Consider the following 68650-nt stretch of genomic DNA (forward strand, 5'->3'; position numbering starts at 1 on the left):
AAGTACTAAAAACCTTCCTTACAAACATCCAATATTTTTCTGAGCTGTTTTATTATTTAGAAATATGTGTGTATCCGTGAAAAAGATCTTGACCTAACCTTTTTCTTTCATTTACCAATGAAACATTTCACCCTCCTTTTTCACTCTAACAAATATAACTCATACAGCTTCAATTTCCAAACTCGGGTAAGAAAATTCCTCCAAGATTTTCATCTCCACTAATCCACTCTCGAAGATCATCCTATTCACGCATTTTCATCTCATCATGAACTAATCCACAGTCATCTCGACGACCCATTGCGGTGTCTTGAAATGCGAATTACCACGATCCATCCTGAAAGAAATCTTAGCTCTGGAGTGTCTAATTCCTTCGAGGACAGTGGTCGATGTCGCGGGAAGACCCTGTCAACTGATCGCTGCAGGTTTTTGCGTTCGATCTTTGGTAACTCGATCCGGGGGCGCGAGAGACGCGAGGAAGTCTTACGAACACGCCTTAAGCTCGCCCGTGCCTCCTTCGTCCCACTAACGAGCCACGAACGAAGAAACTAGCTAGTCAGGTAATTGGATCGGGCGATCCGCTCCTTTATGCGACCGACTTCGACGGGCAAAAGCGGTCTTCCTCAAAACCACCGGCGTTGCGCGAGCCAAGACGAAGCCAGGGGTCACGGTAACGTTATTAACCCGTAATCGAGCTCCGGGCAAACAATGAGCCAAGGCTGCACCCCTTCTCTCTCGTAGTATTCCCTTCTCCATCATACTACTCGCGATCATGCCCTCCGGGAGGTTAACCCTCCGCATGGCCAAACTTAGGCCACCCCTCGATCAAAAGTTTCGCGGGCCGCGTTATGCAAACTTCTTGTTTCCGGTGTGGGAAACCAACGTCCGTTTCCGAGTCCTGTCGAATACCTTCTTAACGCTTCGACTGAGACGGTGAACGTGCTTGGCGAACCGTGCACGGCAACTTGTAGGCCGGACAGGTTTAATTTTCGTTGCTTTTCGCAGCTCGAGGGTGAGTTTCGGAGAAGGGATGGAGAGTAGTACTTTGCTAATAGCCTGTTGCGGCACTTCTATATTTGGTGGCAGAATGATACGTGTTGAAACATATAATTCTTGGCGGTAATCGTTTTACTATCTCTTTTTGCTAATAATTTCTCTAATGTGAAGCTGGATATGGTTATTAACCCTTCGCCACAGAGGCTATATTTTAAATTTGTCGACTAAGTGTGCCACCACATACATATTCCGATCGCGAAGAGTTAACCCGTTAAGGACCTTCACAGCAAACTTCATTTGCAATTTATTTCGCTTTATTTCTATTATCTAATTTTGTTTCGTCGGATTTACGTAACTTTGCTGGATTAATCGTTCCTTTCACGATCCAGATCAATTATTATACCTTATAGCGAACAAGCAAGTGTTCTGATATTTGTGAACAGAAGCGTGCAATATCCGTCTGACGAGTATATTAATCCCACGAATTCTACGCTCTCCCTCTCTAGTAGCTATCGATGTATCGATTGAAACGACGTCCGAATTGCACGTATACAGATGAGATAAAGGGGGGAAAGAGCATCGCGGATTCGACATCGTGAAACGCAACTGGTGCGTGTATCGCGGGCAATCAGGATGTTTCGATATTACGTTGCCGCGGCCGGTGAACACGGTTTTTCTCGTTATAACGTAGACGCGGCCCGGAATAACGAGATTTCGCGATTGACTTTGAACAGGGTTTGACGACAGGAAGCTGACTGGTCGGGAAACAGCATGAGCTGGCGCGACGGTGATGAGCCGACGCGCCGAAGGGATTTCCATAACTGAGTCGACCGGACGCGGAGTTGCCTTGTCGGCCGAGCTGTCGCTGCAACCGGTGCAAGCGTATTCGATTTTCACGGGTCACATCGCCGGAAACTTATTATTCTCGGACGGGGAAGAGACAGCCAGAAGTTCCGCAGGAAAGGTGGAAAGAGCTGGATATCGTCGATGGGAAAACGACCATCATCAGAGAACCGAATATCCCCCGCACAGTTCGATCCGGGGGAAAAAAATAAAGGTTTGCTTTTTTCGAATGGCTCGATCGGGAAACGGCATCGCAAGTTATCTCTATGGAATAATTATTGTTCTGGTGTGACGTGGCTTTGCGTTTATTTTTTTCTCTGTTTCATATTTTTGCTCAGGGATGATGGAGGATGAGATTGGACATAGGGGCTTGACTTTTTAAATACGATTTTTCTTTTGATCTTTGTTCTTGATCACTTTGTTTCTATTGATGAAAATAGCAATTTAAGCCTGGTAAATCTTCATGTCCCAATTTTGTTTCCAGAAATGAAATGACTGAATTTTTTGAAGATAAGTATGGCATAAAACTTAAACGAAAAATCATGTAGCATGTAAATGATTATTGTTGTATATTTTCTTTAAGTTTAACTCGTTCGTGATATACCTTTAAGTAGAAGACAATCCTCAGGATAGTTCTGATGGTTGTGGATTATTTTCTTCCCTAACTTGAAACCACAATCATTTCTCAATTTCATATAATATTCTCCGTAATATTGCTTCTACTTCTCGTACGTCACCAGTTAAATTGAATAGACACTGTATATGTTTCAAGTGAATGAAAAAGTTCTCTATCTGTAAGAAGATATGATTGGATAAAAAATGAATCGAAAGACTTGGGTACTAGAGTTCAGAATTCAATACTACGGCCATTCTAGAGAGGATCGAAGATAAGTTTTAGTCGGAGGAGCTTTAAACCAGATTTAATTACTCCATCTTCTCTGCTTGGTTAGATTTCGTTCTATCGAAAAGCGACGGATTGAAAGAAGGTGGAAGGGGTTAATGTTACGGCTTCGTCCCAATAGGAACGGTTTTCTGAACTTTCTTAGTCATTCCTTAGTTCACGGACGGTAGGTGGCCGTCGTATGTCCCATTGTCGACGAAGAGATCACGATTTCGTGACTTCGTGAGCGTAGCTTCGTGAACGGTGGGCGTATCGATCGTTCGCTCTCGATGCCAATAAGATCCTTAGGTAAATCCTAAGCCGATGAGACGAAGTCGGAGATCAGCGAGCAAAGACCTAAAGACTCCGAGGCAACTGGCTAATCCTAATTGAGTCGCCTTATATAAGTCGAAGCATTCGCTTCTTCTCCACCCTGATTCTGTCCCAGACCTCTCTTCTCTTTGCCTGCCTCTGCTAATTCCCTCCCCCACTTTTGTTTTCGTTGATCATTCCATCTTCTTTCGATTGCTTTTTTCTTTCCTCACCGGTGACTCCCGTTCGTTCTTTTCATTCCTTTTTCTCTATTTATCCTTTCTCGTGCCTTCTGATGTTTTTGTTTCACCTCCTCTTTAAATTTGGTCTCGTAATTATTTTGAGGAATGCAGAGTATTTTTAAGACTGTAGGATTGAAATGTTTTTTTAAAGATGGAGGAATACGAAGGTTAAATGAAAATAAAATTTTAGGAAAAGCTTGATACTCTTTCTAAATTAATAGAAATGTCGGATAGACCTTTTCTTTAATTCAAACACCATTTGAAAAGATAGAATCAGCTACTTCTACACTTCTGTAATATTTTCCTCGAGCATGTCGAAGTTTTTTTCGATATTAGTTATATCTTAATATTTCTAGATATATTTGAAAGAAACTTAACTGAAAAGTAAACAAATAGGTGTTTTTTGAACTAAATGAATTCATCGTTGAAAAAGTTAATATCGTCAAGCTGCACGTTTATTATACTCAAAGTAAAATAGAGATCTGCTCAATAATATTTCAATAATAGGACCTGAAACTAACAAATTATGAATAAATAATGAATAAAGTAACAAGATTGGCGATCAAATTATCTTCTGATTTTCCCCAGGCTTCTACTCACTAACAATCTTGTTATAATATCCCTAAAAATACACGTACTCTTAGATTTCTTCGAAAGCAGAAATATTAGTAAAATATAAACATTTTTCGAAGATAAAAAAAATCGTTCAAGAAGAAAACACCCTCTTGTCAGTTCTTTACTCCTCCTTTCCTCTATTTTAGCCATTTATCTGCTCACATATCTCCTATCTATTGATCTATTTTCCAACCGGTGGCTCAGATCCACGCAAAAACAGCGAGATCTGAGTTTAGTGGCGAGTTCCAACGACAGGTCCCAAAATTGATTTCACGGCTGTGCAGCGAGAAACGATCCATGGCCGGGTGTCGTACATCAAATCCGTGAAACGAGCCAATCGAACGGTCTGCAGCATCAAACTCTTATATCATCCAGTACGAATGATAGCGTCGCAATGCGTGCTTCGATTAAAGACCAACCCGACCGTGTTATCGAGTAACGTTTCACGCCGCTTTCTGTCATGTGTAGATGTCAGGAGTCTCGATAATACTCATTAAAGACTTTACGATGCCGAGTCAGATTATTGTGCTTTGATATCGTGCGATTTAACATTTTACGATCTTCATGATGGATTCAGTTTCCAAAGTTTTCGCCTCGTTTATCTCGATGAAGACGATCATTTGGACTATTAAGAGACGAATAACCCAGCGTTTATGCACAGTGTTACTGTATTATATGATACTATATTATGCATTTTTATGGTACTATTACTAAAAAGGACACGGAGGGGAAACGTAAGAAGTATTAAAAATTAGGAGAATTTTTGATTCTTCTAGAATAATATTCTGTTTAAATTGTATTAGAATTGGAGTTAATTATATTACATTTTAATAGGAGTTATTTACATCATATCGTTATTTGAAAAGGTAATTCCCAACATTTTGTTTACGCTTATTATTGTACTCCAAGAAGAAGTGTGACATCAGTGCAATTCTTTTAGAATCAAAGGCCTTTAGAAGAAATCATAAATATATATGTCTTTCGATTCTTCATGTTCAACACCCAATGAAGTCCAACTACTTCAAACTCTTCCAAACTACATGACTGATGTCTCGATAACATTCGTGCTGTGAATAACCAACATTACAAATCTTCGATAAATTCCAAACTCCAAACTAAAATATTTAAAAAACCCACCTTTTTCCCCATCTGTTAGTACAATGGTATTTAATTCTTCGGAAGTAGACAGGTTCAGAGAGATCTCGATGGGAAACACTTAGAAACGAGCGACTCGTATCCCGGTTGGTCGTTTGATCTTTCCAGGGGAGGGGTTTGGTGACAATCGCGTCGCGACGCGACTTTTCGACGTGCCCCGTCGGTCGGTGTTCCTTGGGAGGGCAGCAACAGCGGAATTTAAGGTCCAGGAGAGGCTGTGTGTGATCCTTTGATCCATTGTCTCGACGAAGGCGAGGAGAGGTAGCGTTGGAGAGCGAGAGAGCCTCCGGGGAGCGTCGCCGTCGCGCCGGCGGAAAGGCGAATTCTAATTTGACGAATGAGAAAGTTTCAAGGAAGAGCGATGTCTCGAAACTCGCGCCGCTGATGCGCGACAAAGGGCGTCAAAGACGGCAGGCCTGAGCTATTACGATATGTAAAAAAAAAAAGTTGGCAAGAGAGAAGAGGAGAGAGAAAGAAGAGAAGAAAGGAAAATACGCTAACGTTCATCGAAGAGAAATGTCTGTGTGTCGGAGTGAAAGGAAAAGTAGAGAGGAAAGAGAGCTCGTTTTCTCTGTAGTCGAAACTGACTGAAGCAACGGGGAAGAAATTCAAAGGGATTCTTGAAAAAGTTGCTTCGAGTTTTGCGGTGATCGATGCACGATGTGGAAGTTCTCTCTTTCCCTTCGAGCGGTTCCAAAACGATGGAAACAAAAGGAGCGTTGTTCGAACGTGAAACGAAAGCCTGATCAAGATTCTTTTTTCCCTCGCTCTTCTTCTTTTGGTCTTCTTTGCATTTAAGGAAACAAGTAATTGCTTTTCTATTTTAGACTTCTCGTGGACTGAACATTTCGAGATTTTGCAATAGCAGAAAATATTTTGTTCGACTCAGTGAATTAGGAAGTTCGAGAAAGCGATGATGTTACAAATACTGTTTTTTAAATTTATCATAGAATTTATTCATATCATCTTCTTGCAACGAGTAAAGCTACGAAATTAAATATTTGTTTCCCTCAGGATTGGATATTAATGATCAGTTAATGATCTGTTTGATTTCTGAGAAATTCGATTGTTTTTTCGTTTTAAGATGTTCATGATCATGAACATGTCGAGGCTTTGAAATTACAAAGTGGCCAGTTATGCACGAAATTTCATATGTGATCACATTTATCGAGAATTATCGGTTAATCGCGTTCGATGTTATCGCAATTAGATGGAAAGCTTTTAATTTCATGGGCACTTGGGTCCGTTGAAAGAGCAGATTTTATAGCCGGGGCTTGCTTTCATCCGAAACTCCAGCGATATTATATTGCCTTAATTGTGTACAGATGATCGATATTAACGTGGCTAAACATCGAATCCCGCTGCTTTAAACGTAATCGCTTTTATCCAAAATTACAATATCGAATTTTCAAACTTTGCCAGATAATCGTGTCTCGTCCCAGTCTCGTCGCACAAAGCGTCCAAGTTTTGCTGGTCGATCGGTTATATACCTTCGATGTTTCCACACCCGTCCTTTCGACTCTATGTATAATTGCTCTCCAATTTCGAACGTACAAATTCCTTTGAATGTAATATTTCATATTGTATTCACGCATTTACATTATACAGGATTTCAAGAAATAATTAACAAGTAAAATTATTAATAAATTTCACTGAGAATATTATTCATAATAATGGAAGAAAATTGTTAACCTGTAATATCGTACTTACTCTATATACGTTCCTATTGACATCATTCTGACGAATTATAGACTCCAGATATGAAAATAAATAAAGGTAGCATACAAATAGTTGAAACGTATGAGCTTATTAACATAGCTCTTGTTTCAAACAAGTTCAGATCTGATGTGAAGTAATCTTGATCTATCGTGATAGAAAATTGCTAGGAACCTAGAAATAAAAAAACTGGGATTGATTCCATTTGTTCCTTCGCGTTCGTAAAAATACAAATTTGCATAAATATACATACTCACTTATCTTGACTTATCTACACTTCTATAATTAACCTCTAGTGAACGTAACATTTTAAACACGTTGCCATGCGATTACAGTGAGAACGTGAGGGTTGAGTGCGCCAGGAAAAAAATGAGTCGCTGTTGGTAGCACGCGGGTAGAAAGACAGCGGCTGGAAGGAATAATTACCCGAGATTTTTCTCCGTTCTCGGTGAAACATTACGAAATCAGCTTTTCGACGGGGTTGCACGCAAGAGGTACGAAGTGCGAACGAGTCCAGGCGGCAAGGCGCCGTCTCAACGAGCGACTAACGACAGCCACTTTGCGACGCCCACGCCTGGTGCACGCTGTTCGAACGGTTATTAATTACGAGGCAGCGAGTTTTCGTGTTCTTCTCCGCCCTCGTGTTGCTCAGTGTCGTGTTCCCTTGGTCGTTCGGCGACGACGACGACGACAACGACGATGGTGCCGTTTTCGAGCAGCACCTCCGTCATTCTCTTGTCTTACACCGTGAAACGTTGCCCTGTTTTACGTTCTTTTTATTTTCCTCTGTTGTTCTCTCATCGACGTCGTAATAGCTCGATGTAGCTTCCAGCACAGTCTTTGACGTACTTTATTATCTGCCTCTAGATGCTTGAATTTACAGTTAGAATTATGAGGAGTAGGAGGTTCGCTTTATGTATGTATCTTTAAAGTACAATTGAATAATAAGCATATATAGTAGAATAACCAGATAGAAGATGAATAATGCAGATTTAGAATCAATCTCATTTCGCTATAACGTTCTTCGATTTTAACCGATACCGAACACAATACAATTTTCTATACTATCAGAGAAACGAGAACTCTGTAATGGTAAAGCAACCCCCTTTCCGTACATCGTTACGCAGAAAAGCTCTACCATCCTCAAAACGAAATTCAATCCGCTTCATCGCGATTGAGATCGAAACGATCAGAATCTCGTTCCCTGCCCCATTTACCATCTTTCCTGATTTTCATACAACCATAAACAATGTGAACATCCTCGTCGCGATAGTAAAGCGAAAGAGAAACGCGGAATGCGAAAACGTCAGAAACGAGGTGCCGGAGAGTGTCGCATGAGTCGAACAGTTTCCAATAACATTTTGCCCGCGCTGCTCGTGTTTCTTCCGTTTCGATCTTCCACGGATACTTGGATCGAGCTCTTTGAAAAGGGCGACGCAGGACGAATCTCGTTCTTTCCTTCTCGAAGACAACGAAACACAGCGGGACCCGGGAAGGCCACAAATTGGACGAGACCAAGGACCAACGTAAGCGGCTTCCTCGACGACGAGGACCGGAAGAAAGGCGGCGGACGGGATTTCCGAGGTCGGGCAATTTCGCGACTCCCAGAAGATCGAGACCTCCAGATACTTCGATCGGATCGATGCCAATCGGCGAGGCATCGATGCCCGTCCGCCCGTAAAATTGATTCCGCTTCCATCGTCTCCCCAGGGTCGGTCGCGAGACGTAAAATCTCGTGGGAACCGAAAGGTGATTCCTTGCCTTCCCGTTCTTCCTTTTTCCTCTCTTGACTTTCTTCCATTCTTCTCAACGTCGATTTGTCTTCTTACTCTTCTTCCCCCTGTTGTTCTCCTTCTCATTGCTCCGACTGATTCCTACAACGGACACAGGACACTTTTCTGTCCTCTCACGTTTTTTTTCTCATGTTTTATTTCTTCTCGTGTCCTTCTCTCTCCTCCCACCCTCTTTGTCTTACGATATTTCTTAGTCTATCTGTTTCTTATTTGCCTCGGCTTTCTTCGCGGGTCTACGTCCGTTTTGAGGTTTTGTTTGCTTTCCCGAAAGCAAGCCGCAGTTTGTAGCCCCGGTTCGTCAGTCTCGATAAGATTCGTCGCAAAGGGACGACCGCGACCCTCCGGCTGCCATTTTAGAAACGATAAGTTGTTACGCGGGATGACCGGCTATTTGCTTTTCCCTCGCTCCCATCGCTCACCTCACTTCGAGTTTGCTGAGACAATATAGCTACGTTGAGAACGTTTGTCTCGTTTCGAACACCATGACACCGTATCGATGATTCGAGGTACACCTACCTGGTTCAAACACAGTCGAGGACGCTTTCAGTCGCGTTACTTCGAATTTTGTTTGTTCTTTATAACGAGTATCCCGGGGTATTATTTGCCGTGCGAGATAAAATTGTTTAGTACATCTGTTTGTGGAATTATTTAGAGATCGGTGTATATTAATGTTCTTTGCAATTCTTATTTTGTATACTTAGTGTGGTAAATTTAACAGAATTGGAGTTTAGGATTTACAATAATTTTCTAAAGCGATTTTATGATATTCAATTATAGATGATTGGTTTACGCGAAGGGTGAAACATTTCTATTGTTAGATGTTTCACTTTTAGAAAACCGACGATATTGACGAGCAAGGAAGCGTAAAGAGGAGCATAGATTATCAAGCCAGAAATTAAGAATCAGCTGCTGAAATGGCTGGTGACGTGGTTAAAAGAACGCGTTAAACGAGCGTGGAAATATCCATAAAGCCTGATTTTTCTTGCTTTTAACGCGCGAGGTGTCCGCTCGAATAGATTTCTCTGTTGGACTCAGTGGAAGCAAATTGGATTGTGCACGCGTCGAATCGGTCGTATCTCAAGAATACGATTCTCTAATGATGCTTTATGCGGGCTGCGTGTGCTTCGGTGGAATTTTCAATTGGAAAATGTATTACGCCGGAATTTGCGAGCTGTTGCGAACGCGCTGGTTATGCGTCGATAAAGAAACATTATTCGTCTCGAATGGCGCCACTTTCTCGTCGTTGATTTCGAGTTATTTCACTTGTTGAAGTGTGTACGACCTTATAAAGATGAGTGCAAGCTTCAGAGACGAGATAAAAGCAAGCATTATCGTTAAAATAATTTATTGGGTAAAAAGCTATCTTTGATTTATGAATATTACAACAATTTCCTTTGTTCTGTTCCAAGTTAGTCGTATTTTACTTTACGTTCCTGACGAGTAATTAACTTTAACGAGTAACAATCTCTCTTAGAAAAAAAAGTCAATTATCGCTTGTTAACTTTCGAGAAATCATCCCTAGGGAGTTCACTTTTAATGACTGCAAATACAATTTATTAAAATATTTACAAAGAAGAATTGTAGCTAGAGACGAAGTGGGCTATATGTCGATTTTTAAATATTTATCGAAAACAAGAGCAACCGCCTCACGAGTTACAATTGTCACGCCCTATCACCCTCAAACGGATCGTTGCTTTCAAAAAACGAGCATTCGATCGTGTCGTGAGTCTTTATTTGTTTCGTTGAGTCTTCGCTTGTTCCGTCGAGTTTTTTTCTTTCCGAACGGTTCCTATGGAATACCGTGACAACACTATGGAGACCGCAAACGTGACGCTGGAGCAAAACAAGAGCGACTTTCTAGCTTCTTCGATCGTTACTTTCGCGTATACAGTTGAGAAACATCCGGATTTGCATTGAAAGAAATTCTTCCTAAAAAGAGCGTATATATTTTATACATGACACAATATACGAAATGTATTACAATATTCCATATTATACATTTTTCGTTGGCAGACACACGACTAATTTGCAATTTTATTGCAATACTCTTACGAATCATCGAGATGCATAATTTTAAATTTCATACATCATTTATATTTTAAAACACACTCTCATTATGAACACCACACAATTTTCTCATGCTAATTTTGAGGTGCCGCCGTCTCGTCACTCAGTCGCCAATAAAAGTTGGATAATCAACGCTTCGATCCCTGCACGACGCATCATTAAAAAGAGAAAGGACTGAAATTTGCAACATCCACTCCCTCGACTTTTGGTCGAGAACTGGTCAGTTCACCCCGGCGGTTCGTCCCGTGGCAAAAAAAGAGCTGTCCTGCATAAATAGGGGGGGGGGGTTGGTTTGGAAACGCAGACCTTGTGAAAACTGAAAAAAAAAAGAGAGAAATAGAGGAACGAGTTGAGAGGGGCGAATGGTCGGCTCGAAAGCAGTGCGAGCAAAGTTTCGCCGTGGCTAATTCGATCGGAAAAATTCCGTGGGGGTTCGAGGGAGCAGAACCTGGAGGGGATGGTCGGTGCCGCGTGAAACTTTTATTTTTCGTCGGGCCGATTCGGACGCTCGTCCATTTATATGATTAAATTCCACCTGATACGCTCCCGTTTCCGTCCAAAACTTTACAGACTACCTGAGAAACGATGAGAAGGGAAAAAGAGGGGGAACAAAAGACGCCAGTGATGGTCCATTGTGTGGCGTATTCTTCATGATCCCTCGCTATCGAGATCTGCGACGCGTTTCGAGGCGATGTTAACGATCGAGATGTTATAAAATGCTCTTCGAGCAGTGCGACATGTGTAACTTTCGCTTCTGACCAAGTGCTGAACGTCTTTTTGCGTTCGGTGTGTCGAGTAGTCGTACACGGGGTGGTTATTGAGAAAATTCTGCTTGCTGTTAAGAAATAAATACTTTTTTCTTTGAAAAAGTTATTTAAAGTGACACGTGTATAAAGAGATTCTGTTTTTTGGAGGATCGTATTTGTGTATTATTTGTTTGTTCTATTATATTTGTAATTCCCAATAGGTGTAATTGGGTTGTAAGCGATCTATAAGAGTAAGTTTCTTAATATTTGAACATGTTCTTTTATTTACTCTTGTTTATAATGTAATGCAATCACAACGTAGTTTATGATACGTCATTAGTGTTTCATGTGATAAAGATCATTAAATGCAAATGCAAATGATAGAATATAAATTAAAATTAAATATCTTGAAATTAAATCAAAGTATTGTGGTTATCAAACAATCACTGAAGGGTTAAATTATAGAGTATAATGGATGCTATAATTCCTTTAATGTCTAGAATATAGTTTCATACTGAATAACCAAACGATCCAACGTTACCAACTGCTCAAGCGGAAGCCAAGATGGTCATAAAACTTTAGGCGATAAGTTCTCTTGGCCGGAACATTGTGTTTCGGAAAAGGAAAGTTTACGGTGTATATAATGTAGAAGTGGTTTCCGCTAGTTCGATAAATATTGTATTTACTCGGTGTCGCTGTACATTTGAAAGTTTCACCACACAATCACAGCCAGAGAGAAAGAGAGAGGTAGAGTTATGAACCGATTACTTTTGCAGGGTAACAGTTGATAGTTTTCCCGGCACAGTGCCGCGAAAGTTTATCGTGTGCCCTCTCGGTTGCTTGTATTTTTCGATCTTGATACGGTTAAATAATAACACTGCTCGGAGTACAGCGCTGCCCAAAACGCGCCACAGCAAAACCTTTGCTCGCGCTTAGTCGATTTAATTGGTCGCGAGCACGGAGGTTACGCTTAAACCAGAAAAATATGGCGAGGCAGTAGGGAAAAGGTCGACTGAATTTTACGATTCGATATCCCAAACGAAACTCGCAACCCCTGAAAAATTAATATTTCATTCCCTATCGCGTCGTAAAATTTCTACATTTTACCTCGTTCAACGTATAAAACTCACAATATCCCGCTATTTTTCTATAAAGAAAACCGAGCCAGTGTGTTCAACATCCTTTATTCCGTGATTTATTGCGGAACAAACTTCCCCCTGGTTAACTCCACTCAAAAAAAGAAAGCAGAGAAAAATTGTCGCTCGTTAAACGCACAATCAACCCTCGAAAATACGAAATACGAGGCACGTCAAAAAACGATGCTCGCGCGTTGCTAAATAGGTCATTACAGCCCCCGGGGACATAAAGTGACGCAGCGGTACATCAAACCGCGCGACAGAACGGGGTGGGGTGGTGGGTTGCGAGAGGGTAGCGCGGCACGTCCAGCGCAAGGCACGTTATATTTTCTTACGAGTGCACTCGCCTGTTGCGGTTTCCCGGGGCGTCCGCATCAGTAACGAGCTGCGTTATGGTCACCGGCCCCGTGAAACGAAGCTTTTGACGTAATTCACCGTCAAGAGGCCACTTTGCCATCGGCTGTGCCACCGTTAAGTTCGACCAGACCACGAGGGTTGCGGTGGTGGTCGCTGCATCTGCCCGCCCAGTGGTTGAAGAGAGACGAGATCAACAGACGGAATATCCACGGAAGAGAAACTACCGATGCAAACGCAAGGTGAGAAAAGAAGATGAGAAGAGAGAGTGGAAGATCGTGGAAAAAGATAACATCGTTGACGACCGAGAAAAGCAGAACGATGGAACACAGGGGGATGAACGATTCTACCGCAGGTTTTAGCATATCGTTACTTGGGTACTTGAGTACGGCTGCGTTTAACGACCGGCATCGCGGCGCCCCTCGTGCCAGCCGACAAAAAGCCTGCAACGACGCGGACCAGGGACGCGGAAGAGTGCTCGCGACGTCTCAATTGACTCGCTAACGGCTGATTTATAGAGCGATTCGCCGGCAGTCCGCCTCGAGTACCATGGCACACGCCGCGACGATTGTGTCGCGCTAGCGACGCGAATGGACCGGGCACGGGAAGTCGAACCGACACGGATTTATGGCAGGATACTGAGATTTTAAAGGAGTATTGGATTCCAAACTGGAGAATCCTTATGTGGAATCATACGCAGCGGTGTTGGGTTTTGCTTGGGAAATATTGCAACTCGATGCCAGAAACAATCATGGAATAGTGTGAGCAAACAGAGAAGAGATATTCCCCCTTCTTTAATTTTCTGTAGTTATGTAGAAATTTTAATTTACCTACTATTTCTAGAGTAAACCTTTAAACCACAATTCCATGCGATATTATCTTGAAAGTTCGTTCCGATCTTCAAGGAATTTGGTCGACACGAAAGATCATATTGAAAAGTTTTTCGCCGAAAAACCTGAGAGGTTCTGGGAGGATGGAATATTCAAGTTGTGTGAAGAATGGAGGAAGGTTGTGGAACAGAATATCACCTATATAACTTAATAAACGTACATAGAATCGAAATGTAAATCGGAACGAACTTTCCGGGCGACCCGATATAAATTCAGGAAACAATTTAATAATACAAAGAAACTAAAGAATATAAGACTCGCTCATAATTTTATACAAAAATCCCTTCATATCTATAGTTATTTTACGGACCATATAGATATTCATTATTCATCCACCTGCCACGGTTGATTTTTTCAATAGGTTACACGATAACTCACTCAATCTTTTTCTGTCGTATAACAATAATGAAACTTTAATGTTCTTTATACAACACATACGATGTAAAAATGTACTATCGTAAACGCTCAAACGCTTTCATGAATCAGCGTAGACAGTCAAGGACGATCGGAATGGTTAGGGAAAGAGAACAAAATTCCTCTTTTTCCCGGAGCGAATTAGACGACCGCGTCGTAAACCGAGTTTTTGCGAGGCGCGCGTCTTCCACGAGGAATTACGAGCAAGCTTAGTTCAATATTGACCCGGGCAAACGTGTGGCGAATATTATTACACCATCTGCATAATTTCTGTATTCAGTCGGTACTCTCTGAAACGCGTCTGTAATTACTTCGGTTGCCGCGAGCTCGTGGCCGTCGTGGAGGGTGCCGATGCTCGCAAGCCACCGTTCGAACGAGGGATGGCGGTGCTTCCGTTGCTAGTGAAAAGCGCCACGCTGACGAACGGACCATGCGCGTTATGTAAATGCTGTATACGAGATAATTGAACGATCGTGCCCATCCGAAACGACGATTTTCTCGTCGGTTTCGAAGCCAGGTCGTGGTTTACCGAACATCACGTGGCGGAATTGCCGCTTGCGATTCCATTTCTACTGGCGGAAGGCTGTGTCAGATCTTCCTTTTGTACACCAACTTGCCACTATACACTGTGCAGCTAGAATTTCCCGCGTTTACCGGAGGACATTTTGGTTTAACATCCCCTAGATCTATGGGGGTGGCTTGTTTTGGGATACTGACAAGCAATCGGCTACGATGCTGTTTTGACGCGCGTAAACCTTCTCCAATGATTTGGAAATTAGTGGTAAACAAAAGGATGCTGGGATGTTGGGCGATGTTCAGTTTTGGGGTGGTAAGGAGGAATGTTTAAATCGACGGTAAAATAATTAAACAAAGTTTTATATTTCTGGAGACAAAATTATAAATTTATGGAAATATGTGATTCGTTTGATGAAAGATCGAATCGAAATTATGCATATCAGTAATGAAATTAAGAAATGAGCAAAGATTAATCAGTTTGGTTTGTAAGAGGGCTGATATATAAATCAAAAAATTGAATAGGTCTTTTCGTTTGTTCTGTTTTAATAGAAGCATAATTCGAAGAATGGTTGGCGGCAGTTACGCGTAGGCCGAAATTAACTCTGCATCCGCACGCAACTTCCTCCCGCGGCGGATTTACGCGGCGGGCGATGCTCACTCAATGGACGGAGGAGGAACGTTCACCGTTACAATGGAGATCGTGAACATTTTAATTCATGAACCGATGAATTAATCATTACTTGCAAATGTACTCTGTCTGGAATCTCGATTAAGGCCTTGGAGCTATTCTTGCCCCGGCTGCAGTTTGTCATACCTTCTCGCCCGCCATCCGGGACGCCCGATAATAAATTATAATAAATTTGGCGACGCGATTACGCGACAATTGACGCTTCTCACGGATTAATCGCACGTCGAATGTCCTGTCTGAGGCCATTGAATAAAACCGACATATTTATCAGCCACGTAATCGAGTTCAAGAATTCCAATAAACTGGAGAATATCGCTAAACCCTCTGATTCCGTTTCCATACGTTTCCAAATCAAAAAACCATCTCCTCGTTCCACCGAGTTCCATCGAATAAATCGAATTCCCGTCAACGTTGTTCACCGGAGTCCAGTCCATAACAAAAAAGAATTTGCATCCGAATGGGACGCGTTCCCTCTCTATGCACATACGAAATAAAAAAAAGAGAACGAAGCGGGAGGAAAAAAGAATAGAAAAGAGGCGGCGTGCTCCCTTTCTTCTTTACCCTTCGTGGAAATATTACGCGTTTAACACCGACGATCCAAGAATCGTCCCGCCCCCGTTTCACGAATCGTGCGGCCTAGCGCAGAAAAAAGAACCGATTCACTGAAATGTATTGGGGGATCTCCGCGTGCGCTGTGCCACGACGACTTAATCGACGAAGAGAGGTGGTTTCCGTGGTGGCGATCGGTCGCGACGCGGAAAGTACGCTGATTGTGAATCGAGCTGATTGCCCGAGTGCCGGCGGCGTTCAAACATCGTCCACAAAGGCGGTAATACCAGGGCCGGGGCCCGGTGGCGCCCTCCCTAAAACGATTATCCACTCGACGAGCCCTCGCTCGCAGGGGAGGGTTAGCCACCACGTAACGACGTATTGTGAGGACCTCTCTGCTCGGGAAAAGCCTGCAGGGCTTTCCTCTACCTTCCACGCCGGAAAATCCTCCGGGAGTATCCTCTCGAGACCTCTCCGCATTCCCTTTCCACAGCGCTCCTTTCTCGCTTGCTGACTTCTATCCTTCGCTTGACTTGCAACACCCCTACCCCTTTCTTCCACCCACATTCACCCTTGTGCCTCCTTGACAGAGTCGCCGGATACCGAGGACTCTATCAACACTACGGTTCCAAGAGATCTACGAGCCGATTCGACGATTCTATGTCACCCACGGATACTCTCGAGGACACTTCACCAAGGTTAAAGGATTACGCTGTGCGACTACAGCCTCGCGAAACCCTGGGATTAATATCGGTTTGATTCTGCTGATTCTTTCTATTCCGGGGAGATTAAAAATGGAGGGAGGATACGCAGCTTTCTTCTGGTCCCTTCTGAGAGCCTGCTGCAGACTCTTTACCGACAAGTTTCTATTTCCCTTTCTCCCTGCGTTTTGTTTGACGAAAGGTTGTATTAAGTTTTAAGAACCTTTTTCACTGAAGTTCCGCTTTCTTTGTGCTTTGGTGGAGGATTGTGTTGCACGTTATGATAAACCTTTCTTTTTAACACGGTTTTTTTAATAAACATTACGGTTCACAAGATTGGTTCGTGACAATCAAATGTCTCTTGTACTTTTGCTTGTACGTTTAACATCCGATGATTTTATCGACTGGAAGCCTTTTACGAGGCTTCTGTTATATGTGTCTCACATATGCTCACAATCATTCATTCATGGTTGTGTTTCGTGGAAGTACTAGATTCTGAACTCGCATACAGACTTTTCTTAAACACATGTACTTAATCTCTACACTATTATTGAGGGATGAAAAGAGAGAGAGAGCAGAAGTTACGCGGTTATAAAAAGGCTTGGAAGAAATATTGTACAATGTGACTGAAAAGACTATTTTCTATGACGCTAGAGCGAGAAAATTTAGAACGAAGAATCGTTCCAGGTCTCTACCAGCGTAAATAAAATATAGACCGATGTATCGAGAGCGTGTTTCTTCTGCTCCGTTCTTTTTTCTCTCGTTTCTCCACCCCGTTCTGTCCTTTCTGAACGATCGCGTTGCACGATAGACACTTTGTTCCCTTCGATCGTCGCTCGAACCTGCATTTTTCCCCTCCCTATCCTCTCCCAAGCAAGAGGCAGAGGCACGATCCGAGGATATACTTAGACCGGTATCAGCTATAATAAATGAATGACGAGGCAATCGAGTGGTCGGTCATGCAAACGTACGACGTTCTATCCGGGGAAAAGTAACCCTTCCGTCCCGGCGTCTTGCGTGAATTTCACTTCCGTGTCGGCGGTGTGCACGTTCTTCTCTAGTATATCCCTCGATGAACGTGTATCGGCATACCGTGCAGTTCCGGAACGTTGCCCGTGAACCTCACGGTCATCTCGTAAAATCTCCACGAGATCAGGACCGAGTTACGAGCGTGAAATGTCCGTGAAGCGACTACTAAAATCGACGTCGTTACTCTACTGATCGAAGTGTTCGCGATATTTCCAAAAACGTTGCCGTTCCGTTTATCGTCCAAAAATATGCGAGCCGGTCGGAAAATTCCGTCGTTTTGTTCTTTAAAAGCGTAGAAACCAATTTTAATTGAATTTTCTATCAGTTAGTATTCGGTATAATGTTCATCGTTACTTATAATCGTTCTCTATCTATCTGACAATTTATGTATTTCGCTGCTGCATTATAGTATTAGTAAGGTACACAATGTAGACAGAGTAGTTGGTTTATATCTGTGAATTATTCATTACTTTCAATTAGGGTCGAATATTTTTCCCGAAGCAGGTTATATGATTTTTTACAAGTTTTTACACGTTGTGTATTCCAACAATAATAGATGCTATAGATCTCCATAAATTGTTCTTCGTACTTACGGTAATCATAATTTTGTAACCCTCAGACTTCTGCATTATTCATCCACTCCTGTATAATTTTACTTCGATACTTTTTGTCTATTATTTCTTCCTTCCACTCATTAAGTTCATGACTGTCCGACATACTTCATTTATTATACGCTACATTATCGATTTAGTAACAAACCGATACTTTTAAAAAACCACTGAAAAATTCCTACATCACTCTTAAAAAAATACTTCATATTTTCTTTATTCGTTGCTGAACTAATCGTGAAATATTTACTCAACAAAACAAATTTCCATTTAGATTCCTTCTCCTTAATCAAAAAATACGAAATTGCATAAATGTCCATAGTCCATTCATTACCAGGCATCCGGACACTAGTAAGAACAAAAGCAAAACCGCGGAATAATTGCGAGAATCCAGAATCTCCACCCCCACCTTCCACTCCCACAGAGAAAAGAGAGAGAGAGAGAGATAGAGAAGTCTTCGACTTAATGAAGCGTTTCTCGAGGAACAAGACTGTTCTACTCTTCGGACCGTACACGATTGTTAATCGTTCGTCTTCTTGCGTGAATATGCAACACCGTGCTGGTGGTCTCGCGCGTTCACGTGCAAGAACTTTCGCCATGAATAGCTGATGGCTAATAAGTGTCCCAGTGTAACGTTTCGTGGCCGAAACCGCGAACCCCTCTTAGCGGTCGTTGAATTAGTAATATTCGGCGACGCGTATCCTAAACGGGCGTACATCGTCGTCTCGTAACGTGAACTATCACCACCCCCGACGGAGTTCCTTTCCATCCAGTTTTGTCACCGTGCCGCGGAAGAGAACAGCCGGTTTTCTCGAGTTTGCGAAGACAACAGCTGCACGCTCGTTGAAATATTAAGGAGTTTCATATGGGAGGCAGCAGCGCCAACCCTCTAAGAGAGGTATACAATCGATCGAACGCCACGACCAACGTCGTGCTTCCTTCGTTGATCGATAATACATCGTGTCGTCGGTAAATCGATGTATTTGTGCAGCTGTGACTATACTCGCCGCACGAGGCAAAAGTAGAGCGTTCCGTGTAATGCTCGCACTATTTCCGGAAGAACAGAGAGGTATGAGTGACGTTTGAGCTTTTCGCGGAACGTTCTTTAACCTCTTGAGGAAAGTTGCGGATCCAGAGTGCAGAGGGGATGATTGAACCAAAAAGTTATATTGAGTTACATAAGATATTAAAAATGAGTTTTCACCGTTATGTGGTCCATATCGTGATACAGTAGAGTTTGGCTTGGGCGAGAAACGTTTATTGGAATGATATTTTAATCAGAACTGGATTTAACATTAGAGTTACCGATCGAGTAATAACGAGGACAATCATCGAAGTCTTATTAAGTGCATCCAGTTTCCTGAAGCTTTCCAGACTTCGATGCATTATTACACAAATCAAAGAATATATATATATCGAAATCGATAGACCGCGAAAGACCAGACCACTCCAAGATACCAACAGCGGTCGATAAGCCTCTACCCCATTTCCGTGCAAATTGCACCGATCCACGAGCGGTCACGATAAGCGTTCTGAAACTCGAATTACAGCGAAAGCTGCTCGAACCTTCTCACTCCTATTTCATGGTACGATTCTCAGAAAGGAATTACGAAAGCTGATTCGCATGACTACACCTACGTCGAGACGAGTTAAATAACAATCGTGGCGCCCTATCGACGAAACAGGGCCAATAGTTGCTATTCAGCCTCTGGCAAATTTAACGTGGATATCTTGTCGAATTGTTAATGTTTTGACTCCATCCGCGTTACGAAGAGTAGTAAGTCTAACTTATTTCATTTTACGAAGCGCTAAACATGCTACTTTTCGTTAAAAATCATTGTATTTTGTATTCTTTTCGTAGCAAAACGTACAAATGTGCTTTTCTTCGGGAAGAAAGACGAAGTATGATATTCTGAATCACATCTGAGACAAACTTGTATTTTTTCGTAAGACAAATTAAACGTGCTACTTTTCGAAACGCAGGTCGATGCTATCGTTGCTCCTACGATTCGTAGATAGACCGCCACAATGTCTTTAACCTCTCACGCCTTCCAGAACGTGAGTCGCATTATATGGAACTCGATCAGGATTATCCTTGTTTAATGATGGAGCGGATCGTTACACGGTTTGTCATTTGTATTTTCCATGTTCCGTGGACACAATTAACGGGATCCGATTTAAACGAGATCGCCGATATGTGTGCTTAATGACGCGGAACGTCATTAAACAGTATAAAACCGTTTGTTTGCACGTAATCATCGCGCCACGTCTCCTGCCATACCCGATTTCAGTTATTTCGCTGTTGCGATCGTTTTGGCCCCGCCGTTTTCAGTTTCGCTTCGCTCGCACACGTCGGTCGAAGCGTTAATAGATTTTGGTTATTTCATAATTTCCAACTGCGTCATGGGCTAAAATTAGTCGCGCGAAATTACGTAGCACGACCTGGCACCGCTTCGTGGCACCGGTATTAATTTTGGGTACATTGAAATTAGGAAGTTTTATAATTGGATAACTTTATCCCGTTTAAGGAAAAATTAGGAAAATTTAGATGCTATTGTAGAATTGAGAACTCGTATGGACGGTAAATGAATGTTCGTATTAAGCTGTTGATAGCGAGTAAGGGATAATTTAGAGGATACACACGCAGATTTGACATACATAGTAGCCATGTGGAAGTTTGACCGCATCTGAAAAGAATGTGTGTTATCGTATGAGATCTATAAGATATAAGATAGATCTAGACGATACGATTGAGAAGTGAGAAGTTCTGACAATAAGTGAATCGTTGAAGAATTGAAAGAGAGTAGGAGTTCAGAAAGACAATGATTGAGAGAGTCCAATTGTATTAAGCGAGAGTTGTTGTAGGATTGAATTGTTATTGTACTGTTTGATTTTATTATTAGGATGTAACATATGGAATGTCCGGTTCATATTTCACTGGACCCAAAGGGAGATTCGTTTATATACGTAAATATAAAACTACAATTCATATATAAAGCAGAAAATTCTCAACTTTGAAATGACGTACATGAAATTATGCATAAAGATAAACTTGTTAAAAAAAGATTTAGAAAATTGCCTAGAAAATATTATTATTTTATTCATAGGCAATATAGTTGTTATTTCATATTTAATGATTAAAAGTCTTACAACCTAACATTTCTCTAATACGAGCTACCAAGTAAAACTTTGCAAAACCACCCTTCACACTCGCAATCTGAGCGGAAATCAAACGAGATCAGGAAGGGGATTCATTCCGGGTCACTGTACACCCTTCGCAGTGTTTCCACATTCCCGAGGCAAACAGCTTCCCTTTCAGACACGCAACAGCCCTTTCGCGAAACTTGCAGCGTTCGACGTCTCCGTACACCGGAAATGTACTCCACGTTTGAATATTTCAGCCAACTGGCAAGAGGCAAGGCGTAGGCGACGAGGCTTCCTCGAACAAAGCCCGACATTACCGAGTCCTGCGTCCTTTCCAATAAGCAGTCGAACGCTCGTAAGCCTCGAGGCTTCGAGCCCGTTAATAATTCTGGCCGCCTCTTATCTCGATTTAACATGATATATCACATGCTGCGCGTGAAACAAGCACGTGGTAATTTATTTAAACGCGTGCACACGAGCACCTTACCACCCACTCGTGAACGTCTCTCCTCGCGAGGAAGCAGTCGGCGATTTTTCTTCCTTTGTCCGTCTATGGAAGAACTTTTGTCGACGGTGTATTCCTTTCTTACTCGGGCGCGAAATTAGCGATCGTAATTAGTCGCGGCTGTAGAGCGTGGCTAGTAACGGAGCACGGGCTTTCTTCCGTTGTTTTCCGTGTTGTAGCCGCGGGCTGGTACTGCCAGATTGTTTCCCTCGCCTCTATTCTCTTCCGTTGTCCTTCTATTGTCCCTTTTCTTCCTTGTGTCGTCTTCCTCTCCGTCGCTACCCCTTGTGCTCTAGTTCCTTCTTTCTTCTTTTTTCTTTTCAGTTCTCTTGATCCTGATATTTGCAGTGTACGTGGTGTAGATAAACGCTTAGGATAAAATGAATGATAGGGTCGGTATATTTGAGATATTTTTTGTATTTTTAGATTAATTTTGTAGAGGATAATTGAGTGTATATTAAGCGTAGATTAAGTGTATAAACTTGTAGTGAGGTTGAAGATATTAATTTACTTTAAATACTTTTATAGGGTTTAGAAAAATGTATTTGTATAATTTTCTGATGTAACGAAACCATAGCGAAATAGTAGCTCCATTAACGTGGAATATGCAAAGTGCGCGGAGCTTAAAATTTACAGTGCCTGATCCCAAAATGTAAGCGATCATCAGATCGAATTTCAAAATTTAACACACCTGCATTAGTAAGTATCTTAATCTATATATGCTTCCCAAAATTTATAATAAATGACACTACAATTTAGGTTATCGCCAGATTTGACTCCCAAATTTAAATGGTCGTTAAAGTTACTTCAAAATTTAACACACCACGAATTAATAGATAGCTTTTCTAATCTGCATATATCTGCCTTTCAAAATTTGTACCAAATGATTTAAAATTCAGGCTGTCACAATGTCTGACTTCAGAGTTTAGCCTCAAAGTATTAAATATCTCTATTAATCCATACAGATAGTCCAAAATTCACACGGTCGTCGTGTCTGCCCATATTCACTAATTCTACTTCCGAAGTAGAATTAACCTCCTACGCATCAGACCTCCACTTGAATCGCAGTTCTCCAAAAGTCAACACCCCTTTCACAGACAAATCCTTCACTTGGCAACGAGAACGTTGTACAAAGAAGCTCGATGATCCCAAAACGTCATGATCCATGATCACCCTTCCCTCGCATTCCGTTTTTCCCTTATTCCTCCTTTGTCACTCACCCTTCGTTTCTTCCCCAACTATGGATGCTCATTGTACCACCCTATTTTTCTCCTCTCTCCGCCACTTTCTCTTTCTTTTTTCTACCACTTGGACGGGTCGCAGGCGCTCCCGAGGGCGACATGAACCATCGGACAAATTGCTACGTGTGTTTACGTTAAATGGCTTAAGAGGCGGCGTTGAACGCAAAAGCGCGCGATAGCCATCTGCGAGGAAGTACAATCGATGTAAGTCAAGCTTCGACCAGCCAACGCGCACTATTCCCCGTGTACGCGCATTTATCTGGATTAAGACAACTTTGTGTTCGTCTCGAATCACGTGGGGCACCCTCCGTGCGGACACTCGCGCTTTCGTGTGTTTCGCGCGCTCGCTAATCCGACGCGCGAGGGTGGTATTAATCGTGGAAACGACGGGGTGTGATTCTGTGGAGATTGCACCAAGTTGTTCTTGGGGAAGTGTTGTAATGGTTCCAGGAGGGCTGAGAAAGTTATGTGATGTGGAATGTTAATCGTGGAGCTCTTAGTGGAGATAAGTCATTGGGTATTTAGTGAATATGTAGTAGAAATGAATTGATGTCACGGTTATGAAGTTAGGTTGATATTTATTAATGCTCGGAGATTTCCTGGGATTTTATTGTAGTAGGAAATTATGCGTATTGATGATGAATGTTTGTTGCATAAAGTTAATATTTATTAATTGTTACATTAAGAATAAATGTAATTCTCTAGGGCTTTGTCATGGTACTATACAAAATATAATTCGGTGAATTATTTGTTGGGGAATCAGACGTGCTTCGTGATTCATAACATCGATATTTATTAATCGTTTATTATATTGTGGAAAAAGGTTTTAGTTCTTTAAGGTCCTACTAATAGAAATTTGAGTACTTCATTAAACTTAGGCTGGTAGTGTAGGCAAAATGTAATATCCCTGATAATTTTTTATTATATCTTTTCCTTTTAATCCTGTAATCCAGTCGCTAACTTCAAGAACGAATTTTCCTGGAATTAAGTTTGGAAGTCGAGAATATCCTGTATTAAATTGCGGCTCTTTGATAGAATCTCGCCCAAGGGAGCTGCTTTGTTTCAACAGGCCGTATAAAAAGAGTAACGCGATAGAAAATTCGGGAAGAAGTTCTTAAAACAATCTCGTAAAACTTCTGAGAAACAGCGCAATCATAATAGTGCGCTATAAATTCCAACAATGATTATCCTATCTCATTTGCCACTGTGCAACATTCTTGTGTTCTAAACATGAAGTAAATCTCCGCGTTCCGTTGTAATTTACTATGGTCCGGGATTGTTCCATTAAGTAAAAGCAGCGTGATTGCAGCACAGTCCATTAGTACTGTTTCGCGAGAACACCTTGACGTTGATCCACGCTACCAACTGTATTCTGTTCGAATTGCGAAACTGATTTCTCTGTCGTAACTCGAAGAATTTGTACCAGGTATTCAACTACATACTACTTTATGTCAGAGGAATCCGTGTACCCTATACTATATTGATTGAATTTATTAATTATATTCTAACAAAATTGCAAAATTGATCTTTCTGCAGTAATTAGTAGATTTTGTGCTAATATATACAGACACACGTAGAGGGGACCGGTACAGTTCGTATACGTTGGTTCATGCTCCTATCTATCTCTTTTCTTATAATTCAAAAAATGTCTATCAACTAGCAATTTCCTTGAAGTAATCCGCAAAACCAGCTTTTCTATTGTATTATTGATTCGAAGAATTTCTATAGCCTTCCATTTCATCGAAAGAATCGATGCAACCTTACGTTAATCCACTCTGCCAACAGTATTCCATTGAAATTACGAAACCGATTTCCCTATCGTAACTCGAAGAATCCCTACCAGCTATCCAATCATCATTTCACTTTCAAAGAATCTTTTCAACCTGTATGATGAGTAACCTGAGCCGATATTCTGTTGAACGATCACGGTGAAGCATCGACAAAAGTTAATCCAGCGGACAAGACGGAACGGAAACAGATCCCCTCGAAGCGATTTATTTACACCAAGCCAGGTATCGGTTTCTTAGACGCGTAACCAACCGATTCGGAAGCTAGTTTACCGTTACATGCCGCCCTCCCTTCGAGGAACACGTCACGAGCATCAACAACGCCTCTAACGTCGTTTCCGTGGTTGGATCCGATTTCACGTTCGAGCGGATCGCCGATGATCGACCGTCGGAAATCCCATACGTTCCCGCGAGGATCCTCTTCGACGACGATCGACTCGTTCGCCAACCGCCTTCGTGCAACCCGACCGTCCTCTTCGATGACACTCATTCGATCCTTACCGGCCCTGATCAGCTGCCACACGAAGCCGCAGTAACAATGACCGCGCACAACATTATTTTACCGACAAATGGGTGGAAAATTGGATCCTCGCAATGTGTCAAGATCACGTTGCTAACTTCAATAAAGTTTATGCCAGTTTTGGATAGTAAAAATTATCGGTGGAATGTTATTTTCTCTGAAGATGTTGTATGTACAACACATATATATGAACTTGTATAATCTGTGAATTCATTTTTACAATTAATGTTTGGTCAATCTTAAAAGAAAAGTAACTATTCTAATTCTAAGTAATTAAAATAATAAGTAATTCTAAGAGGGAAAAGTTAACACTTTCTGAAAACGAATTCAACAAATTAAGCTTTAAGATCTACCTAAATCACTGATTTGATACACACTATCCCAAATACAACTTCACAAATCTCTCACAACCTTTCAATGCCTCCTCGTTCCATGCTAAGTATCATTCTTATGTCGACTTCATTTCTTTCCAGCTAGAATTTCCACTTCGCCTTTTCCATTTCTACGGAAATGTCGTCCGCGTAACAGACTCATTTGACCTGGAATTACCCACCTTCTACATTCTAAGTAACAAGCTCTAAAACCTTCTCAAATCCTCAATACCGAGCACCAATTTCCCAATACACATCTTCACAAACCTCTCACAACCTCTCAAAACCTCTTCAAACTCGACGAAACATCCTGGACGCGTCATCTTCATTACTTTCGAAATCAAATCTCCATCTCACCCCTTCCATCTTCACTGGAACTTTGCCCGCGAAACCAACGACCACGACTCGCTGGTACGTTAGTCGACGACTCCTCGACTTTGAATTGCTCACACCCCCTGTGACCATCGAAAGAAAATAACCGATAAATAAAAAGGATCGAGCGAGAGGTGGCCGGCGCACGCAAAAGAGCGAGCACGCGTCTGATTTCGCCGCGACGGATGGTGGTTCGGCATTCGCGGAAGAAGGCGCAGCCTCCGGCATACTCTCCGGAGCACTACCACCTCCGCGTCTCCGGTAGTGGCAGCGGCGTCGCCACCACTACCCCCGACGACAAGGGGATGAAGAAGAGCGACGCTATCGAAGCGAGACGTGTATATATGTATATATATAGAGGTGCGCGCACGTCGGCAAGTTCAGTCGTCTACCGCGTGCCGAGCGGCGAGGATCGTGCGCTGCCAACACTCCATTCCGAATTCCCCCCTTTCGGCTAGCTCTTCGTTCCGTTTGTCGATCGCGCGCACACCGGGGGGTCTCTCGCAGCCGGTCACGTGTCCCTCTCTCAGCCCATCTTTCTCGTGCTACAACGCGGCACGCTCGAACGGAAGCGCAGCGAACCGTACCGCGCGCGGATTCGTCATGTAATTCGAAGCTGCGAACAATTAACGCCGCTTCAGTCTTCTCTTTTTTCTTTTTTCTTTTGCCCGTGTCTCTTTTTCGACGATCAAAGAACAACCTCTCTCTGAATTCATACTTTTCTATTCTTCTGACATTTTGTTAATTTCTTTCTCTCTTTATGGTTCGTTCGATATTTTGATATTTGATTTGGAATTCTTAGAAAGAAATTGAAGATGTGAAGAGAGAGTTTGGTAATAAGATTGACAATGGGTGATAGAAGTTTTAATGAAGATTCATGAAGTTGAATGGATCTTTGATCGTGTAATTGAAGGGTGATTGGAGCGTAAGGTGGTCGTATGCTGTTTTCGTTCATCGGTGGTCGAGGGAAACGGTTCAGTGAGATGTGAGCCGAGAATGGAGCTAAAGATCAGCATATTGCTTCTGGCGCTTTTACGCCTCGCCAGCACTCTCGAGAGTAAGGATGAGTTATTTTAACCACGCGGCTTATGGTTTGTAATAGACAGCATCGAACTTCGCAGCGGGAACATTTTTTCATCGTGGACTTATGAGTCCATGGTAAATAGAGAATTCGAGCTCGAGAATTTGGAATTTCGTGCTTGAAATCCCCGAATCAAACAACGCTCCTTGTCCATAGGTACGAGAGTTTGGTCTGGCTGTTCGATTGTTATGAAGTTGTTAGTGTTTGCTTGGTCGCGAACTTTCGTCGCGTTTGCATTTGTGTTTCGCCAGAACTTTGCTTATCGCGACACGTCTTGATTTAGTTCGAGAAGCGGTCGATTAATACGACTTTTCTAACTATCGATAGTTCAGATAGAGAGTTACTGATGTTTTTTCAAAATGTTTCTCCAAAAAATGTTTTACTATAATTTTCATTACTGAATGCAAAAAAGAAAGAAAATAATGAAAATTCACAGTTCAGGAAATTATAAAAATTCCAGCGAATTTCCATGCGCTGTTTTAACAGCGAGCGGGCGCGAAGATTAACACGTAACCAAAAACTGAGCAGAATGTAAATGAACTGGTGCGTTGATTCTCGCGTCCGCGACACCGGAGGCAATTAATCATATCCCGGAAAGAGGATCGCGAAAATATGAAGCGAGCGAATTAAATTCGCGAATACGAATCACACGTTTCCCATAAAAATCTCGACAGAATACCTATAAAAAAATATTCTTCGTGATTTTTATCGTGAAAGAAACGTAAAATTTGTCAAGAATCACTCAGAATATCAAGTCAGCTTATAGATATTTGAAATTTTAAAAAATACCAGAATATTCAGAATTTGTAGAAATTTTATAGATTTGTATCGGTGCATTTTTGGAGATAACTTTTTTTATCAAATATATATAAATTCTTATTGCTCTTCGTAATCGTATGTATTAATAATAATTTAATAATTTAATAAAATATCTACTTTTACGTTTTGAATTTTTGTTAAAAGAGTTCCCGAAGATAACAGTATTTTATGCTGACTTCTCTCCAAACCCTTCTGTTTCATAGAACATACAGTGTACTGAAACTTTTGGTTTAGCAGTGTACGTGGTGAAATACTAAAAGTAAAGAAACAATTTCGTCCATTTTACATTTCGCCGCCGCAGTGTTAACAACTCGCGCGAGAACTTTACACAGAGTCGCGTTCGAAGTGTCCTCGGACATGTCCAAACATCCCCCGGGCGACAGAGATAAATTCGCGGGTTGAATTTACTCGCACAACGTTGATATTCTACAAAGCCCTGGCTCGAAATCGTGACATGTTTTCCCGCGAGTGTGACAGCGGGGATAATCGTCTCTCGGTTTACTACTTCGAGTCAAACAAGAGTCGCGATCGCCTAGCCGTGCCGGGTAATAAAGTTCTGGCTGTGACTTAGAGTGTGTGCAAGCCGGACCGAACGAATCACGAGGATAAAAGAGAAAGATAGAGAAACATGGTATGGAGACCAAGTGTAAAGACTAAGAGATCTTAAGCGAGCGGGTCCCGCTGACTGATACACGACGTAAAATCCCGTACGCATCGTTAAACCGAGCTTTACCGTTTCCATCGCGCGACGTCTAAATTTACCGTGGGCAGAATCGCGCTTTGGTCGAGGTGGGACAAACATTCGATCGCTCGAGAACGGACATCGTTTGGCTTGTTATCTGTAGTCACGATGATCGGTGAGGAACGGATCTCTCGGTGAGCACGGCTCATTTCACTCGCTGAATTAACGCTTTGCACTCCATGCACGTGTTACTCGGTTGCGACGTCCGATCTTTATCGGCTGTTCGTGGAGTTATGCGTTAACTCATTACAGACCAGATAATGAAATATTTCGTCAGAGTTGCATAAATGCAACAGAATTGAAGGACGTGGTACTTTGAAATTGGAGGAGAAACCGTAGATGAAATTCGTGCGATTGTAATGGTATAAACTTTTTATATTAGAGAATTATAGATTTCTATTGAAAAATTCGGCGGTTACATATTTAATACTCCGTAATTGGATTTTTTTTATTAAAAGAAAAAGAATAGCGATGAATTATAATTTTGTTTGAATGGATAGGAACATGTAGTAACTGTTCTAGATAGATTTATTAAGTCAGATAGAGGATGTTATGGAGGTTATAAGTGCTGTAAAAAGTAGAGAAGTGTGTGATTTTGCATCAAAGATCCTACGATTGTTTCTCGATCAGAATAATTAGGTTACGAAAGGGAACACTAGTTGATTCATGAAACTATATGAAATTAGAAGCGTCCCTGTCTTTACACTGCCACTTACTTCATTCTCTTTCAACTTTCACTTTTCCTCACGTCTGTGGCGGCCAAAGTTAAGCGCCTTAATCATTTATTCATGGTTCAAGGGAAGTTCCCTCGGCTTCCTATAATTGGATTAATCATTTAAATTCCACTTTTGTCATGCCATTCCATTGATATCGCAGAGCATCTAAAATTGTTAATGATGGAGATTTGTTGAAACAAAAGATTCACGATATAAATTTTACGTAAATTTCAGGTGAACTTCACCCTTTGCTTCTAGACACGAAGGAGGAGGAAGACGCGGAGGAAGATGACGAAGAAAATTATTCGGTAGATGACTACGATTATGGTGACTACGAAAGTGCAACTATAAACAGCGATATCGATCTTATCGCTGGTGGCTCGTTGCCGATCTTCCTAGCGGAACCCGTTGACACATTCGTAGTCAAAGGGAAACCGGCTACCCTTCATTGCCGCGCAGCACACGCTCTTCAGGTACGCAAAATAATAGGGTCGCAATAGGGTCAGGTCGCAATCATACAGAGAAGGCACATATCGTTATTAATCGAAAATCTTCAGATGGTATCATATTTCACTGCTAGCATAGTGAAGAAAAATTTCTTCTTTATGGAACCTACATCTCCCCTTAGTAATAGAGTATAGTAATAAGAGTTAAACTCCTTTCGCGTAACATTAGCATACCTTCTAAAAACGTGACAAACTTTAAAGAATTCAGTACATACCGCAGCTTATCTCCACCTTCTACATTTGTTCCAATTCCTTCATAAAAACTGAAAATTACAGTAGTTCATCGTACAACGCCTTTGCGACAAATAAGCCCCTTAATCTGCCAAGTTACAGCTTCTCCATTACACAATGAAATTCGTAAAATAGAGCGTCGAAGAGGCGTAGTAAAGAGGCAAATAGTCGTCGCTTTTGCATCCAAGAGGAGGTTTTTGGCTCGGTGGGTTCCGTGTTTCGCACGTTGTTCGCGGAACAGGCCAGGTCCAAGCGCCGTCGCCCCGTCATTTTCCTCTTCGCCCTTATTAACCACTCGAAAAACCTCTACCCACCACGTGGACGACCGTTGGTCTCTGACCCTTTTCACGCGCCGCCAATTACTACCTTATTCTAGTCGTCTTATTCGAACCGTGCTGCATTGCAGGTGTATTTTCGCTGTAACGGTGACCGGGCTGAACGTTCGCAGCACCAGGATTTTGTCGACCCTCGTACCGGAACGAGGGTCGTCGAGGTCGAGTTGAACGTGACGAGGAACGAGGTCGAGGAGTACTTCGGTAGGGAGAGGTTCAAGTGCGAGTGCGTGGCATGGTCGGGACCAGGTCAGATTCGAGGGCAGCCTGCTACGGTTGAGGTCGCTTGTAAGTAGAGAACACTCCAATCTATCCATTCGGCGCTCTCTCTTTTCCTCTTCGAGCTTTTCTTCGGTCACTCAGCTTTCGATCGTCCCTTTTCATGTATGTGCCACTTTCCACGCTTGATTCTTGAATCCTGCAAAAGTCTTTGGGATTCCATTGAATCTTGCTTTTTTCAAGATATGGTTACGAATGGATCGTGGATTTTTGTGAATAATTGCATAGGAAAAGACATATTTCATTGGATATAATTCATCGAATTTGATATAATGCATGCATATATAATGTACAGTAGACACCGAATACGTAATACGCGAGGGTAGTAACGCATAAATAGATGATTCAATACCAGAAATAATAAATTTACTCTGCCTCAATTTGGTCAGTTGCTCGACGTTCCCCACGGTACCCCTATTTGTTCCACTATAAATACAATGCCAGCTCAATATAGATAGAAGTAGATTGAGTCTGACAGATCAGACAGCCTCCAATCAATTTGTCCAAATCAGATATCTTCTTCCCAAAATAAGTTTCCAAAAAAGAAAATTTCTTTTTACTACCAAATTAAACTCTCGAAAATATATCTCTTGAAAAGCTTGATACTAAACTTTTATTGCTACACCGAGTTGTTCCATTAAAGACAGGGTGTTACGATGTAATTGAAACGAACGTTCGTCGAGTAATAGTCTCCATAATTCCAACCATATGACGAAAAAAAGAGAAAAGATACGTAATGCAAAACAAAAAGGGGCGACGAGGGTGAACACAGAGAGGGTGAAAACGAATTAACTCGCAATTGTAGCACGTATTCGAGCGAACGATGAAAGAAGGATTTAGGTCGTGCAGAGAAAACGGCCGGGAGCAACTAGCACCTAGAATCGGCCATAAAATGTAACTTCATTAACCCGATTAGAGCGAGCCAACTCTCGAACAGGGGTTTTCGAGATACCCGCCGCGAAATTCACTCCCATAAGCTTCGCTGTCGGCGAGGGTTAGTCGGTAGTGGCGCAGAGGGATGCCGCGTTCGCTTGTTTTCATCGAATATCTCGTGACGCGTAAACCGAGCCCAAAATCTAATCGATATTCTATTGCAAAGCAAACACCTGTGAATATAGAAACGTTGCGCTACCTTTCGACTACCCTTTGTTTTATCCTCTCTTTTCTCTTTTTCTTCTTTTTTTCGTGGGGGTGGAGACAACAACGGTGTATTGTTACCATGCAAATCGGAACGGTAACCTATGAACCGCAATGACGCCAGATGCATAACAATGTGAGACGACTTGCGATTTTTGAACTGATTTTACTTTTGATGGCGATTTTATTGGTTATTTGGTATGAGGAAAATTTAGAAGACCGTAAATGATCGAACGATTTTTAAAAATATATATGTTATAAGTCGGTGAATTCATTTTACAATCAGGTATATTCAAAGCTTAATATAAAATATATGTTTGTATCGAAGAAAGCAAAGATTACTTTGAAATGTTAGAGACATTTTCAAATATCTCTTTTTAGATAGCGTATTTCGTTCGAAACATTTGTTTTGATGACCTATAGTTTACAAAATAATTGGATGCACAGATTGAAATGAACAGATCGATTTTTATCATGGATGAAAAATAAAATTGGACGAAGGCTACTCTATTAGTGAACAAACCTCTTGACTTTCTCAGTGCAAAGATCTTCGCTGTAGAAGTGTGTTGAAGTTGTTGATCATACGAAATCATTTTTTAAGTCCAAAGGGATACAATCTTATTCTTTCTTCATCACGCTATATTATATTTAAAACATTTGCTTGAGTACCAGGCTTCGTTATAAAAATATCTTGAATTTGGCCGATCCTACAGAAACATTTTTAAAGTGCAAAGGATTCAAATCTCACATTTCGTTCTCAAAACATTATATTGAATCTAAAATACTTTCTTGAGCACGAAGTCATGTCATGCTCTCAAACAAACAGAAGTAGCCAGTATCATCTTTCCAAAACCAGCCTCCAAGCTTCTCCTATCCCCGCGCTTCCTTCACAGAGATTGGAGATACCATCGGCGCTCTCTTCGCGCGCAGATAAAACCGAACAGAGAGTTGCCACAGGCGGAAGTTCAAGAGTCGAAAGAGCAATTTTCGCCAGACGCGTCGCGGTGCGCAAACACGCGAGAGACAAACAGGACGTAGAATTAAATTCGTATTTGCGAGCAAACAGGAAACGGACGTGCTTTCGAAATTGAATACGCGGGACGCTATTGATCGTGATGGCGTTTCGTCGCGAAACACGGCGTCGTTTCGCGCCGCGATCCACCTGAGGAAATCGAGCTTGGATTAATCCTGCGGTAATTTCGTTGCACGCCTCGAAACGATGATTCGCCGCGAGAACGCAGCTTAATTTCACGGCTGAAATTCCTGGAAAGCACCCGGCGAAACCGCGTACCAACACGCGAGCATGGCTCCTAAGAAACTCGCCGAGGAAATTACGCGGAAAATCTGACAACAAAATCATTCTCTTTCCAGTTTGTCCGGACTCGTTCGCTTTAAAAACAAAGCATTCTTTTAATGAGAGAGTTTAATCTTTATGGTAGTTCATTTTCGCACAATCGTAGCTGGAGAATCCAATTACCGAAGAAGTATGATGTGCTAATTAAAATTAATGATTGAACGCTATGATTGATTCGCGAGATCGTCTCATTTCCGCTTGTATGAATGTTATTACGATCTTTGTAACTCAGTGAATTACAAAGGATATGAACTTGTAATTTGTCCTATTTCTTCTAAAAGGCAAAACAATTTCTCGTATAATTTCGACTTAATTTAAATCAAGGAATTCTTTACACCCTATTTGCACCACAAATTATAACACGCCACGTACAACGCGACCGCGATCTCCATCTAATCGGTTCATACTCCCCATTCACGAACGTACTAAAAGCATCCGTGATAGTGATACGGGGTCAAAGGTAGTCTAGACGGTCTAACAGAGGGCAAGAATGTAACCGGTGGATCGGGAGCACGCTCTTGCTTACCAGTCCCTCCCTTCGCGATATAAAAGCGTCTATTTTTCCGTGGATCCACAGCGAATAATATGCTGTTGGCTATCCAGAATGGCAACCCTCGCGGATCGAGCAAAATCTTTTTCCTGACCGGTGCAAAGAGGCTCTGCTCGAGTGCGGAGCATAGAGTCGCGGTCCATGAAAGCGCCCTTGCATTTATATACGCGGCCTAATATCGCTGAGTGGCCTGCTCCCTCGCTGCTGTTTCCCCGCGCCCTTGTGTCTCGTCGAGTTCTCGTGCCTCGTGTTTCCGGACGAATATTAAAAAAAGCCCGCCACTGCGCGGTGGTCCTCGTGTGCAGACCTGAAGAAGCACTTCCTGTCGCCGCCGTACTCGCTGTCCGTAGAAGCTGGCCGAAACGCGGAACTTCGTTGCACGCCACCCTTAGGCGTGCCACAACCGAAAGTCTACTGGCTGAAAAATGGCACGCCTCTCGATGCAATGACCAGCTCCACTCCGGTCTCTTCTATGGCGGACAGCATCCCCAACGACGTGACAGCGGCCAACAACTTCGTTCAAACCGTAGATGGACACCTGATCCTGGGGAAGGCCGAGCTGAGGCATCAGGGGAATTATTCGTGCGTCGCTGAGAACATCGCTGCCAGGCGGGTCAGTGAACCGGCAGTGCTGACGGTTTATGGTGAGACCTCTTGCTCATTCCGTGGGACCCATGAATATTGCATTAAATCGCGGATCAGAGCGAACGTAATTAGAAACGATGATCGCATATCGAGGGATAATTAAGCGTAACGCAGATACGGGCCAGGGAAGAGGGGTAGGAGAATGAGACGGAGTCTGGGTAGACAATAAGGGGGAATCGGTGGTGTGTTGCGTGAGAGATTGTAGTCTAAGTTCGCGGCAGAGGACTGATGCTAATTGTTGTTCCTGAAGGAGTTTAATGAGATTCCCGTAATTTCGTTCACTTCTGTCGAAACGCTTGCTGACGTTCCAATGCGTTTATTGTTTGTTCCGGAACTTCCTAATCGGAGAATGTATCTGAAATCTCGCCAAGAAGAGTAAATATGAATTGTTTTCTATTCTATAGCTTTAGTTCTTTCGCCTACTACCTTAGTAAGACGTCGTTCGCTTCTTTTCAAACCACTTCAAGGGCGAAATTTCTCTTGAGTTATTGATGATTCAACTGATAATTTTTATACTTCTAAATTTTCAAAAAATTGGATGTGAGACCTTGCTTCACTCGTGAATGATCCAATATGCTTAAGAAGATTATTGTTGATTATTACAATTATAATGATCATCATTTAATAATACATATTACATGTCTATCATCCTATATATATGCTACACATAGTCAAGATTCGAGGAAACTCTTTCAACAATAGAACGTAGCAGGTTGAAATGCTATAGGGTTAATGCTCAAATTACCGTTTCACCTCGTCATTCTTTTTTTTTTTGCAAACGCGACACTCTTTTCCAATACAACGTTCCACCCATTTTGAAAACGTTCCCAGTGAACGGCGGGTGGTCTTCCTGGTCAGGATGGTCAGACTGCAGCACCCGTTGCGGCCGAGGTGTACAAAAGAGAACACGAACGTGCACGAATCCCGCAGCCATGAATGGAGGTCAAGCCTGTCCAGGTCCACTGACGCAGAGGGTCGAGTGCAATCCCTCCTGTCCCGGTAAGACCGACAGAACCAACCAATTACAAAACAATTACAACGATACCACTCCATACCTGTGTCTCTATAACCAACTATGTAATTCCTCTCTGTAACTCAAAACAGTCTTGTTTCTTGTCCCATCGACGAAACGATCAAAGACGAGCCTCGTCGTCAAAAGCGTACACAGAACACAACGAGATGTAATCATTTGGTCCCCGTTGGCTGCAGGATACATCTGATAACCAAGATTTAATCGGAATTTTCAAGTTCACCCGTTGCTTTCAGCGGTCGACGGCAGATGGTCAAGCTGGTCCTCGTGGTCCGCATGCGGTCTCGATTGTTCCAGAGTAAGAAGGAGATCTTGCAACGACCCCCCGGCGAGCAATGGTGGTCGTCCCTGTCAAGGCAAGGACGTCATCGTCGAGTCTTGTTCCATGGATCGATGTAGTGGTGAGCTCCAGCTGCGTTTGCCTCCTTTTTTCGTTGCTTCTCTTCTTCTTTTTCGTTGTGTCTTTTTGTTTTTTGATATTCTCGTGACCAGGGCAGCAACGAACAATTTATTACGAGCGAACGGACTTCCCTTGTCCGGCGTCACGTCCGATGGTCGTCGTTCGCGGTTCCATGCGAGCCGCAAAGATACGATTTAAATTAATAATGACTCGCAGAAAGACCCTGGTCCTTTATTTGCTGGGGTCAAATAGGGCCGAAAGCGTGCGTTGTAACCTCCTTCGATTAACCGGTCGTTGGACGCAAATATTTCCATTGTTCAGTGACAGACGGTACATCGTTGGCAGAGGTCGAATTAAATTTTCAACCGATGAATTGTCGGCGTGGAACGCGATGAATTAATACTGTAATAGAATTAACAGAATGGTCGAAATTATTAATTTGTAATTATGCATAGAAATTTTGTGAATTTATAATGGTATATTCGTGAGAACTTGATTGACTTTTTATAGAGTTTTACATGGCCATCAGAATACTGTACTGGAAATAACTATTCATGATATTACAATAATAATTCATATATTTACAATAAGGTAGACGAGCTATCCTTGTAAATTTGTTAGAAGAACTTTCGAAATTTGTGTTATGTAGCAGATGATAGGCATTTTGAACTATTCTATCATTATTTCCCACGTTTCTTTTTTATTGTGGAAAATATACATTCCTAGTTTTCATCACTATATCTCCTGATAGCTACGAAATGTGTACAAGAAAGTTATATATATATATATATTCTTTCTATTCTCTTACATTTTACTTTTTCATATACTCTTCATTTATATTTCTTTCGTACAAGATTTATGATCCAGTCGGCGGTACGTCTGAAAATAAGAACAATGGTACATCAACCGCGACTATTCAGCTTATAACATCGCGGATAAGTAATTAGTTACTCGTGTTCCTCAGACTTTCTCAGATCACGTCTGTCCGTTCATGAAATAAGTCACATTTTTCGTGCTATCGCATGCAGCTTTGGGACAGGACGACCCGCGAGTCTTCAAGGAAGGTAAATTCCACTGCACAGAACAGTTCTACCCATAGAAAATCAGTTTGAAAGCCGTCGTTTCCCTCAGCAACCAGGGCGATCGATCGTAGAAACATAGTGGCACTCTGCATCACTCTCATCGTAGCAGCGATCGTTCTGGCATCATTACTCATCTTCATGTTCCGTTTTATGCGTCGGAAAGAACGAATAGAAGCCCTTTATGGGATAGCCAGGTTAGACTTTCGTCGTCCAGAAGATTTAGCTAAATCGGTCGTCTCGAAGAACGATCGTTCGGTTCTTTCTGTGGACAGGCGGCTGGAACAGGTGATAGACGAGTCAAACGCATCTAGGATGCCTAGGTAAACAACCCTCAGGAATTAAACCCATTTCGATGCTTGTTCCTCGTTGAAAGTCTTTCTGATGGCAGATCTTGCTCGGAGCACCACTACGACGTGCCGCAGCTTTCACTGCCTTCGACCACAAGGCCATCGCCTAGTTCTTCCGTCGCCAGGTCCTCCTGTAGGAACTCCCAGCGTGGCAAAGGCTTATCTGATAACGAGGAAGGCCGATCATCTCGTAAGAAACGAGTACCATCAACTCGAACACGACGATCGAGAAACAGATAGTAAACGGACCTGGTAATATCTGGTCTTTAGGTTCCACCTGCCAGGCGAACCAGGAGAGCAACAACGAGGACGACGACGACCACGACGACGAGGAGAGACCTGGAGAAGACGACAGAAGCCACGAAGATGGATTCATCGTGAGAGCTGTGGTCGATGATCAAGGCGCTCTTCTGGTGGTTCCAGAAGTTGGAGTTTCGATGTCCATCCCAGAAGGAGCCATTTCTCGTGGAAGAAGACACGGTCTACACTTGGCCGTTCTAGGAGACGATTCACTGAGACCTGTTCTACCAACTGGTTTGACTCTACTATCAGCAATAGTGGCTTGTGGTCCGAATGGAATCGACCTGGTGAAGCCTGTGATCCTCCAGTTTGAACACTGTGCCGAATTGAGGACTGGAAACTGGGAACTGAGTCTCTGGTCCACGGATTTTGACTTAGAGACAAAGTCTAACAACTCGAGCAATTCGTCTACCAGTTCTAGTCTCGCTTCTGGTTCTATATGGAGGAAGATTCTTACACTGGGAGGCGAACCTATAAATCTCCCTGGGCAACCATTTGCACAGTTAGATCATTCTGGAGTGTTTTTGGTTACTGAGAGTCCTAGTGTGTATGCCGTCGCTGGAGAGAATTCTGTGGTCGCGCCTGGATTAGCAGTGAAGAGAATTTGTGTTGCTGTGTTTCTGTCTCGCGAGAAGGATCACATCAGGTGCCATATAATGGAGGACACGAAGGCTGCCTTTAAGCTTGTAGTGGAACAGGTTGACTTTTAACATTATTTCTCACTGTTGGGTTAAACTCCAAACATTTCGTTTAGAAAATGACACTTTCCAAACCCTAAATTTGCTTCTACACATCGTTTCATTTGATTCAGACATGACCATATCTTTTTATCGATTAATTTTTCATTTTTTGCTAGTTAGTTTAAAAAAAATGACAGTTTCAACAATTATAGAGAAATTTTGGAGAAATGAAACATACATTTATTTGGTACTTCATTTATGATACAGCGTTTATTTCATATTTTCCATTGTTAGAATTCTTTTCAGACGCCATTTTACTTTGTAAATAACACTTACAAGTCATTAAGTGTTGCTTGAGATTCCTCAAATTCGTACAGGAACGACGATTAGGCGGTTCCCGAATCGACCACGGAGCGCTAGGCTTCAGAGCAGGTGGTTCACCGCTTCGAATCGACTTAGAAGACAGAGAAAGCGGGTTCGTCGAACGTCAAGAGGTTCCACATCGTCGAATCTGGTCGTCGACGAGAACCAGTGTGAGAAGATCCTTCAGGATCGAGAAAACCGTTGGCGATCTAAGGCTCAGCTTCGAGCTGCGAGTCTGTCAATGTGGTTTCGAAGAGCATGCGCTCTTCCTGAGAATCGACCTGGACTTGATGAAGAGAAATACTTCTAGTGGAAAGAGAGCCACGAAGTCTGAATCATCCATCGTTTTGCGTGGGAAGAATTCGAACAGGTCGACCGAATCAATTGTTCCCAGACCATTCAGGTATCACTCGATGTCCTTTCTATTTTCTTAATTTACACGTAGTTTAATAATTCTGGATAATTTTATTCGCTGAAGATTTTCTAAGACGCTAAGAAAACAGTTGTGTCAGTGTCTCGATCCGCCAAGTGCGCGAGGAAACGATTGGAGAATGTTAGCGCAGAGACTTCAAGTAGATCGGTGAGAATTTGTTAACTGTTTTTGTGAAAAGATGAAGGAAGACAGAAGGTTGCAATTATCGATGATTTTATGCAGATACGTTGATTACTTTGCAACAAAATCCAGTCCAACAGAGCACATTTTGGATCTTTGGGAGGCAAAACATCAGGAAGCTACGGCTCTCGCGGATCTTTTGAATCATTTAAGACTGATGGGACGCGTGGACGCTGCCAATGTCCTCGAAAGTCGCCTAGGTCCATGGATCTAACATCCACTGCCCATTAAGCAAACATTCGTTTATAATTTTACAATGTTTTGTACATATAAGAGAGTCGAAGTCTATATTATGGATAAGAGGAATCAATGTAGAATCACGTTGTATAGAGGCAACGACCGTGTTTGTACATAAAGCTCGTTTATAGTAAGCGCTGGTTCTTACTACATTACAGCCCTAAAACATTCCTATTACTGGTCTGTAAAAATTCCTTTTATCCCCTTCTTTATTTGCAGTTGAGGAAATCGAAACAAATATATGTTACAATTTCATATTCGTAACTCGCATGATCGTATAAGTTTTTTGGTGGCTTTTTCAATCACCATGAAGACGAAGACACAATGTTTTACAAGCATTACTCTTTTCTACAAGTTCAATGAAAATTTGTCTTGGTATGACTTGACTTCTAATCACTCCTTACCTCTACCAATCCTTAATAGTATCATCTGTTTCAGTGTTCTTCTTAACTTTAGCTTCAAGAATCTGCAAAATCTCTAGTCCCTCACAAACACCAGTCTGAATAAAAGAAAGAAGAAAAAATTCTGTCATCTAGATTTCATACTGTCTACTCCATTAAACAACATCTTTTTCCATTTATTCTTCAACACCCTCAGTTGCTATATCATTCGTATCGATCTTCCACTACAACGATTCTCAAGTACTTGTCAACGACAGCCATTACCAGCCTCCTAAAGCTAACCGATCCTAACGCAGAATCCTAGTTCACCAGTTCTGATCTACCGAAGATCCGTAAGATGTCAGCCCGCAACAATACAACAGGAAGATCGGAAGTAGCGAACGAGCCTTCACAGGGCCAATTTGCACCTGAATGCCAGAGTCCGCGTTCCTCGAAGCGATGGCGAGGCTGGTGCCAGCAGAATACAGTCGCGAGTGCATTTAGCCGGCAATTTGGCTGCCATTCGAACACATCGTATCGCGTCGCGAGCATTTCAGCTCGGGGTTTCTACTAGGTATCGCGTCCAAGAGCAAGGATGCGTGGGATGCTCGAAACAATGGGCATTATCCGGCTAAACATGGGAGTGAGGGTCCTGGGATTCTGGCAAGCTTCGAGGAGCTATAGGTATGCGTGGATGCCAGCCCTCATATAGGTATGCATGTATCCCTTTACCTCTACCCTTCCCCTCATATCTCGACCCTCTTCCAAGGACTACGGACCAGCGGTAGGGGAAACCGTTTAATCACGGAAGGCCGCTGCTGGTAATTCCAGCGGACAATGGCTGTTAACCTGCGTCGTCGGGGATACTGCAGAACTACCCTTTCACGCTAATACCGCGAATATGGATTTGTCGCACGTTCGACTCTCGCCAGATGGCTGTCTTCTTTACGTTCATGTAAAAGTATGTGTAGGAGGAGAGTGATGGATTGTGAAAGCTGAACGGTGTTACGCATCCCTAGTGATTATTGATTGTCGAGTACATCAAGGATGGTGATGGAATAGTAGAAAGTGCTGCAGGTTACTATTGTTCCAACTTTGTTATATACTTTGTTATATCCAATGGGATTATTGTAAGTAGACTGCGAATACTTTTATACAATTTCATGTTTCCATATTTAGATAGAATGTAATTTTGCATAATTTTGAATATTACGTGCATTATATCTCATTATAAGACAGAGGAAATACTACGGAAAGTAAAGTACGTGATTAAATATGCAATTTACGTTTGAGACTCCGTCTAATGTAAGTTCTCTTATATAGTTCATATGGAAATTAACTAGAATCAACCAAATACATTTGAAAACTGTATCACAATATCCACATCCCTAGAATTACTCAAACTCAAGATCAACCCCTATCAGTCTCGCCAAAGGAAATAGACAACCCCCGTCTCTTTCAGCGTCTAATTCGGAATTGAACCGCGATGCGAGGCGCAAGCGTCATTAATCTTCGATATGAACCAATCGTGGATACCTATCGGGTAAAATCGAGAAGTGGCGGGCGAGAGGTTTCCGCGAACGAGGATGCCTCGATAACGTCGTCGTAACGACGCGGTTATTGCCGCGCCCGACCGGCCATCGTATATGCATAATCCACGTCAGAGTCGCATAAATTCCACATCCAGAACCGTATTAATTTCCCCGACTAATCGCGATTGGGATCTACAGGCAATTACGAGAAGGATGGGGCCAATCAGATTGGCGGCGGCCGCTTCGCCCGCTTCCGTTAACGCGAAAGGTCCGGTCACGCACACGCAACCCCTGAACGCAGTCGACGCCCCGCGTTTCCATCCCCTCGCGGCCATCGTACAGCGCGTGCAAAACTGCATGGCACAACACCATGGAGGGTGGCTGGCTTTATGAATTGTCCAGAGATATCGCGATCGAACCGAGCTCCGAAATCGATCTGTGCTCTCTGCCCAAATTCACGATTCGATGTGACTAAATTATGCAACTAATTGCCGTAATTGCGGCCGATTATTGCTCGATCGTGTATGACTAATGTGTAAACATTGCATGACTATAGTTGATATATTTGACGAATAGAGTATAGTATAATGCAGGAAGGATTACCGGAACCGAGGTGGTAATTGGTTAATTAGATAAGAGCAGTATACATTGATGAGTTTTGTGTTACTTCGGTTGTTTCGTGGCTAGTGTGCTTTGCTGGTTAGGTTTAGGTGAACCAGTTTTAGCAGGGTTGAGTTTGGACTCGTGTTTGAACTGTTCGGCGGTGGTCGAAGGGTCGGTCTTGTTAAGGGAAATTTGACCCGATGAGTTTGATTTACTTAAATCGATACATGTACAGTTGGCACGTTCATCAAGTAGTCATTTGGTCGATGTTTTTGTATATTCTGCTTTGAATAGGAATTAACGAGCAGCAGAGGAGCCGGTAGAAGGGGGTGCTGCAGTAAATACAATCAGTGCGTTACTGTATATACGCGTGTATGGATGTAATATTAGAAGCCCAGGGGTCTCTCGGATAATTACACTCGCTAGCAAAAGAAATAAAAGAGAATCTGCGATATAAGGAGAATGATGGGATCGTTTCGAGAGGGGAGAAGTTGCCGACGCGATGAAAAGAAGATTGTAAAGAACGAGATCGCGATTGAAATCGTATCGAGGATTATTCTTTAGTCAAGAATCGTATCTGTAACGAGCATGGACGTATTTGGAGAATCAAATTTTTCAATATCTTACGTTGAATATGAACCAAATAACGAACGCTGTATCTCATTACAGCGTGAATGAAACTTCAAAATGTTTTATCGTATACAATGTGAATATAAAAATTTTCTATGATTTGAATACTCTTGTGAGACAGCGTACATAATAAAAATCATTTCTCACGTTCTAAAATTTCTATTTCATCGGCGAAATAACGTGGAAATATACAGGAAAAATAGAAATGCCGTAGAAGAAGAGAAAAATAACGATTGAATCACGCAAACTGCTGGCATGAGGAAACACGGATTATACGGAAATAAAAAAGGGACGAAAGCGTCTCTAAAACGGCGTCGGAAGGAACCGGCGTATTTTTCCGCTGTCGTCCGACCGGATTTTTGCCGCGGCGCGGAAACAAAAAGCGTGGCCGCATAGTTTCGAAACAATTCCGTCGTGGAATTCCACGACATCCGCGGCTAAAGGGCAGTAAATTTGCCGCGCATTTTGCACACCACGCTAAGCATTCAGGCACGTACAGTCCCGGCAAGAACCATGCGGCAATTCTTCAGGGATCGATGAATTAATTGCAAATGAGACGAAACAATAGCTTGTCAAGTGGGAACCAATTACTTCTCTCATTTACCTCAAATATGATGATACTCCTCCTCCATTCTAAATACAAATTTAATTGAGTTTCCACACAGGATGTTCCACTTGAATCTTTGAACACAATTATTTCCTAAACTATATATTATTTGAACAAACCTCCCAAATAGAATTTAACAAAATAGAATTTCGGGAAAAGTATTTTATGAACATGAATTTTGTTTAGCTAAAATGAATTTATCGTTTAGCTAAATGTGCAATTCGTTACCAACAATTTCATGAACCTCTTATATGTTGATTTTTCAAGATTATTCGAGATCATTTTGTATACTCTGTTCAAAGTATTATGCGTATAATATCGTGTTTGGAGATTTACTTTTTACGGGGTATTAAATTTCAAGTTCATAATATTACATACAGTTTCTTCAAAGATAATCACCCAGGAAGTTCCCAAGCTCTTAATTCATTCACACAGAGCAATCGAAAGAATTTCTCATTCGCAATGCGTACGAAACAAATTTCTTTCGAATTTGTATTATTTACATTCTATATAAATTTTTCTTAGAATATGAACAATGTGTACAAATAGCAAAAAGTTGAACCTTCATTCTACAACAACTTTCTACTAACTCAACCTTCAAATACATCCATCGCTCTAAAATTATATCCTCCAAGATTCTAGAAACACCTCCATCCACTTGAATCTCGCGCACGCACATAATCCAACCCTGAAGCAGGAACAGTAGCCTCGATCACCGCGTCGCTCGTCAGGATCTAAACACAGCCCCAATCTGCATACATTTTCTTACGACGTGTTGCTAGAACGGCAACGTTACCGCGGCAAGATCGTAAAGCAGTGAGTTTCCCATTCGCGTCTCCACCCCTCCGGTGACTTTACAAATTGCGATGCAGTCGGTTACAAGTCACTGCGAACGAGCGAAGCCGGCGAACGAACGTAAATAGCGCGACGTCTCGCTGCTACACGCTCACGATCGTATTTGCCCGTTCACGAGGGTTGTCTCGTCTGTCGACGAATTTGCACCGTGTCCCTGAACCATTCCCGCCGTATCGATGCACCTCGATACGACGTCGTAGCGCGAATTGAAGCGGATTTCTTGGCCGTGTCTCGCCTAGCTCTCGACATTTGCATGGGAACGCCTGGCTTTAATCCGCGAGTCCGCCGCTGAATTATGCCAGCCGTACGATTTGCATAACGCTCGGCCCGGCGTGCGCTCGATAAATGACGATTTCGCGGCAAAATTGGCCGCCAGACTCGAATTAAATCCATGGTTCAGTTAATTAAGCGAACTTTACAGCCACGTGACTGGATCGTCGCTGAGGATGATCCCTCGTGATCGTTTTCAACCTCGTTACACTGTGACCATCGTGAAGAGCTGACAGGTGATCGTAAAGTACGTAGGAATGCGAGCAGACGCGTTATGTTTCGTTAAGATATGGGAATTAGTCGAGGGATCTTGTGGCGAGGCGATTTACACGAAGATAGGGTAAGGTGTGAGAAGAGTGGGGATGGTTCTCTGATCTAGAGATTTTAATGAGAGATTTTTAAGATTCTTCTTCATGAAAGAATATATATACATTAATAATTAACGTAATACTTAAGTGTTTATATCAACGATTATTAATCATTCGTCAAAATTCCTTTTCTTTTAATGTCGTGAAATCTAGGATTACAGTATTATTCCTATCTTACAGTATAATTTTCCAAGCGATATATTACGATAGTATAGCGATGATAAACGAGAAGTTTTTATAATTTACCATATAAATTATCAAATTGATACCTATTACTTTGTTTCTGTCACACTCGACTAATTTTCCATGTTCACAAAAAGCCATTTAATAAAAATGTTCATTTCAGTCAGATATCGAGAATTGCACTATGTTCGTATAAACTGAAATCTCTGCGTCAATAAAGAAAGCAAAGAAAAAAATGCAGAGAAAAATCAGAACGAGAGAATAGTAACAGACTAGATATCTCCCGCTACCACTATACTATGGTAGACCTAGATTCGAATCTCGAGCAGGTCCCCGGGGGCCTTTTCTACCCTTTTTCCACGGACCTACACGTGTAGCCGTCGCGGTAGACAGATGTATTGCACGCTCTCGAACACAAATCTTCGCTCGGTGCTCGCTTGATCGCGCAGCTGATTGCTGTCACGAACGAACGAGCCAGAGCTCTAGTCCTCTTGTATATTGCTCGGGCGTAACCGGTCCGTAGTATGGCAGTCCGTAGACAAAAGCGACGAAACACCTCGCGCAATAACCGATCGGCGACAAGGCTTCGTCGACGCAACAATTCTCGCAACGTGTTATCTGTGATCCTACGTTTGATCGCCGGAACGAGACTCGTCGAAAGCAGATTGACGGATAAGAATATCTTTACTAATATAATGAGCAAACAATTTTGCAAAAGTATCTATATTAATGTAATAATAGCAGAGATACGAGAATAGAGAAATTTTCGATCGTACAACTTTTGTGCCACCTTGTACCAAATTTCTTGACAAAATATCTTCTGTTCCGTTTGAGAGATACTTATTGAAACCGATATCCATCAGCTGAAATCTATTTCTTCTCGACACAATGCCGATACGATCTTTTGCCTTATCTTTCCATCTAAATCTCGCTCAACAAAAGGCAATAAACCACTTAGTACTACTAATCAACAATTACTCAAGACTCGATCTGCACGCTCCTGTCTTTCAAGTGAAAAGATCGTGGATGCTCGCGAAAGGTCAGAGCAGACGGAATCGCACGGAGACTGAGAAGAGAAAGCGTCGGCTCGGTGTTGTATGCATTAAGAGAAGAAGGCGAAGGTGAGAGAGGGTAATTTGTTAATACGATAAATTGCACCACCACGGAAAGTACCATGAGTGGGGAGAGAAAGAAGAAGGTTGAGCGAAGGGTGCGAGGTTCGACCACGGAGGTGAGAGATAGCTTGGAGACGAGGCGGATGAGAAGGGAAGGGGGCGGACAGAAGACGGGTAATCGGCTTTTGATTCTACCTTAAGTTGTGGGCCGCGTCGATCGTACGTCATTGCCATGATGGCACAGCGAACTATCGGCTACGTCGACGATTTATAGCAGATTCACGCGACCAACGTGGCTCCGTGAAAGGTGAAATAGAGTGAAAAAAGGGCGGAGAGAATCTCCGCCACTGTGATTACCGCCTTAATGACCGCGACGATTCGCCAGAGGATAAGAAACGAAACCTCGAGTCCAGTCGATTCGACTCGCGTGGCTCTTCTGGTTCTTCGTGCTTGTTCTACGAATAGCCCTGGGGGCCCTAGCTCCTAAAACTCGTCGTTATTTTTTCATCTCGAATTAATCAGCCCACTCGATTAACCTCTGAACCAAATTCATCTTCTACAGAGAAGAAAAAAATTTTTTTTTTTGCCGCAAACCATAATACGTTAAAGCTGCTCTCTGACTGGGAGAAAAATCATAATTTTCGTTACTTTCTATTTTTATTTTACTCTTTCTTTAACTACCTGAATCATTAATTAGGATCCTTAATTAGGATATTATTTAACTGTAAAAATTACTTAAAACTATTACCTATAAGGATACCTATTACCTATAATACCTATACCTATTAGTATACCTATTACCTAACTATTACCTATAATAGAAAAAATATGTAGAATAACTATCAAGTAGTCAAACACGAGGCGATGCTAATCTGCAAAGGGAGTACAATACTTTTTTCACGGTCAGACACAGCCATTTGGCGCACTACGAGTCGTGATGATAAAGTGATATTTTTCTTCTCTCTAGAGGACGGATAAAGTTCGAGGGTTAACCGAGTTGGCCGGTTGGTTCGAGGTTAAAAAATAACGACTAGTTTCAGGGGCGATTGTTTGGAATATAATTAGAAGGGTGGATGGGTTTATCTGTGGCAATTTTTCAAGATCGTCACGAACTATGGGACCTGGGGGTTCCTAGAGGTTGAGATTGCCATCAGCATGTAAAACTTTTTCTCTCCTCCCCATTTCTATGCGCGTAGTCGCAGCTTGTTGTTTCGCTTTTGTTCGCCACTAGTAATCGATTAGACGAGACACCGCGGAGTATCTCGTTGCCTCGCATTGCTCGGCAACTCGTGACGGCCAAGATTAATTACGCCCCCGGCTTGCTTTTGTTTTCCCACTCAATTTAGACGGTGTGTCGATTATCTTGTGAACTATCGAACTTTGATTACTACAGTAGCTTTGCTCGAATTTGATCCGGTTTTAAGCGATTGGTCTCACAGCTAGGTCTTTATGGCTGTCGAGAAATGAGAACAATACTGTCGTAATGCAGATTGAGAGGAATCTCGCGTAAATGATTTCTATGCAAATCTATATTCCTATGAGCACAGCGGGGAAGAAAAGGGAGAAATAAAGGAGTAAATCCAAGCTAAACCAAAGTATTCGTTATAATATTTAACGAATAAAGCAAGTCCAATAAAAATGCTATCTTCTCTCGAAAGTTTATCATGAAAATGAGAGAAGTTTCCCTATTCCCCAAAACGTCGTATCAACCATCAAAATCTATCAAAAATCGTGTACCGGATCGATCTATGCGAGACGACAGAAGCAAATTGAACCACAAATACTTAATCGAAGCAGGTTATATTTTAATAGGCGTGGTCATGAATATTCATTTTTAATCTGGCCCCGTGTCGAAAGTAAATTTCCTCCCTCAGCTTCGTCGTTCCTTTGACGTTCCTCGGCCGCAGTCACGATCTAATCGGTCCCTTTACCCTCTTACCCTCCTCTTTATTGAACGTCGTATCGTATTAACGAATCGCCGCTATGTCTTACGAACTGCACACATCGTGAAACTTTAAAGTTCCGTGCACGTGCATGCTAATTCGGTTTGGCCGAGGTGGAGCTGAGAGTCGGCCACGTTCTGCTCTTTCTCTCCGCGGAACCGACCGTCCAGATAAACGGTTCTTACGAGCGAACGGAGATCGTTTGCATCGTTCCTCGCGCGATACATTTTTTACGACGATCCAATGGGACGGGAATGTGCACCGATATTTTATGCGCGGCTATCCCATTTCGTATGTGCGGTATATTCAAAGCCAGATAGTGGATGTAACGTGCCTTTCCGGACATTAAATGGAGGAAATTTCAAGCGTATACCAGGTGAAGTAGCGAAAGGATGAAGTGCCTCGACTAGCTAGTTTTTGAAATATTTTTTGAAATATTTTTGGAAATCTATTACTGCTGTTTCTGCTGCTCGAAAAGTGTGATACATTCTTTCTCGAGGCTAGATAGTGGATTGAACGTGCTTGCAGGGATATTAAATGCAGGAAGTAGGACGTTTATCGGGGAACGTTTATCGTGGCTTTATATTTTGGGATATTTTTTAAAGTCTATCGCTGTTGCACGTGGTTTATAAAAGCTCTGTCTTTTTGATCATATTCTTCCTCGACACTGAAATTACCGACGAAGCACGAAACTTGTATCAAAGAGATGAAAAGAATATTTATTTATAAATTGTAATTTTCATAACTTTCAAAGGAATCAGTAGCTCGTTTATTATAAATTACGATAAATTTGAGAATTATATTTGGACTAAGGGAGAACTAATTAACTTAATAGTATAAAGTAAAAGTTAATTATTAAGATTATTAAAATGAAATATAACGAAGTAAAAGGGGAAATGAATATCTTCTAATGATTGAAAATTAAATGATTAAAATCTTCTCTTCGTTAGATGCCAAAAGCGACACCTGGGGAAGACGAATAATCGAAAGAACCGGGCGATCTGATGCTGACAGATGAAAGAAAGGCAAGGACCGAAGGAAACGGAGCAGCGATTCTACGATCCGGTATTGTATTGTCACGGCCGGTGACAGTGAAGTACCGTCCATCGTGCCACGAAGATTAGTCTCGGCTGTTGAAGAATCGGGCGTCGTTCGCCACACGGAGAGATCGCGCGGCTGTCGTTGAAAGCTTGGGGTGGGCTTGATGAAAATCGAATCTATGGGACCAGGCCATTCTTAAACATCAGGAACAATCCTAAGGAAGTGCCAAAGAAAGATCTTTGATGAACGACGGGGTTGAGGACAAAGAAAAGGGATCTTATTGGATCATCCTTTAAACAGAGTGATTTTTGTGTGAAAAAGTATAACAGCATCGAATGTTTTTGCTACATATGTGTAAAATTATGAAGTTCAGGAAAATCTAACCCAGTTCAGTTTAGCATCGATCGTCGATTGGAAGCAATTGCAGAGAATGGCAAATATAGAAAATAGATTGCAGTGTTCACTCTTCGATGAAAATTAACAGGAAATCAAGAAATTAGGTATCTCTTTGTACCGCATTGATTTTTGATTTTTACGCAAATTCATATTTTTATGAACGCAACTGAAAGAGCAAGACTCGATCAGAGATTCGTTTCGTTTACTAAATATTCTAGCAGGTACTATACCTTGAATATTGTATATCCTTTTACATGTAACGTGCATTCTACAAATTTTTGCACGCTTAAATTTTCCACAAACGCGTAAAATCCTATCCATAACATTAGCCGACCAAATTTCCCCGAATCCCTAAAACCAACAAAAGAGGAAAACACATACAAAGAGCTGAAACTTATTGGCCTAAGGTGTATAAAGGAACTGTAAGGCAACTTCCTCCGGAGGCAGCGTGCACGTGGTCCAAAAATTGCATTCCCTTATCGCGGTGCAACCGAATGCGCCCGACGCGAACTTGAACGGCCGACTGCTATGGGGGCAGTGTGTTGAAGGTGCCGCTATAAATACGGCAATAAATCGCCGCCATAAATCGCTGGCTTTGTTACCGGCTGGTATCGATATCGTTGTCGCCTGTGCTATCGGTTCCAGCTTGAATCTCGAGCGAGCTACGACGAGGAACATCGACAAAGACGCGGCCATAAGCAGAAAGGAACATCGAAAGAGAAATAAGGATACAGGGTGGGTGAAAAGGAGCGTACCACCCCCGCTGCATGTAGAACGTCGGGACGCATGGGCGCGTTTCCATAAGAGGCGGCTACGGGGGTGGGTGTTCGATAACGCTCTTGTTACCTCGAACGCAGACACGTCGTGCCGCGTGTATCTTTTGGCCTCGAGGAGTCGGCCAGATCAGGCCCCTTGATCTTGTTAGCAGATAGGAGGCGACCTGATCCAGACCCCTCAGTGCACTCCACCTTGAAGATGGTCTGCCGCGGCGTGGCCACCTCCTTGCCGATTGCCAGAACTGCTACGATCTCTCCCTCGATCTCTAGGAAACTTGGTGGTGGAGTAGAAAGGTGCATTTTTTCAAAGATTGATGGAGAAGAGAGTTTTGTACCTTTGTGGTTTCGTGGGGAGAAATGATGGCGATGATAATGATGGCAAGCTGGCTGGTAGATTTCAGGCTGATTCTTGAGAGATTTGCGGTTAAACGGAAGCCTGCTCTTATGATAATTGGGCTGCGTTCCGAAGTAGAGAGTTTGTTCGTTTAAGTTCTCCATTTATATTTTTTAGGTTCTCCGTTTGTTCTTTTTATTCTCTGAATTTGTTTACTTGTTCATTTTTCATGTTTGCAGGGTCTCGTTTTGTGATAAACTGTTTGTTTATTTATATTCTACATACGTATTGTTATGTTATAGACTTGTGTGTTTGTCTTTCGCATGTTTTTGTTTGTTTATTTATCATATTTACAGAGTTTCGATCTGGGCTAGTATCTGTTTATTTATGTTCTTTGTTCATTAGTTTCCAATTTTGTTTACTTTCCAAGTTTGCTTATTTGTTTATCTTTTACCTCGTTTGTTTGCATTTTCCTGTTTACTTATTTCCATCTTTCTGAAATAAAACTCAAGTCTGAACATATGTATAATGTTCGTGATCCACTACTCTCTACGTGATCGGTATCCTAATACCTACTTTACATTCCACTTTGAGAATTGACTTCTGCCTTAAAAAAAAAAAAAAAGAAAAAACTAATGTAACTACATTCATTCTAACCAATTTATGTTGAAGTATAAATCACCATACAAGACCTCTATGCATAAAAAATTGGTCAGGCTCGGTAGAACCGGCGATAAATACTACAACCCTAAATAACGCAGTTTACATCCATGAAATTGAAATAAATTGTAAAAACTGATACGGTATCAAATAATTTCCCTAAGCGGGACGTAACTTATCTGGAAGCAGATACGAGGGCGAGCAAAATTAGTGGATCCTTCACGGTGGTGAATTTAAGCATGATAACGGGCACTTTAGCCAGTTCAAACACACCGGGACGAACCGGACTCGTGACTAAAAGTGCTTCTTCAATGAATTCCCCTTATCCCGCGGAACTCTCGATTGTATTATCATTTGTAACGGTCGGTGGCACGGCTTGGTAGCCCGACGCTATCGTATTTTTTCGTCTCGACCAGATTTGCATGGCAGCGCGACCGTAAGCAAGACCTCGCGATACCACGAACGGCTTAATCCCTCGAATACAAACGAGAAATTATACCGGGTCCGACTGGCGGTGCTGCTTCTTGCTAGCCAGAGAATCGACGTGCTTCCCCGAAAATCGTCGAAATCACTGCTTAAGAGCATCCCGAATTATTTGATGCAATTGAAAGGGTTTAGTGCTTCAGATAAGTGGATCGTAAGGTACTTTACGTAGTTTAGAAATACAATTCTAGCGCTTTTAGTGGTGCAAATAGGTTCAGAGGATAAAATTACAGACTTTATTTTGAGCACGTCGTTTGGAGATCCTTATTAAGAAAATATCCTTCTGGTGTACGTACCTATCGTTTAGTTGGTTAAATAATAATTTATATTCAGTAAGTTTAGTCTCCTATGCAGTAAATTGGACTATAATTTTAAGCATTCAAAGTATCTGAAATGACGTAGGTATACATATTTGATACTTTCTTAATAAAAATAAAGATTAGATGGAAGAAATTTAAAGATGGCATTTGCAAATTGGCTGCCTTAGGTTCAAGTCTAATTTTTGTTATTGTTTCGAGCTTTCGACAATTATGAGAAAATTCTAGAGAAAATTCTACACTCCTCGGCTCTCCTACTACATCATTCCTTTTTTATAACAAGGATTTCAATTACTTAGAAACACTTGAAATATTCCGAACTTCTTTTACAAGCTCTGAATTGAAAAACTGAAAACATCCACACGCGTGCACATTTTGCACATATCTCATAATACTATCTTACCAGTTCTGCGTAATTCCCGCTCGAGTAATTACAATTTTCCCCCGTGACCATTCAGAAATCTCCCCTTGCCCTCCACGATTTTTCCCTCCACCATGGTTTCCAATGGCATTCATCCGGTCGAAACAACACGGAACAGCCGCGCAGAACGCGGAAGAAGCACGAAACGGCTGATTGAATGCGGACTCATTCAACGAGCGAATGGCAAAGTGTATTGATCGCGAACGAAGATAAATACGCGGCACGGCAACGGGAAACGATGAATTACTATTCTTTTTCTTTTTTTCTTCTTCTTCTTCTTCTCGACGATGCGGCGTCGTCAAAGGAACGCGATTTATCGTTTCGTATTCAACGGATTAAGCCGTCGTTCGGGGCACGGTATTTCGTCCTCCTCGAATCGCGGGGCATGCAAATCCACCGGTCCAGACCGGCGAAAGAATACGGTGACGCGTCGCTTGAATGCCTCGAATGATAATACGGCTTTCATTGAGGAAACGCGTGCGTTTCCAGTGGCTACAAACGCGGCGCCGTTTGAATACCAAATTAAACGCGGTAAATACGCCGCGCGGAATGGCTACCAACCGATTCAACGTTTCCCTCGGTGGCCGTGAAAATGGGACGCGAAAGATTATGCACCGCTAGATTCCAAAGCTTTTGTGTTACTCCCTGGTTATTTTGGTACCGGTGCTGTTCCAGGATTTTGGCGTCGATTGTTCTCCTTCTTTCCAAGTAGGATGACTTAGGATTCAAATAACACGTTGAGCTTGGTTTTATGTTCCTAGTTTCGTTGCGTATTATTAACTTTTAAAGAGAGATTTCCTTCCTTGATCATTCTTGATCGTCGTTCTTAATGAAGAAAATTTGAAACATTTAAAGATGGAAATAAAGAGTAGTTATTTAACATCAGGTATCATTAGTTTGCGGTTTTTAAACAGGATGTTTCTTAGTGAGATCTGTTGGTGAGTTCATCAGCGAGGCTATTACAACGAAATCAGAAGGCTGACACGTGAAGACAGACTCGATTTGTTAACATTCCCAAATCTAAGTATAGAAAGTAAAGAACGAGTTTTCCGATGTCCATCTGCAAGTACAAATTCTTGAAACTGCTCTCAAATGAATACAATATATCCTTAGATTCTACAATAGTCAAAAAGTTCAGTCAGAGTTACTTGTACGAACGAATTGTTTCAACAATTACCTTAAAACATTGTGCATCAGATATTCCTTTATAATGTAGCACTGAATACAGAATGATCGTCACACTATACGATCGACAGTTGAACGAATAGCTAAAAATATCGTTCCAGGAACTCGCCAGTCTGGACAATAATTTCATGCCCGTGGTCGGAAATATCGTTCCGCGAGGCGAGAAATTCCCAGCAACAACTTGTTCACGTGGCATCCGGGGACGGCGGCGCGGACAAGGCATTAAAACGCCTAATTAAAATGACAAACTACACCGGCAGAAATTAGCCGGCTTCCCGGCGGCGACGACGACGCAGCGGTCGGTAGGAAACGCGTCGCGGCGCTGTTCCAGAGAAAAGGAGGATAACCGGTCGTACGCGCGTAGCCGCCTGGTATAATGAAGAAGAAGAGGCAACAACAGCGCGTCAGCCCCGGAAGAGGCAGCGCTCTCGTTGAACCGCTGTCCTCGTCTACGTGTCCCCGGCGTGTACACATTTGAGTGCGGTTAGTTGCGGCACGGATTAACGGTTACGGCCTCGTGTGCTTTGCAACGAACAGAGACACAGGGCGAAGAGAGGAAGAAGAAGCGAGGGCAGCCAGTTTAAACGCATTTGTATTTGCATTTACATCGGCCCAGCGAGCGACCAACACGACCAAGCGACCAAATTGCCACCGCGCGGGCTGCGCGCGCTGAATTCCTCGGAAATAACGTCGTAAATAAACCGTCCGCTGCGCGCTACCCCCTTGGTTCCTGGCATTTTTTCGCATGCTCCTTCTCGGCCCTTTCCGGGACGCGTAATCTACAAAACCCTCGCGGAGACACGCCTACGAGAGACCGGTCGGTGATTGATGGCGTGAGCTATCCCAACGATTCCGCGAGATAACGCGGTCCAAGAGCTTCCATGCTTTTTATTTAGAGCTTCGAGTTCGAGGAAGATGGCTAGAGTTGGGAGGTTTCGGGAATGGACAGTTCATACGATTTAAGATTGCGTTCTGACGGAAAGATTTAAAGAATAGGTACAATTGGAGGAGGAACTGTGCTCTCAGAAGGTCAGAATTGGAAATTTCATTATTTTATTATATACGTGATTTATTTTAGGCTTTTTTACAATAGTATATTTACTACAAATGTGCGTAATATCATCACCTTCCTCGTTTTTTTTATATTTGATGAATTGATCAGTATGACTTCGGAGCAACTCAATCATGACTGTGGATTTCACGTTATCCAAGTTTTGCGTGTTTAAATAAGAAATTGCTTCCATAAGTGAGGAACCCGTGGAATGTACGAACACCTCGACGAATCCACTCTACCCAGGGACGTTTCAATTATCTTTTCTGTGTCCCAAAATACTCGTTAGGCGAAGCGGGCGCCGAATTCTCTTGGACTGCCCGCTGCGACGTCGTATAAGCAAGCTATCGAGCGGAATCGCGGCGAATGTCTCCATGATTTACCAGCGACTTGGCCACCAAGTGCGACTGGACAACAAATAATCGGCAATTTCGCCGAGTTCTCGGGGACATGGGAATCCAATTAGCGCGACTGTGCCACGACGATCATTAAAAGACCGTAAAAGCCATTTTCGGGACTTCGATTCTCAACGTCGCTTTAACGAGACGTCGTCGATCGTTTCACGTTGGAAATCTGTCAGAAACGTAAGGTTACCTTTTCCAGAAATACCGTTTTACCGTCACATCGTCCCCACGGAAAGCTGCGAAAGGAAACTTTCAGCAACCCCCGATGTGACACATCTCTCCCCTCTTTCCCTCTTCTCCACCTTTTTTCTCCGGAATACTCCGGCGAAAACGCTTCCCTACGACGCGTAAGAATCATAGCCGACGTGTCTGCCGACGACAGGATAAAGAGCCGCTCCTACACGCACTTACGTCACGTCCTTCGATTCTCTGCCCTCCATACCTCTTACGAACAGGGCAACTGGTGCGAGACCGTCTTATCGGCGAGGACGTTGCGAACAGATAAGGCACGTCGGACGTGGCGCGCGCCCAGCAGCATAAATTGTTTCGAGGGCACTCGCCGATCTCGCGAGCGATTCGCGACCGGAACCAACCGACACCAGATACATCTGCTTTCACTGTATGTTGTTGTAAGTGTGTACGTGGTAGAAACACGAGGGTCGATTTTAAAGGTGATCGCAGTAGGAGGCTTAAGAGTTAGGGACAATGCGATTGAACGTCGACTTTGGTGACAGAAGGTGGAGTGTTTCTTATCAAGTTGTTTAAGATTTTGTCCTTAGTGCGTATAATTGATACTTTGTAAGGATGAGGTGTCTTTTATTTCAAAGGTGAAGGGTTTTTTTGTATTCATAGGCTGGAGGCTCATGAAGGAAGAGGAGGTTGGAGGTTAGAAGAAGCTTGAGGAAGATGTTAGGGAATGAAATGTGAGGAATTTCTTCATAGAAACGATATGCTTTTTGACGACATCCCTGATACAAAGAACGGAGGATTTTACATTATTAAGATGCAAATTTTTTAGTTAATTTTAATATCGCTCAGTATACAAATTTGCATAGAGAGATCGTATGCGTAGCCAGCGATCCTTGGACTCCTTCCGCTACCGTCGCAAATGTCTTCTTTCCTGCGGTTCCCCCAGGTCTCTCTCCAATTCTATTCTCTCAGTACAGTCTCCCCCTTTCCGATCGTTCGCGAACACAGAAAGAGAATCTCGTCTTTGCTACGCCTCACAGCACGCATTCTTTTCCCCCGGAAAAAGAAACGTCGAATATCCCGTTGCTGCTGCGCCCATTTCCACGAAATCAATGGGATGGTGGTTTATTCCTATATACACATACGTGTAGGTTGCTTGGAGAAAAACGTTGTTGACGATTTGAACAGACACCAGAGCCGAATAAAGGTTGGAATTTTATTCGCTTTTCATCGTTGCTTGTGTCAATGGAAAAATATATAGAAAAAGAGAGACCTCTATCAAAGTGGATAGAGAAACAAGGGTGGCGCGGGTTCGTTAGCCGATGTAATTTCAAACTTGCTGACTGGCCGCGAGTATGAATGGATCCAGTGATGTTGTAGGGGGTATAGGAAACGAGGAAAATCGGCTCGCGAAAAAACCCTCGTTATTATTGCCGCGTTTCGTTTTTCGTCCGAGTTCTGTACTATAGGATCAGAGGCTCGATTGACCGCGTAAGATTTTTCCTTCGTCTGGCAGGCCCGGTCGTCGAATTCTTCTTGCTCGACCCCTCGAAGAATGCAGCTCCTTTTCAGGAACCTTCCACCGAAAAGTTTCCCTCTTCTTGCGCTCGTCCTGCTCAATGGCCGCGGAGATTTTCGCCGACTCGCTGGAAACGAGTTGCCGTAACGCGATTTGGATGAAAGACGATCAGCGTCTTTCAGTCAACTTCCTCGCGGGACGATCCTCCCCGAATGACGAGATCCTTTCTTCGGAGAAGACGTTTAATGTTTTCCTCCGAATACCGAATGCTATTCCAATCCTGCTTGCGTTTCTTTATTAATTCGTCCCTTTCACAGTAATTTGTTAGAATGCCAAATCTTTCAACGAGAATTTTATGTATAATTCTAGTCCCATTCAATTATATCAATCGTATATGATGTGTTTAACAAGAATGCTAATAGAGGATTTACATTTGCATTATATAATCGTCTGCGATGTATTAGGTATGCACTATCGGTATATACTATTCCCTTTGGCCCTTTGACTACCGAATACTCCGGATATGAACGTTTCCTATACACAACGCGTGCTGTGTTATGATTATCATTACGAACACAATATTTTATCTAATTACAATTAAAAATAAATATAAAACACGTTATATTCAATCCCCATGAGAAACTTGATCTACAAAGTGAAAATGATCATTATCATTGAAACTTAAAAATTATTATTAATAGAATTATAATACTGCTTCATTCTTTGAGAAACCATATGCTGTCGTTTGACGTATGTACCCGTTTAACATAATTGTTTTAAAACAACCATTAGCCTACGTAGCTATTTAATGTTGTAATATTCAATTTACAAGCGCAAAGCTTCAAATCTAAGCTTTTGCGCTATGCATAGATTTGCCTCTTAGAGAGTTAATGTAACGAGCGACACTTAAACATTGTGGCTAACCTGGCGGCGCAAGAAATCACTTAATTTTTACGCAGCTCGTAAATCAGTAAGAAGGTTGCACAATCGCTACGCAGGTTTACGAGCGACCGTAAAGCCCTCGCAAGCTCGCATTAAGCCCGATCGCGATCAACGTCGAGATTAGGCCAGCAGATCCTTGCACGGAGTCGGTCGATCGATAAGCAGGACCACGGGTATCGTCCGTGTTACAGGGACACAGGACGAGCTCGCATTTAGAATCCGACTATAGGCGTGGGCGACAAACAGTCCGGTGCTCTATCTCTCTCCGGGAAACCGCACGGAACACCCAATATGCGGTAAATTGTCTCTGACAACTGGTTCTCTAACACCTGCCAACACGGCGAGCGATAATTAAATTTGCCGGCCGAATTAATTCCAGCGTTAGCCGTGTAGCTTCTCAGAGAGTCAACTTGCTGATTACACGGATTAAATATCGTGTCTCGAGACACCGAAACCGACGCTGATTTTCTACCGGCAAGCTTGAAGCAGCCGAGAGATTATTCCACGATCGGTGGACTATTAGTAAGTAGCTTTGGAATTATGTCGTTTCGAATGGAAGTGTTGTAGGAATTATTGTATGCAAAACTTTCTGGTTCTTACTTCTGCTAATTGCGATTATACGACGTAATGGTAAGTTTTATATCATTTTTGTAATTAATAATTGAGTTTAAAATGAAGGTAACTTCAACAGGAGACAAAGTTACTTTACATCACTTCTTTACACCACTGAAGAGCAAACTTATTTAAAACTATATGTTCCAAAGTCTTCCAAAGACATCTAGAAGTTATGGCAGGTCATCGGGTCGTATCATTGGCAGTCAAAGTTATTCCACAGTTATAGAGTGAAACTGATTAAGTAGACTATATTCAGATCAACTATTCGAAGCTCAATATCATTTAATGATAACAGTTTCAGTCACTACATTTGCATGCGAAATTACTTGGAAGTTACGCGAACTGGTAAATTTTATAAACCTAGCCGTGTAACGATAAAAATGGTTAAATATCGCAAACTATACACTTGCATTTACGTATAACCTCCTAGCTCGAGCTTTAAAATTCTACTTGTTCAAAAGTGCAGAAGCGATTGTTGGTTGCACAGCAAAAAGTGGTCGGTTCTACCATCGAAACATGTAGAAAATCCAACCCTAACGATGTTTCGACGTTAATATGCAGCCGTTCTTAAATCTCGCTAACAACTTAGTTCTAAAATAAGCGCGGTGCCCGGCAGTCGGAGAAATTCTAGCGAAAAAAATAATAGGGAAGCCTGTAGTTGTCTACGTGAAAGGGGTTGGCGTGCCGCGGCGCGTTAAAGGCTGTCGTTACTCATAATTAGCGGCGAATCGCCGGGGCTTTTACACGGATGAAGGCCTTCTGAAACGACGGATTCGTGACGGCCGGCTGTTACAATAGATGGGCAGGCAGCCGTGGTATTACCGAGCCGAGTTTTCAACCTGCGTTCACTATGCCAAAGCCACGCGGGGAAAAATTGTCTGGTCGCGTTAGCAACTTCGAAAATTGCTTTCTCTGCCGTCGTCACCATGCCTCTTTGCCCTTTCTCATCGTGCAATCGATAATTGAGCTTTAAAACGAGTTTCATCGTCAATTATCCAGACTTCGTTGTTTGTTGTCGTCATATAATAACCTGTTTACTTTAGACGTGAAACGTGTCGCAAATTTTTTAAAGTTTCCTAGTAAGCTCGATATACTTTAATGGAAGAATGTTTCAGAAGAATGCCAGTAAAAGTATTTCTAAATGTTAAAGTGTAGAAACATTGTGGAAATAAGATGTAAAAATTGTATTTTGAGAATACAGCAAGCATTTCATTCTACAAGGAGTCTCAACCAGTATTGTGCGATTGTCTTAAACTGCAGTACAACTGTAGCACTGTGAATTGCAGTAGAATTCTGTTTACATCAGTTTAATTCATTCGAACAAAATTTTGTTAGTGGCCGATTACATGAACTCCAAAAACTCTTCCATGATTTTTATAAGACATCCAAGCTTCTCGATTATACCATATTTTTCACGTGATACAATGCATGCCAAACTTCTACAAATCTTCGCTCATTACCAATACTCTGACACAAACATTCGCTCGATTTTTAACCGCTCGTCACCCACACAAGTTGCACGATATGGCATTCAGAAAAATCATTAATGTTCTACTTATTTGCAAGTAGAACAGTATTAAATATCACCAAACGAAATCACAGAAGAAATAAGAAGTCACCATGAAAGAGAATAACGTTACTAGATGTGTGTAAAAAGAGCTGTAAGCACAGAAAGACAACAGAATAAATTACAGAGGTAGAATCGAAAAAAGGAAGCACCGGAAAAATAGCGAAGTACTCGTGAAAGTAACCGCAAGGAGCAGCATCAGAAGCTTCCGTGTTGCAAGGGTATCGGTAACAACTGCTCGTTAAATGAGAGATCCCCGACAAAGAAGAGACAGTGGCAACTCGGTGGTAATAACTTTTCCGTGTCGCTGTTATCATTTCGCACGGGTATCGCGCCGCTTTGCCATACAAATGCCATGTAAATGAATGCAAATTAATCGTTCCAGATCTAGCCGGTCTCTCCATCTTGAAAATTTTCTTTCAAGAACCACAAAGCCGTCCGTCCACTCGTTGAACCGGTCGTTCCTCCGCGCGAATACGTTTCCACCACGGCCCACCCTCTTAGCCCGTTCTATCTTTTTTACCCCTTTCCTTTTCCTGCCCATGGAAATCCATCCGCAAATAAACGAGTCACGCCCAGCCATTTGCGAGAGGAACGAGGGCAGGAACAGCGCGAGTTGCAGTATTCATTAAAAGCCATGGAACAAATGAAGACGGTAAATTGGACTGCGTGGCAAAGAAGCAAAGAAGTAAAAGGAAGGGAAGAAAAAGACGGAGGAAACGTGGCAGGGAAGAAAAAGAAGGAAAGGGGAAGGGAGAAAGAAGCATGCCCTTTCTGATTCTTAACTCTGCGGAATACACTGTCCTGCGTTTAATTCCGCGTTTAAGAAAACCGGAGTCACCATTTAATCGAAAGTTTGTCTCGCGAGGGATCAAGCGTGGCGGAAAACTCGTGTCGTAACGATAACCTGGACCAGGTTACTACAAGCTTCAACGTAATAATTCAGAGCGTTATCAGCCAGTTTTTGGGGTTACGGAAGAGGGGTTGGAAAAGAGGGAGTTGGTTTTGACAAAGGTTAGCGGACGAAACAAAGAGGACGATTTCTAAAGGCGCTTCGTTACCTCGACAACGACGTCAACCACCGTCGACGTTCGCGAAAGGACGGTAACAAAGGAAGCCGACGTCCACAAAGAGGAATATTATTCCTGCCGGGCGTAATCCTACGGGAGAGAGTGCGAATATTTATTACGTGGGCCACGCTTAAAACGGCCGGCTAAAGTGAAAACAATGGCGGATTTTCTGCAAACTGACTGGCCGGCCGCGAGTACACGCTCACTAGCCTGATTTAGGGCGTGTTTTCCTTTCCTTTTCCCTTGCGGCTATCTTTATCTTTATCTTCTTCTCCCTCTCTATATATACATTTGTATCTCCTTCTATGCTACGTCCTTTCTGTCGCCATTTCAACCCCGACGCGAAAAAAAGTTTTCCATGCGGCTGGAACCGGCGACACCCGTCGTGAACTGTTGCATCGTAAAAATGGGAGAACCGGGGCAAGGCCGGTGGTGGATTAATAGCCGGCTGACTTTTTAATTCGCCAAGCAACTTCGTCGATTAATAATACCTGTCGCCGGCTGAATAGCAGCCCCCGGTTATTATATTACGTTTCACGCGGAATAATTGAACAGGCAAGGTAAGCACGGCTGGTTCCTTCGGTTCACAATAGCGATGGCCATTCCCGCTATCGTTAAGAATCAATTACTTCCGTCAGACTTCTCGTTTCAGAACGCTCGGAAGCGTTCCAACGTCTCTATAACGATTTCCATCGACAACGCTTAGGAAAATATCGCCATTGAAAGACGGTTTTCCAGAGAGGCGATTCCTAATTTTAATTCCATCCGCAGACGCTCGCAAGAGAAACTTCTTCCTCAAAGAACAACTCTATCCAAGCGGCAGGAAGAAGTTGGTGGAGATTCATCGGTTCATCCGCGACGACGACGAGACATCCGTTTGGCATCGAGGAAGGGAAACGAGTCGCGAAGAAGTCGTTCTTGGCCCTTTGTCGTCTGGAACGGGCTCTTGATTCCTTTGGTAATGCGGCCTGCCCACGGAACGTGTATTCCACGCGCGCCACTGTCTTTCCTCCTCCACCTTCATCCACCTCCGCGCGGCTCTTTTCCTCTTGTTTTAAAATATTTGGGCTTTATGAACGCGGCCGCGGGGTGCATAAATTATACGACGTTGTTCCGTGCGACGGCGACGCAAAGACCCGCTATCTCCAGGAATATAATGTCCCGCCGGCTTTTTCCCCTGTCGGAAAACGCCATCGATAAAACACGATGATCGCTAATATTGGATTAGTCGTTACTGACAAAACCCGCACTCACTTTTTTGCCACCCTAAGCGGCGCACCGACTTAGTTGCCAACCTGAGCGGCAGAGCGACAGATTTGCCAACCTGGACGGCAGAGCAACTTATTTGCCAGCCTGAGCGGCGGCAGCCCAATGTGCCAGCCTAAAAATTTCCATATTTTCATGAACTTTGCCAAATGGATGACGTCTTTATATATTTTATGTACATTTTAATGTATATTTTTATGTATATTTTATGTACATTTAACTCACCGGACTGAGGGAGAAAAGTTATCCGATGAGTTGCCACGTAGCATCCAATATTCTTTGCATATTCTCCATCTATCTTTTGTCGACTTCGAAAATGTCTTTATATCCCTTGGAGAATCGTTTGGTGGTAAATCGATCGATTTTTGATATCATAATCAGTAGGTGATTCTACTTGGATCCACGGTTTTTGTCAGTTTGGAAGAATATGTAAATTTCTGTGCTTCTTTGGTCTCATTTATTTTCTAGTCTCTTAATAAACAAACATTTTAGTATGTGAGAGAGCATTCATTTGAGATTGCACGTGAATGTATCAGTAACTACTAATAGACTATATGCGATGATAAATGTCAGTCTACTATTGTAACCAAACTGTGAAATTCATATTTTTATGAAAGAGTAGGACCTAGTCAGGGATTTGTTTCGCACAGCAAGTATGTTTCATCACGGATATTATACTTTATATTTTGTATACTTTTACATGCTACGTATATTCTAATTATAACCGAAAATCTTGATTCATCTCTATTTCATTTCAAAATCGTAAAAAAGGGGTCAGGTGAGAAACTGATGAACCGTATAGGTCAATCACTCGTGCAACGTGTTCCAAACGATAAATAAGAGAACCAATAGGGTCAAAGAATGATAGAAAGATACGTGGAACGTTGAGGGTCATGGAAGTCTAAGCAGAAACAGAATCCTCCAGGGAGGATTTCGCCGTCGTAGGCGAGGGTTCTCTCGTTCGATCAATGGAAAACCCGACGCCATTCCTGCCGATTTGTCGGAAATAAGTCGATCGACGTCCCAGGTGCACCATGGTTATCGGTGTTGGGTTATTCGTACTCGATTCACCTGAAACGAAGATAAATGCGTTTCGTCTGTTTTCACGTATGAAGCGAGCGCGCGCCTTTCCTTTCCAACCCCTTTCTTTCTTCGTCGCGCCGACGTTTCCCAACGTCTCCACTTTCACGCTTTCAATATCCACCTTTAATATCGACGATTGTTACGCTTGTTTATCGGTAGCAATCCCGCTGAATGTGCTCCACTATGCACAGCTTTTCAGTTTATGCGTCGTACGCTTCGAACAGGTTGAACGGCGAATAAAACGATACGATATCAGCTTCGAAAGATATTTAGGTGGAAGTAGATAAAAATCTGACTTGTTTGAAGACTTTTGTTACAGCTACTATAAGTCGTATTATTTAGTTCTTGCGACATTTATAGTTTTATTAAAAGGGATATTAACTGAAGAACGGCTCGAGAGATTCAATATACTCATTTTAGTAATCAATTTCAGTAATCATAATCTTGCTTCACGATGATCAAAATGACCATATAATTTAAGTGTTACGATTATTTTCAACCATTATGTTAATGCCAATACCATTAACATTTTTAGTGCGCTATATCGTAGTTTGAACTTGTACAACTCTTTTGACATACAATTCCCCTTTTTACAATAAATCAGTGATTTTCTGCTTGATTAGCTTCAAACTCTATATTTAACGTACATGTGACAAATATCCAAGCTTTAATAGAACTTATATTATCCATCTTGTGTACGACAAGCTAATATCATCAATAAGTACACGAATGGTAAACACCATTAAAAATCTCTATTTAAAAAATCTATGCACCACATTGCACCCAATACCATAACCCTTCACCTTGTACCCTTCAAATACCATAACCGACGAAAGCAGCAATAAGCTGTAATTTCATTAAAAATTGCTATTCAGAACTTGCACTGCAAGACAAGTGCCATACGTTGCTCCATTATGCAATTTCCACGTTATTATACCGCGGAACAATCGCGCGAACGACTTACATTAGAATCCAGAGGTCGGCACACGTACAGTGCATGCTTCTCGGCCGTATTCTTTTACTTTTGTTTACGGTTCTCCGCTCGGGATATTTAGAACGCTTAAAGGAACAATTAAACGGGGTTAAAACAGTTCGCGTCCCCGTGGCTCTATCTCGCTTAATTGCCGTGGCTTTTTTTCACCCGTACTCGCCGTTCACTCCGCCCTTCACTCTGCGCGGAGAACATTCTTTGAAGACTGTGGCCAGAAATTCGGCTCGTTTTATTTCGGAGGTGTGTAACCGGCACTCGAGGTTCCTTCTTGCACGGCCGTTCCACCCGGGCGCCAGCTCATGCCGCAGACACGGTTATGTCTCGGAGATATTTTAATTGTCGCCTCAAAGCAACGTTCGCCCTGATGCGAGAATTCTTCGTCAAACGCGTGAAATATGAGGGAACTTGACGACTCGCTAATAACCTTGCAATGTCTGGGCTTCTAGCCCTTTCTCCTGCTCGATTTTAAAGTTCGCCGACCTTAATTTTTCAAGTGGCTCGCATTTTCACGCCTTTCCAACCTGGCGTTCGAGCATTTTGCAACAACACGCTACGGCTTTTTTATATTTTCTCCGCGGAACGAAAGACTGCAGGTTATTCTATTCTTTTATATGGAGATCGTGTATGCGTGTATGTGTATGTGCGTGCGCATGTTAATGCAGAGTACTTGAGAACTTTTTACGAGGTTCTTAACTTGATATTTTTTTTACTTTCACGCCGGAGCTTACCCTTCAGTCCTATTCACATTTATACACAGGCTCGTGAAAATAATCGAACAGTTGTACATACAAATAGAGGAAATTCTAATATCAATTAGTTAGAAATGAATATATTAAAATTATAAGCATTTTGCACAACGGAGGAAGTAAGTTATACTACATATTAGTCGATAATATAATACGTATTTCCACAGCTACGAATATTCTACATCGCATAGTGGAAAGAGGAGTGAAAAATATTTTCCAGAGATTTTTCTCAATCGGAAAGCACTCTAGAAGGAAGTATAGGAACCGTATATTTTTATGAAATATTCTTTCTGTGATCCACAAGGCAATCTGGAAAAAGGCATATGCACAAAGGTACAAAGCGTTCTGCAAACTTTCCCCCAAGTTTTCCATCCCTACCTGATATTCTCGCGAAACTTCGACTCCCTCGACTAGCGTAATACGCTTCAATCATGATAACTCGACTCTATTCCAACCGTTCGAATGAAGCCTGGCGAACAGTGACCGAGTAATTCGACGAGGGTGGGCGACAGTCCCGTGATTTCATTTCGCGATAGTCACGCTTTGATTTCCGTGGCTCAGGTGTCTCCGAGAAGAAAGGGAGCTGGGGTGTGATCCCGGAAATTCGCGGCCACCCTCCGGAAAGGGTGACGAGGATCGTCCAAGTGTACCCTGTGGACTCTGAATCCTCGTTTGTTAAACATGTTCGTCCCGCGAATGACTTAAATCACTCGAGATATCGAACGACGCAATGCCTTGACGTCACTGGGAATTTTCCTTGGTTTGGATTAAATTGGATCGAGGAACGGCATGATAGGAAGAAACGAAAATTGGAAGTTCAAAGGATGACGTGAATTCGATCGATTTCAAACCGAGGAAAGTCGAAGTCTCACGGTGAATAACAATGAACCGGGATTTCGATTTACGCGATCGTTTCCAGAAACTTACCCTTGCTAAGCGGTGATAAATGTTTGACGTTGAAATTTTGTATTACACGTTTACACATGTTTATAGTTAAAAGCTTGAAAAATGGTACAAATGCATCGTTATCAGGAAGTGATACGTACCACCAAACATGTTGATAGAATTTGTTTCTATAAGTAAGCGTCTTTGAGTTAGGTTTTAAAATGCAGATGCTTTGTAGGGTGATTTCACTTCTGAAACTTGAGCTACCGTAGCTAGGAAAAAGTACGCACTTCGTGTAATATTTTTAGCTGTTCTTCGAGGCTATGAGGTTTTACCCAAAACGGAGTCGGACCGTTGCCGACCTTTCCTTGTTAGAGAAAGAGTTACTTTAATATCGCGACTAGCAGCCACTTCGTATGCGCGCCATCTCCTGCCGTGTTTCCCCGCGGTCTCACCCTCATCCTCCCTTTCTATCCTGTACCTCTTTGCTTATCTCTGACCATCTCTCCGAAATAACCAGCGTTCGTAATCCTCGGACCGACAGGATCACTCGGATCGCGCTCGACGGGGTGCTTTTGGGAGTCGCGTCTCGTAATTTTGCCCAAGTGATCTTCAAAAATAATGAAAACTCTTTTATCTAAGAAGAAAGTAAACAAAACTGCGAGTCGTGAATAAAAAGAAGATACTCTGCACGATTATTAAGTTAGTTATTAGGAGTAAGGGAATAAGTAGAAATTGTTGGAAGAAGGGGATGAAGATGGCGGAAAGAGCGGACGAAGTTTGAATTAAAATTGACTCCCAGGGAGTTCTTAATCATAGATCTCTATTTAACTTTCTTACACCACTGTTTAGTTCTGAATCTCTCTGCCAGCTAGCAGACTCACGTAAGGAAGATTCGTGATTTCAAAAACGGAAATATCCGCCACGTGTCGAAACGGGGTTTCTCCCCGCGACTTTGTCTTGAGAATTGAAAGGAAAAAGGAAAGAGCATTTGGCAGATGCATCTGGGACTTTTAAAAGCGTTTCGTTCCACGGCGCTGCTCAGCAATGCAGATTGTTTGCAATCGATACGGAAAGACACGCTCCCCTCCGAGAGGGGGTTTAATAAATAATGGAGGGGCGAAGTCGGCTCGATCGAGTTTTAGACGTTGCATCAAAGCGTACGCATCCTTTAATAAAGCATACGATGCCAGCAGACATCGGTAAATAATACAGGAAGCTTTCTCTTTCTCGAGTACGCAGGGCGCGGGGTAGAGGAATTGCGTCGGAGGTTCCATGAGTAAAGATGATGCAGTAAACTCCACTGTTATTGGCACTCTAAGCGCAGGTGTTCCGAATGATTTCTCCGGGGACCCAGACAGTCCGTGGGAGCGAGTCTCTGATTCCAGCGCGAACGAATCGCGACAGGCATAGGAAATCAGCCAGAAGAAGAATTAAACGCCTTGACTGGACGACGAAAGATTTGAATCCTCTGTAACTTTCGATTCGATCGCTTTACGTGTTCATGAACTTCGCTCACGTTTCACATTTCCAAGATTGTAAAAGTTCCGGCATTTCTGCCGGCAAAACTTTTAACTTGGCAAAGTTTAATACTATTTGCAATGCATCCTTTCTCGTAAAAATCCCGATAGTTCGGTAACAGGTTATAAGTGGCTGCACTATCTGGTTGCACTTGTAGCGATACAGCGTACGTTTCGTCAAAGCGTACAAATTAATCGTAAATTAATTTTTAAATAACTTTACGGAATAATGGCATATAAATTCCGCCAAGATGTATAAATTAACTATAAATGAATAATGAGAGACAGTTCGTGTCATTTTCTTACGAAATTAATTGTAAAGTTAGTAATAGCAAGTAATTTTTGTTAATGTTTATGGGACTAGAAGACTGTAAGTTTAGATTGTTCATCAGACTTAAATTAGCTGTATGTATATTATAATCAGGAATGTAATTTGTCGGCGGATTGATCGATCTTATCATTGATTCCAATTAATTACGTATCTTTATATATATATTAGTTTCTCTATTATCTATATATAATTTCACAGTCTAACAATTTTTGCTATTACATACCACTCCCTAAGAATCAATTTTACGGTACAACAATATTTTCCTGTACATTAGTTCAACATATCATGGAGAGTAAAGCCATTGTATGCCATAAAACATTGTACAATTACACCAAGTTCTTACATTTCTATGGAAAGTAAAATTAGAACTTCCAATCTGCGTCGACTCTATTACCATTTACAATGAACAATTTGCAACAATTTGGCCGAACATGAACTCTTTCGCGAAACAAAGGAGCGATAGACAAAGAAGCGAGGTTCCGGGACATGGGTTCGTAACGACACAATTCATTCCGCGAATGAGCGTATCGCGTCGAGAATTCGTGTTTCAGCGTGGCGGGGTGCGTTAGCATAATTCGATAGAATCTGGTAATCGAGAAGAATCGCGGGATGTGGCTCGAAGGACGCAGGAAGAAAGCTTGAACGAGGAGGAAAGAGGGGAGAGGGACGCGTAGGTAGGATCCGTAGCGGCGGCATTATTGCTTGAGCACGAGGACGATGTCATTTCGGACGATTCGTTGT

General features: G+C 42.4%; 1 protein-coding gene and 1 long non-coding RNA gene across 3 annotated transcripts; one reads left to right on the forward strand and one right to left on the reverse strand.

The window, feature by feature from the left end:
* Window positions 1-4149: 4149 nt before the first annotated feature.
* LOC126928987 (uncharacterized) lies at window positions 4150-26551 on the reverse strand. Its single transcript, XR_007717033.1, has 6 exons — window positions 26083-26551; window positions 25856-25983; window positions 25426-25646; window positions 7014-7165; window positions 6751-6930; window positions 4150-6600 (listed from the first exon to the last, which is right to left on the reverse strand). It is a non-coding gene; the product is annotated as an uncharacterized LOC126928987 (long non-coding RNA).
* A 19-nt stretch (window positions 26552-26570) lies between these two features.
* On the forward strand, window positions 26571-39765 carry LOC126928911 (netrin receptor UNC5B-like). Of its 2 annotated transcripts, XM_050744786.1 has the most exons (14): window positions 26571-26792; window positions 26990-27244; window positions 29780-30018; window positions 30689-30902; window positions 34240-34578; window positions 35411-35578; window positions 35846-36010; window positions 37038-37073; window positions 37141-37411; window positions 37480-37628; window positions 37709-38436; window positions 38796-39184; window positions 39260-39361; window positions 39437-39765. In XM_050744786.1, the coding sequence occupies exons 2-14, from the start codon at window positions 27184-27186 to the stop codon at window positions 39606-39608; spliced, it is 3033 nt and encodes a 1010-aa protein (XP_050600743.1). In that variant the 5' UTR covers window positions 26571-26792; window positions 26990-27183; the 3' UTR covers window positions 39609-39765. The 2 variants fall into 2 exon arrangements, with proteins under 2 accessions (XP_050600743.1, XP_050600744.1); XM_050744787.1 differs by having other exon boundaries at window positions 26571-27244; window positions 29804-30018.
* The last annotated feature ends 28885 nt before the right edge of the window (window positions 39766-68650 follow it).

Source organism: Bombus affinis, chromosome 2 (assembly GCF_024516045.1).
Source record: "Bombus affinis isolate iyBomAffi1 chromosome 2, iyBomAffi1.2, whole genome shotgun sequence".
Taxonomy (NCBI): domain Eukaryota; kingdom Metazoa; phylum Arthropoda; class Insecta; order Hymenoptera; family Apidae; genus Bombus; species Bombus affinis.

What these genes read in the sequence shown, in the direction of transcription:
- LOC126928911 (XM_050744786.1), top strand. Translation starts at nt 27,184, where the DNA reads ATGGAGCTAAAGATCAGCATATTGCTTCTGGCGCTTTTACGCCTCGCC. An exon ending in CCTCGCCAGCACTCTCGAGA is followed by an intron (nt 27,245 to 29,779) that starts GTAAGGATGAGT and finishes CGTAAATTTCAG; the next exon opens with GTGAACTTCACCCTTTGCTT. An exon ending in CAGAGACTTCAAGTAGATCG is followed by an intron (nt 39,362 to 39,436) that starts GTGAGAATTTGT and finishes GATTTTATGCAG; the next exon opens with ATACGTTGATTACTTTGCAA.